This window comes from Lathyrus oleraceus, chromosome 6 (assembly GCF_024323335.1).
Source record: "Lathyrus oleraceus cultivar Zhongwan6 chromosome 6, CAAS_Psat_ZW6_1.0, whole genome shotgun sequence".
NCBI lineage: Eukaryota > Viridiplantae > Streptophyta > Magnoliopsida > Fabales > Fabaceae > Lathyrus > Lathyrus oleraceus.
The window spans coordinates 308,853,242-308,925,330 of record NC_066584.1 but is presented as its reverse complement, the minus strand read 5'-3'; the positions used below and the strand labels follow the sequence as shown (position 1 = coordinate 308,925,330).

The window sequence follows — 72,089 nt, the reverse complement described above, 5'->3', positions numbered from 1 at the left end:
CATCAGGAAAATCACACACCACAGCTAGATCGCAATTCACCAGTTTATCTTTAGCCTCCAAAGTCGCTAACAGCATAAACAACTCTGCCCCATCTGCTACTGCCTCATTCACCTGCCTCGCTGATAGAAACAAACTCTTTCCTTCCTCACTCTCAGAAAAGATCACAGTCTTATCAAAACAGTTGATAGAAACTCGGTTAAACACCAACCAGTTCATACCCAAGATAACATCGATCTGCACTAGTGGAAGACACACTAGGTCCATCCCAAAGTCTCTACCAAAAATACTCAAAGGACAATTTAAACAAACTGAAGTAGTAGTCACTGAACCCTTCGCAGGAGTATCAATCACCATACTTCCATGCATCTCAGATATCTCTAACTTAAGTTTCACAGCACAGTCCAAAGATATAAAGGAATGAGTCGCACCTGTGTCAATAATAGCTACAAGAGGAAAGCCATTAATATAACACGTACCTCGGATCAAACGATCATCTGCAGAAGTCTCAGAACCCGATAAAGCAAAGACCTTTCCTCCCGACTGATTCTCTTTCTTCGGCTTAGGACACTGTGGGCTGATATGACCCACCTCTCCGCAGTTGAAACAAGTCATAGTCTTCAACCGACACTCTGCAACCAAGTGACCACCCTTGCCACACTTGAAACACTTCTTCTCAGCACTGGTACACTCATGGAAACGATGTCCAGCCTGACCACATCTGTAACACTTAGCAGGGGCACTGGAGTCTCCCCCACTAGGCCTCTTCATCCCACTCTGTCTCTGAAAACCTTTGCCAACTGCATACGGTTTCTCACGATCATTCTGATTCTTGCCTTTCCTATCAACCCTTTGCTGATAGCTCTCTGCTCTAGCCTTGGAATCCTGTTCAAAAATCCTGCAACAGTCAACCAAATCAGAAAACACTCTGATCCGCTGATATCCAATAGCCTGCTTGATCTCGGGACGTAACCCGTTCTCAAACTTCACACACTTTGAAAATTCCCCAGTAGCCTCGTTATAGGGAGTGTAATACTTCGACAGCTCTGTGAACTTAGCAGCATACTCAGTAACAGACCGATTGCCCTGCTTCAATTCCAAGAACTCTATCTCTTTCTTTCCTCTGACATCCTCTGGAAAGTACTTCCTCAGGAATCTCTCTCTGAACACAGCCCAAGTGATCTCAGCATTCCCAGCAGTTTCCAACTCAGTGCGGGTAGCAACCCACCAATCATCTGCTTCCTCTGACAGCATATGCGTACCGAACTTGACCTTCTGGTTGTCGGCACACTCAGTCACTCGGAAGATCCTCTCGATTTCCTTCAACCACTTCTGAGCGCCATCTGGATCGTATGCTCCCTTGAACATTGGAGGATTGTTCTTCTGGAACTCACTCAGTTGACGAGCAGCTCCCATCCCCACAACATTCGGATTTCCTCCAAATACTCCAGCTAGCATACCCAGAGCCTCAGCAATTGCAGCATCATCTCTACCTCTTCCAGCCATCTCTATTCTGAAAACCCAACAAGCTAAAACAATAAGTACTGATAGGGTTACACAACACCTATCCCGTACAGGGGAAATAGAATAATTACGACTCGACTCGACCGACTATGCTCTGATACCACTAATGTAACACCCTTCTAAAATACCCCCAAATATTTAATTAAAATAACAATATCTTAATCAGAGTAAATATGCGATTAAGGGTGTCACACAAACAACTTCACGCAGTTATCAAAATAGCTTGTCATGCTCATTTATTTATCAATTAAAACATTTGCATAATACGCAGCGGATAGAGATCAAATCGATCATTCAAAAACATGCAACTCATACATGTAAGATCATTCAGCAACCAACAATAAAAATAAGACAAAACATCCCGTCCCGATGTTACATCTATCAGAGCATGACCCACTAAGGAAATTACACTCGACTCCGAACATTAGCTTCTACTCAACTCACTGCTCGTTACCTGAAAAATAGTTGTAAGGGTGAGTTCCTCAATCGATATAATAAGCATTATAAAATATCATGTAATGCTAAGTAATATAACACATATCATCACCCTAATCAGATTACACATATTCAGCAACGGCAATATCCACTCATAATCATCACCATCGTCATACTCAAACTCAAACAACCATAAAACACACGTATAATATTGGAATACATCCATTCATATTATACGCCATACATACATATATTATGCAATGAGACTCCATGCATGCGGTACCGACTACTCGTGAACATATAGTTCAACCTCACCGACCAAATCCAGGTACGGCTACCAAGCTCACTAGTCCCACTCATTTGAGACCTAGTGACTCACATCACTAATTCCTCACCATGGGAATTAGCTACCACCCCAAGGGCTATGCTATGCACGCTAAATCACCTAGCATGCAAACATCAACAACAATCCACAATAACTCATCACTAATTCCTCACCATGGGAATTAGCTACCACCATAAAGGCCACAACATGCATGCTAATCACCTACCAATGCTACATCATCAACAACAATTCAAGAATAGATATATGTTCACACTCTAAGCCATAAAACAGTCTATTCACAAATGCACACATAACTGATACATTCACAGCATCATGCATACCTCACACATCATCAGTATTTTATCACATAAGCATATCATATCATGCCAAATAACAACTACAGTATTAGCACACTCTACTAATACCTATACTACTCAAACAACGGGAAATGATCCCTAATATACATCATACATCATCTGAATTACGTTACTCAGCTGAACAGTTAAAAACTGCACAACAACAGCTCAGGAAAATCACAATCCTGCCCATACACGTACTGCCTAGTCCCATACGCGTATGGCCCATTTCTCAGCCAAACCCCATACGCGTAACACCATCTCATACGCGTATGCTACGCGTACCACTTCCCCATACGCGTACCAACAGAGACCAATCTACGTTCAAAACATCATCTTCCTCATCCATACGCGTATTGTCTAGTGCCATACGCGTACCATGCCATCTCATACGCGTATTGCCTAGTGCCATACGCGTATGACCAGAAACCAGACTTCCAGATCTGCTATGGCTTTCTCTGCTACGAGATCTATCCAATTCAACCTTCCACAGTCCAATTTTTCACAAAAATCGTTCATATTATCTAACACGAATCATAACCTATTCGATCTCACAATTTCTAACACTATTGCATCTAATTCCTACGAATTTCCTTCAATTTTAATCCAGATTCGTTCATCCCAAAAGTTCACAATTTTCAGCATAATTATTCCAATCAGAGGTAAATCAATGGTTTATCACTACCCATGACATATTATCCCATAATACCCATTAAACAACGATAAACCCCCCTTACCTGAGTTAATCCGGCAAATCTCTGAGCTTCAAGCTTTTCCTTCCTTCAACCCTTGTTCTCTGGCTTTCTTTGCCCTTTTCCACTTTTCTGTCTCTTTTCCCTTTTCACGTGAAAATGAACCTTTTTACTAAATGGGACCTTTTCTAAATTCCAACTTTTATTCCAATAAAATAATAACCCAATAATAGTAATTCCAATAATAATAATAATTCCAATTATTTAATTAAATTAATAAATATGTTATTAACTCAATTTAAATAATTATCTTATTTTATCGGGGTGTTACAGTAATCATCTTTCGGACTGGATTTATTCAAATCTCTATAATCAACACACATACGTACTTTTCCATCCTTCTTAGGAACAAGCACAATATTGGCCACCCATTGCAGATACTCGGAGGTAACAAGAAAGCCAACATCATTATGCTTCTGCACTTCCTCTTTAATCTTCACTACCATATCAGGATAAGTTCTTCTCAACTTCTGCTTGACCAGCGGGCATTCTGACTTCAAAGGCAATCTATGCTCCACAATCTCAGAATCCAAACTAAGGATATCTTGATAGGACCAAGCAAACAAATCAGAATACTCTCGTAGAAGATCAACTAATCCCTTCTTAGCTTCTGGACACAGTTGAGACCCAATCTTGACTTCCTTCACATCATCATCGGAACCTAAGTTGACCAATTCAATCTGCTATTCAAACGGATGAATGGCTTTCAGGTAAATGGGATAACTCATCAGATACTTCTTCATCATCATTCTCTTCCTTAGCTTCAAACACAGGAAATTCAAAGTTTGGAGAGAGAGTAAGATCATTGCATTCAATAGGTTTGAGAACTAATCTGCATATTGATTTGATATTTTAATTTTAGAAAAATGGATTGCCAACAAATATTATGCAGATGGAAAGATTATTATTATATTTTTTTTATGATTATAATTTTCAGAAAAAAGCAAAAAGTAAAAACAAACATCAGAATAAAATTGTATTTTATTGATGATAATATTGAAAATGTCCAACAATGTTTCACTTATCCCTTAGGCATAGGAGAAGGATTTTTCTAAAAATAATAGGAACATCAACAACAACCCAATTGTTGCAAGTCTGGTCGTGTGTTACAAAGTTGGCGCAAGCTTCGTCTTCATCACTGTCCTCAATAATGGTAGCTAAGTGTTGATCATCCTTGTGAATGAACCCCCCACTGCGGAAAACTTCTTGTATAGCCTTGACATTAGCGTTGAACGCCCCTTGTTGAAACCCCTACCCTTCTATACTCTTGTTCTCAATTACTTCCACAATGCAACTCCATTTGTCGGTGCTACCATCCTGAACAACCTCTTTGGCATCCTTCAGAGAAGACATGGGTGCCCTAGTCTTTTTCAATTCCTCAACAATAGACAAAGCTTGTAATGGTGTTCCAACTTCTTCTTTAGCATCTACATAAGTAAAGGATGACAAATGGATTACTCATAGCGCTTTCTCTTCACCAACAACGACAAGCTTATTGTTCTGGACAAATTTCAACTTCTGGTGTATAGTAGATATCACGATGCCAACTTCATGGATCCATGGCCTTCCCAATAAAAATTTGTAGGCCGGGTGAATATCCATCACTTGAAAAGTAATTTGAAAATCACTCGGACTTATCTTAACCGGAAGGTCCACTTCTCCAATGACAGTTTTTCGGGAACCGTCAAACGCTTTAACCACCACGCCATTGTACCTCATCGGGGCACCTTGATAAGAAAGTCTTGCTAGAGTTGATTTGGGCAACAAATTCAATGATGAGTCGGTATCAACCAACACATTGGACAAAGTATCCTCCTTGTAATTCATTGAAATGTGAAGCGCCAAGTTGTGATTTATGCCTTCCTCCGGAAGTTCTTCATCACAAAAGCTCAGGTTGTTACAAGAAGTAATATTGGAAACAATGTGGTCAAACTGATCCATAATAACATCATGCTCTACGTAGGCTTGCTCTAATACTCTCTGCAAAGCCTCCCTGTGTGCCTCAAAATTCATCAATAATGATAACACGGAAATTTTTTACGGCGTTTGAAGCAATTGCTCCACAACATTGAATTCACTTCTTTTAATCAGGCGCAATACCTCATCATCACTGTTAGTTTTCAACCTGCTGGATTCACCAGACTGACATGTTGGAGCACTAATCAGATCCACTGCAGGAACCTCTGCCTTCTTACCCATAGAAATATCTTCCACAACTCTAGGAAATATCGGGATGAACACACAACTACTACAGGCCATACATTTGCAATACTCACCACTGGATTTGCAACTGGAAGAGGAACCTCTTGACCATTCTCAATCATGGTGGCATTATACTTATACGATACAGCTTTATCGGATGAATAGGGGACGGGGCCTGCTAACCGTATAACCAACGGTGATACCGATCTGTTTCCTTTCTTGTTGCTGCTATCAAATTGAATAACTACCCGCTCAGGGGTTTTGAACACTAGTACGATGACGTTCACATCATTTCTCATATACCTTGACTGTTGAACCTGAATAACATTCTCATCCATCAACTTTTGAATATCCCTTTTAACAATCACACACCCTCGAGGGTTAACACTGCAAATAACACAACCATCATGGTCATGTTCATAATGGCTTACCAGACACAAGTCTCTATGAATCTCCACCAAGGACCTACGGATATGAAGGACATCAAAGACCCTGAAATTCTCAGGACATCTGTCTACCATGTTCACAGAAGCATTGCCATGATCAGGAAACAAGTTGGCTTTAACATTTGGCGCTCTGTCCTCAAAGGACACCATACCGTTCTTGACCAGCTTTTGAACCTCGTACTTCGAGGGATAAAAATTTTCAATATCATGACCAAGAGCTCCTTAGTGAAAAGCACAATGTAAGTCATGTTTGAACCACTACGACAATGGTTCAGGAATTTGTGGAGGATTCCTTGGTTGGCTAAGATTTTTGACTACCAAGGAAGGGTACAATTCTCCATATGTCATAGGAATAGGGTCAAAAGAGACCTTCTTCCTCTCAAATTTCTGATGATGATTGTTGTTGTTTTGGTTGGTACGTTGTTGCAGTTGTTGTTGAAGTTGTTGCTGAATAGGAACTACTTGATTTGTTGAATTATGAGTAAAGACTGGAATTACTGATGATACTTGATGTTGATATTGACGAGACTCGGAATTCTTCCTCACATGAGGCCTCCTCTGCCTCCCTACTGATACTGCATTAGTTTTTCCTTCCTTCTTTTTGGAGAAGCTACCACCGTACTTCTGCTCGCTGGTGCTTAATCTTTGGATAATCTCCCCTCTCGGACTCCTTCTTCCAATCTCATCCCCATATTCACCATCTCGGTGAAATCATTAGGGGTACTTGCGATCATACGTTCATATGGGAAGCTGAGTATCCCCATATTAAAATGAACTCAGCGTCTTCAAGAATATCTTAGTCATTTCCTTTTCCTCCAGAGGTGGACAAATCTGAGCAGCTAACTCCCTCAATCTTTGAGCATATTATTTGAATGTCTCTTTGTCCTTCTAAGACATCGATCTCAACTGATCCCAATCCGAAGCCATATCAATGGTGTACTTGTATTGTTTGACAAAGGCCTCTCCTAAGTCATTAAAAGTACGAACACTGGCATTGTCCAAGCCTATGTACCATCTAAGTGCATCACCTGTTAGACTATCTTGGAAGTAGTGAATAAACAATTGATCCTTGTCGGTATGAGTAGACATCTTTCTAGCATATAGGACCTTGAACTTCACCGGGATCTTTACATTAGGAACTAAACACAGCTCGACAACACTCTTACCAAATAAATCCTTTCCTATTAGAGTCTTCAATTTCTTGCGCAGCTTAAGAAACTGATTCTTCATCTCATCCATCTTTTCATAAACATCTGGATCTTCGGACGACTTAGAGTGGTAAATGGTATCCTCGACACGAGTCAGAGTATACACCATAGGAGAAGGCACAGACAGGACCGGGCTAGACGCTGTCACATAAGAAAATGTTGGCGCGTACCCTTCAGGCACAAAGTTTGGTGGCATTCCCCACGGGAACCCAATAGGCATGGCAGGAACAGACTGGCTAGCAACCACAGGCACAAATGATGAAGAAATCTCTGAAATAACAGTCCTCTAAGAAGGAGGAGTTGCAGGAGGCGGAGACGGTTGATTATGAGCAACAATAACAGACTCCATCAAGGTTGTGAGTCTGACAATCTCATCCTTCAATTCTATGTTCTCTTGTTCAAGATGCTTCATTCTTCTCAGATGATTAGCTTGGGTGTTATAGTGATAAGTCAGCTTGGCTAATACATAAAAGAAGAACTAATAAGACATCAGGAGGAAGAAACCTGCTATGCAAATGATGCATGAAATGCAATGTTTTTGTTTAATTTTGATTTCAAGGAACATATGAAGTCTCATTTCAAACATAACAATAATCAACAATAATAACAAATTTGACCATAAAATCTCTTTTTATTCATAAAATTAAAGGATCACATTGAGTACAATTTCAGAAAACAAAATATAAATACAAGATAAAAGGAAACTATCATCCTAAGGATCCCCAACAACTACATCAGATGATTTGGCCAACGGAGTGTACTTCCTTCGGATGCGTCGAATCTATGACTCAAAGGACGTCTTCATCTGAGCTTTCTCGAGGACAAGCTGATCAATAATCTTCTTCCAAGCACGGGAAGGCTGAGGCATACTAGAGGAAAATAAATCTTCTGGCTCTCTCTGCCTCTTCACTGCATGCTCCTCAAGACTCTCAATAAGTGCATCTTTGTCTTTCGACTCAATTTGCAACTCTTCATGCTTTCAGTTCAAAGCATGGAACCGTTCTCCCCACAATTCTTTCTCTTGCTTCTTCTTGGCAAGTGCGTCTTGCAACTCCTCTACATCTTGGTTAAGGAGAGTTGATGTCTCAGCCATAACCACAAACATAGGTCTCTCATAAGCGTACGTTATCTTGAGCTCTAAAGCTTTATTCTTCACCCAAATAGTGTAAGTTTCCAAAGCTACACAGCTGCATGGACCAAGCTCGGATCTTCCTTTCCTATGCACATTGTGCCAAGCATGCACCATTCTACTCTTCAGGCGTTGGGGATCGTTACCCTCCTGATAGAATAGACCCGCTAACTGAATGTTATTAGGTTTATCTCCCAAGGGGAACCCAATTTGACGACGGGCCAAAGCAGGGTTGTAGTTGATTTCTCCTTGTATACCAATGAGAGGCACATTAGAGAACTCACCACAATTGTCAATAATATACATGCTACCCAATGCAGAATCATACCAAACAATATCATCATTAGCAAGAGACATAAGTCTCTGAGACCACCGTAGACATTGTCGGTTCTCCAAGAAAGCTGGTGTGTGAGGCAAGTGCGAAATAAACCACTTGTACAGAAGAGGAACACATCACACAATAGTTCCACCATATTTAGAATTCCTCAAATGCAAAGAGAAATACATGTCACCCAACAGAGTCAGAACAAGATTCCCAATTAAGAAAATTCTAATGGCGTTAACATCAACAAAATCGTCAATGTTAGGGAACAAAGTTAATCCATAGATGAGCAATACAATGATAGCTTCAAAAGCATCCATGCTATCGGCTAGAGCAAAAAAATTAGCTCTACCAATGAGAAACTCAGAAGTCAACCCTAGAATCCTTCTTTTCTTCACCATGTTGGTATCAATCTCAGATTTCTTCAAGTGAAAAGCTTCGGGTATGATGTGAGATCTCGTAATCTCCTCTAATCCACTAAAAGGTACCTTGTTAGATATGGGCATACCCAAGAGATGGGCATACTCCTATAACATGGGCACAAGATGATAATCTAAAAAAGTGAAGCAACGATATATAGGGTCATAGAACTGCACCAAAACACTCATAAGTCCTTCAACCACATCAGTAGACAATATGGATAAGAGCTTCCCATGAGGTTGCTTGAATTCCAAGGAATTTAATACAAAGGATGACAACTTCCTTGGCTCTTTCAAATCAGAACATCTGAAACTGTACTTTTTAGTGTTCCTTCGTCCATAATCCATGGTCTAAAAATATTTGCAAACAAGACCTTAGTTTCCTTGAAATTTCATGGCGGTGATGAATGTTATGATGCTCATGAATGCATGAATGCAACAATCACACACAAGGGATCACACACAAGGCAAACACAAGTAAAGGTCAAGGGATGGATCAAGTCATCATCAAGATCAATCATCCATTTTGGTGGATTATGGTTTTCACCTTATCAACACCCAAGTTCCATTGATATTGACAAGACTTGATCGGATCAATCGAGAATCAAAGGGTTTGTTATGAGTCATGAGCATGGAGTCGGGTTAAGAACCATCCCGAAAGGAGTGTACTAAGGATAAAAACCTATAGATCATGTTCTAAAAAGTTCCCAGAGTCTTGATCCCATCTATCAGATACAATAGGTTAGGATGACTGACTCATCAACCCATAGTATTCTTAAGAGAAACTCGTCTGAGTGTAGTATCACATAATAACTGTTATCAAGTCTACACTTGAACAGTCTCCGCACTACGTCCTAAATAGGCCAAGTCGGGTTAAATGTTCTACGGTCCTCAGCTTCTTGGACCCCCAAATTAGAGAAAGTAATGCATATCCACGACTTACTCATGTGAAATAAATAACTCCAAAGAGGTCCCCACTGAGTGGGGGATCTCATGTCAACTCTTTCAGGACTACTCCTTCAAATTCAACATGACTATACCACCCTCTTATCTTAGATTGCATTCAAGTTCGGGTTAGAACTTATCTCACCACACAAAGATCACCAAGCACAACAGACAGAGTATCATACAATAATATATACAAACAAACATCAAATACACAAATATGGACACATATAAAAGTAGGCTAAACCCACTGAGGACTACTCCCCAACAAAGTCGCCACTTAATTTATGTAGCGGTAAATTCATGACCATTAAGCCATGGATAAACTTGATGTCAATAAAACTAAAGTCGCCACCACGCTTTTATTGTTTCTAAAGGAAAAGGGAAAAGTACGAACAAAACCAACAGATAAGAAGTTTTCAAATCAAAACTAGTAAAATGTCAGAGATTACAGCTAAGGGGGTTGGTTACACAGAGGGAAGGTGTTAGCACCCAAAGTGTCTTAGGTACTCCTAGGGAGATCTTTTTTGTGTGCAAGTGTTTTGGTCAAAATGATGTTTGGGTAAATAATATAGAATGGAGGGATGAGAAAAGAATTCATGAATTATATTTTTGTGTTTGACAAGACCTTCGATCTTATGCCTACATACCAATATAAAAATGAGGGATCAAAACCCCGTAGTTCGTGGTAAATTTTTTAAAGAAGTTGGTGTATTGATTTTAATCAAACAGTTTATCAGAGAAGGCATAATATACGAAAGACTTGAATGGGGTTATTAGTTCTTTTTGTCTTTTTGAAATTAAAGTCAATATGGTTAAGTTCATTTACAAGTTTGATTTAAGAAAAAGTTTAAAAATTCAATGGCATAAGGACAAAGTTTCAAATCATTAAAACATGTCTAAGTTGAAAACATAAACAAAGAAGGTTTTGAAAAGAGGGAGAGGTTTTAAATTTAAGAAGTGGGAGTAGATTAAGGGACTATCCTAGACAAAAATTAAAAGTTAAGAGTTGAAAAGATCTGACCAATGGAATGCAATCCACAAGACAAGAATGTCATATAGAAACCCATTTTCCTTTGGACTTTAGTAAGCAACAAGCATAAGCAATATCCAAGCAAACCATATGAAGACCAAGGCATCAAATAAAGATAGCCATAATATCCGAGCAAGCACTCCAATAGCTAGGAGTCTTCAATATCTTTCAATATATCAAATGAAAATATTCCTTATGATGAACTCATAAGCAATCATCAGACATCAATAATAATAACAGTATAACAACTAAGCACAAGGACAAAGTGACAGATGAATCAAAGGCACTCAAGATCTGCAACAGATGAAAGGCACGGTCAAGGATAACTCAGTCTCAAATGATGGCATTGACCAAGTCCTCAAAGCATAGGGAATGTTGCCTACTTCTAAGTCCAAAAGCTCAGATCAAGTCCAACAGTCCACCAACATATTTTTTAGAGTTTTTGTTATTATTAAGTATTTTAAGGTCCTAAGACCATAAACAAAATCAAAAGCACACAATATATACAATCACAAGATATGGCTCAAGTGAGAAAAGTGAAAAGGACTGAAACATAAATAAGTTGCATGAAACGTAAATGGCAATGAATGATAAAGGTGCTTCAATTTAAATTGCATTAAGTAAATGACTTGAAAGTAAAGTTGTGTTAATAAGAAGTTAGTCAATTGTTAGTGAAGAGCTTTAATTATTTAAGTCATTCTTTGGAGAACACTCAACCATTCATTCACAAGTATGAATCCATGAACCAAGACATCATCCATGAGAAGGGCTCCAACCTGGATAAATCAACAAGTATGCCACTAGCTCTTATGAAAGGAAAAAAGGACAAGTTTTCACACAATGCCATGAAGAATGGGAGACTTACAATCTCACTTACTAGAATGTTATGCCTTGTGGGACAAATTTAGCTCTATGTTAAGCAATCGTAATTGGACTTATGTAGAAGTCACAACCATCTGAGGTTGGGCAATAAAAATATAGGTGTTAATGCATGTTAGAGATTTGGCACAAAGAACCAAACTCCTAAACCATACAACACACAAAAATAAAGATGGGATGGACCTATCTCAGTCAGACTGATGTTGATTCATCTGACACTAGGTCTTTGATGAATCAACTAGCATTTTGACTTGAAGAGAATTCATTGGTCAATGATGGATTGGGGAAGAATAGGGATGAAGATGAAGAGGGAAGGGGAAATAGAAGCCCAAATTGATCATAGGAGGAATTTCATCTGATCAATACTATCCATTCATTTTGGGGGATGAAATATACATTTCATCAACCACCAAAATCCAATAGTATTGGTCAAACAAAAGTCAAATCAGCCATGACTAAGGCCAAACAGAAATTCAAACATCACAAGATCAATTAAATAGTTCAACGCAATTTTTAGACACTTAAACAATAAAAAATCAAATTTAAAATGAATTAAAATACACTTTTAAATGGACAAAACCTCAAATCCTTCAAAACACCAAATAAATGGCCAAGGGATTTATCCTAGGTAAAACAAGGTCAAAGGACCTTAGAAAAAAAATTCACAATTTTTGGAAAGTCAGAAGTATTTTAAAATATTTAAAAATAAGTCGAAAATCATTTTATTCACAAAAAATATCAAAATTAATCCAAAAAATGATTTTAATTCAGAATATGGAAGAGGAAAATATTTAAAGATTTTTGGTGAAAGTCCCATATTTTTTGGATTAAAAATGAAATTTTTATGAATTAAATAAAATAAGAGGATTAAACATAAAATCAGAAAATAAAATAAAATTCAAAAAAAACAAGGGCCATCAGATCTCATTCATTAATTGAGGTGGCATATCTCATGGCCACAATGCGCGCTCCATCATGTACCACAGTCAACGCGTGTACACACGTGGTAATCAGAAGCGAAGGCCAGGATTAAAACATTCAAATGAGATCAAAAGGTTGGGAAGGTGCCAACGCACCACCGGAGCCCTAGCTCCGGTCTTCTTCTCCGGTGGACTTCACCGGACTGGTCCACCACCAACCTCCATGAAAATGAAAAGTGAGTACACAATTTTAAAGGAAAAATACTCAAGAGCTCGAATCTGGACTCAATTTCTCTCAATTCCAAGTATATTGAAAGATACCTGGACTTGAAATTTGAGGTGCATTATCTGAGTTGCTTCGATTTGGCCTCAAAGCAACTCAATCTTGTTGCCTACATTGGTAGGTCTTCAAACAACCAAAGAACAAGCAAAATAATGGAGAATTCAGGGAGAATCGAAGAAGAGAAAAATATGAAAATTCACCTTCGGTTTGCTTCAATTGAGCTTGACCTTGCTTCCAATTTTCCTTGGCTCGACTCTAACAACTTGAAGGAAGTGGAATGGATTATTGAAAGGCTTAGATTCTTGGAGTTTCAATTCCAAAACAGAATTAGAATTGAAACTCGGTTTCAAGTGAAATCTTCAAGTTTATCCTTTAATAGAGGTTAGGGAAGTAGTGATGCAAAGTTTGGGCAAGAGGGATCCCTTTTCTGATCAACAAGGGCATGTATTTATAGCATGAGGATTGCTTTCCTCACCTTTTGAAAACTTGGCCAAATTTGGTAACTTGTGTGAATGGGTGCATGGGCATTCATTTAAGCCTAAATTATGATTGCATTGAGTCCAAATTCGTGCACAAAATATGCTGAGATCATACCATGAATCCATGCAAAGGTATTTGAAAATTGAGTTCAAAAGTTGCCAAAACAAGCCATGCAATGTAACCATGCGCAAGTCACTCAAAAATGATTCAAATGCCATGATCTTAAACTCTTTGGAAAGGTCACGTGAAGGGGAACAACTTTTATGTTTAATACTTTTTCATTTGGAACTTGGATCATCATGAATTTTGAGGTGGAAGTTGGAGGAATCAAACATGGTTGAAAATTTTCTAAGTACAAAGTCAAATGACCACTTCTTCCACCTTGAATAACTTTTGCTATGAGCTTCAAATGAAAATGTTTACTTAATTAAAGTTGTATCAATTTCAATCCTATTCACTTTTGTCACACATTTAACACCATTTGGATTTTTCATGAGGGAGTTATGGATTTTAGAAGTTGAGGAAAATTGCTTGTTCAATGATGATGGCCCAAAATGACCTATAATATTTCTTCTTGGCACATGCCCTTGCAATTAGAATTTGACATTTATTAAAGAAGAAAAGTTGGATAATACATATTTAATTTGATCATGAAACTTTGATGTTCTTAATATAATAAAAAATGAGCAAGTTATAGTTCTTGGAAGTTGACCTTCTATCTAGGGCACAGACAAAATGATCTATAATCGTTCAACATAAAAAATGATTTTACAAGAAAAACTAGATCTTGATGTCAACATGAAAGTTGTTTGGAATATCATAAATAGTAATGTTTATCTTGTAATAATTTTCATATGACAAAAATTGTAGGAGATAGGATCTAGGGAACCCTAAATTTGACTAGTTGACTTTCTCTGGTCAACCTCTTTGAACCAACTTGCAAACTTGAAGTTCTTTTGATCTTTGGGGATTATGGAGGATAATCTATGCATAATATGATTTATAATTAAGTATCCCTTGACATATTTGACCAAATGATGAATAAACTTGTTGAGGAAGGCACACAAGATACCCAGATGAATAAGGGCTTCCAAGGCAAACAAGCTTCAAATTCTTGATAAATTCTTAATCAAAATGATAAATAAAGAACATGGGGATCCATATATGACGCTTAGAACCATTTTGAACCTTTCCTTGTTTGATCTCTTTAATTGAGGGTCTCAAACCCTAGGTATGAGCTTGGTGGGACACAAGTGGACACACACACTACCTACAAAAGAAACAAAGCTACATATAAACATATTTTTGGTATTTTGGTTAGTAAACAAAGAAAAACAAAGTATGATACAATAAAAAGTGCTTGGTGATCTCTCATAATACAAACCCATGAATGAGGGGTGAGGAGGATACCAAGGTGTGATCCCAAAGCCAATGCAAATGATGAGATATCATGAGTGATTTTAGGGTCAAAATTGGGGTCTTACACATACCACGATTAACAATAGAATAATTGATCTTGCATAAGTCTCACAACCTAAATAAATGCATCACATCCTGAAACCATTGCTTATCAGGTTGTCGTAGACCCGCATTCTTCCGACCATGGTTGATTCACTTAAAAGCATAACGGTCCCACAGAAAAATAAATCATCGTCAGAAACATCAAATATTATAACACATGTGTTTCAAAAAATAAATACAAATAAATTCTACCTCTCCAACCCACATGTTTCTAGCATCATGATCTGAATATAGAAGTAATATTGATAAGTCGTACATGCCTCCTCCAAACCCCTCAGGAACAAAATCAATCTAGGGTGCCCCAACCTGGACCAGTGGGGCTTGTAGGGCATTAAGAGGTGACACATTCCTCCTCCAGTAAGATAAAGTCGTAGATTCATGAACCCCTAAAGTTGATGTTTTCGCATCAAACTAGAACTGGCGGATGCATGCGAGAGTCTGGCATTTTCCTTATGAACCAATGCATTTTGCAACACTCTGTCGAGCCTCAACCTATCCTAGTTATTAGTCATAATTCCTATAATTAAACCACAAAAAATTTATCCAGATGAAACACAATAAAAATAAAGCCAAACAATGCAGACATACTAAATACTAAAATTCATTTCCAGATTCCTGGAAAATCAAATTTTGATAAAACCTGGAAGTGTATTTTCGTATTAACATGCAACTCAAAAGCACAAGAAAATGGCAGAAATGGATAGAAACCAAACATGCTCAAAACACATTTCTTATCTAAACTACCTATCAAACATATTACTCAGTTAAATAACCTATCTAAAATACCTATTACTCAACCTAATGCTCAATTTCTACAAATATATAGAGAAATAAAAAAAATGTGTAGAGAAATAAAAAACTTACCAAATGTGAGTTTGATGTTTAGCTCTTTGATTGATTGAATGTTGAGATTCTAAACTTGAAAGTGAGTTGAGAGAGTTTGAGAGTTTGAGAGAGTTTAAGAGGGTTTGAGAGAGTAAAAGAAAAATGAGGAAGGAGAAAAGTCTAGTGCGTATTTTATTAAAAATGCGCTAGAAAGTGCATTTTTATAAGTTATACGAAGATGAACTTTCGTACTTATTCTTGGGATAAAATTAGGGTATGACTCACTTATGAACTAATTGTGTGAATTAGGGTGCATCCGGAAGTACATTTATGAATTCCAGGGGTAGTTTTGGTTTTTCACTAGGGTATGGGAGTAAGCCTTAGCGTGGGAAGCGAAGGTACCAGAGTAAATTATCATTCTTCAGCATGCATTTGATAAGTTAGTCTTGTATTGACTTAGGTAAGCTTTCCCCAACCTTAACAAAGTTTGTGAGATCACTACTCATGGCCCATGGATGAACTCCCATGTTGGAAAAGTCACTCTAACTTCATTCCTGCCTATAAAGGTGTGACTTGTCGTCCTCTTCCTTCTCCTAAAGGGTATACTTATTTAATTGGGCATCCAATTCCACATGCCCTTTGGATACTAGTTTGGTGGCCTTAATCTCTTTAGAGGATTGTGATTTATTAAATAAAGCTAGATAACACGACTCTAAGTCTGTTTCGAGGATGTAAACCTTATCGATGTTAGCGTGAAACTTGACTTTCAAATGGATTATTGTGGAATACATTGTGCATAAGTTTTCCAGTGTCTTTGTCCCCACAACGGAGTTGAAGATGGATTTGCACCCAATGATCAAGAATATGATTATGATATTCTTCTCAGCTCACTTTGATTAAAAATTATTAGTAATTATGGTTTGTGGTGTTCATGAAAATGTCGAGAGTGAGGAAGAACTTTGTTTCATAATAGTTTGGATGAATTACAGTTTTGACCTCTCATTTATAGTCAGTTCACGAAATTAGTTCCCCTGATTTATTTTTAAACAATTTTGGTCCCTCTTTTTTATTTTTTATTTAAAAAAAGTGTCGATGTATCATTTTTCTATAATTGGCACATAAAAGATGATTTGTACAATTAGAAAAATAAAACAATTAGAAAAATAAAAGTTATTTATAAAACAATTTTAACAAATACTCATAAACCTATTTAATTTCTCTTTCTTCATTCACTTATGAATGACAAAAATTAAAAAAATGCTTCTATCTTAGAACTAATTTTACTATGGTGTTTCTTAATGTTTTTATTCAGTTTTTATTCTTCTACTATTTTCAATTATTATCATTACTTATTCTTCACCTTCTCCTTAAACCCCAAATCAAAAATCAGAATACGATATGATCTTTTCCTTATTCTTCAATCAAGTAAAAATAATAAATCAGGGTGGATAAGATTTGTTCCTCTTCCACCTTAATTTTTTTCGATATCAATATCTACTATTTATGTTAGTAAGTTTTTATGGAGAAGTATATAAGAAACAAATCTTTACATCTGAATTAGGTCACAAAAGAAATTATATGTTCATGCTCATTTTTCGACTTCTTCTATTTCAAATTCCAACAACAATAGATTTTATTGTGATGTAAATGGTATTTTTCAAACCTCTTAATATGAATTTTTGCAGACTCATAGATAAATGATACACAAAAGAAATCCAAATCAACAAAAATAAATTCCAGAAGAAACGCAAATCATGATAAATTTATATGACATAAAAATCTAAACTCAGATGTGAAAAATCATCTGAGAAGTGAAACCCAGGAATGAAACCCAAAACAAAATTCGTAATAGCATTTTATATCGTGCCATTTGAGATGAGATGATGAAGATAAAAAGTTAATGGTTTTTGTTAGATTTGTAGTTATTCCTCTTAGATATGGGTTGGTTTTCGTTGTTGTTAATGAGTAGTGATGAAAATAGAGGGTCTGAGTTTTTGTTAGATTTGCAAATGTTCCTCTTAGATATGGAAATAAAATAGTATTGATAAATGTATCCTATTCAAGATATATACATCAGCTAGATATATCATATATTATGTGAAGTTCTTTTGATTGTATATTTAAGCGTGGGAACATATCCTTCAAAAATATTGTTAAACATGTTTGATTGGTTTAACATGTTAATATCGTTGTTTGAACATGCAATACCAAAAAATGTATGTCAAATCATAAATATTGTGATATCACTACTTCAAGCATAATCATGGGTTTATTTTATCATGATCTCATCAACAAAATTGTCCTTTCCATCCAACCAAACAATTTTCTCATTTAAAGTGCATGTAATCAATGGAACCTAACATACCTAGAAAGCAACGTCACTCACCCATTTGTAAAATATGTTCAACATCGTTGTTGTTAGGCCTTCTCATATACTCAACCCAAATACCTCATGCAAACCCCTTACAAATTTCTCTAAGCACTTATTGCATTGCTTTCATAAATTCAAACATATTCGTCTATGATGTTAGCGGAAGATCTACATGTCAGCATACAAATAACACATGTGCATTTGTCCAATAATGACAAACTTATTTTACCAATTGCATTGACCCTCATTGGAAATACTCATCATGATTTCCAAGGGTGGTTATAATTCAAAGAGACATATGCTTATGCATTCAAAACCTTCTTCAGAATTAAACTTTGTATAATGGATTTTTAGAGAAATAGTCATTGAGTAATCGTCAATGACCTTCTTCGTGATCTTGATCTATCATTGTTCTTTTATTTGGCCTAGAGAAACTTCTAGATTTGTGATCCATATTAAGCATTGACATTAGTAGTTTGTCATATGTGTCGCTCAAAAATTCATGTTCTATCAACTCACATGGATATTTATGTGAGGTCTATAAAACATATTAAGGTTAGTTGGTGGAAGAAAAATACGATGGAGTTTGTTGGTGGTGATGCGAATCAAGAATTTTGAGGAATCGGATGTTGATAACTTTGTGTAAGATGGAACATAGACCGTTGAATATTATATTGATCAGATCCATTTGACCTAAACATTAGTAATTTTGAAGGAAGAAGATAAAAAAAATGAGTAAAATATATTGTGAAATAAAAGTTTATGATGTTAAATTGTGAGAGAAATTTTTCTAAAACTAAGAATAAAGTGATAAAATTGTGAGAGAGAAATTGAAAATTGAAAATCAAATAAAATTGTGAAAAAAATATTAAGTATGAAAATTTCAAATGAACTAGTTAATAGACAAATGAATTGTTAAATTAAAAAAAAAAGATAAATAAAGTAAAAAAACGACAACATTATTCTTCAATCTAACAAAAGACGAGAAACTCTGGATGGAGTTGGTGTTATGGTGTTTTGACGGTAAATTATGATGTTGATAATGATCAGTTAAGGCGATGATGATGAACTAGAGAAATGAAAAAAATATTAATTAATTAAATTATATTTTTAAAGTTATTTTTCTTTTATTTAAAGTTGTTTTAAGTTATGAAAATAAATTATTTATATATTTACCTAAATATTGACCTGAATTCACTTTTAAACAATCCACATTGATAAGCTATTTTACTACCACATTATCAAAAATGGAGATAAACATACAAATTCCGGAGCCATGTTAAATTGAGAGATTAAAAAATTGAATTTAAAAACCAAAAATTGATAAGCTATTTTGATTAAAATAAGTGGCTAAAAAATATATTTAAATATAATTCAATTTTAGATATTTTTGAGGTGTGACTAGAAATTATTTAAGTAAAATATAGAAGTTAAAGGACAATTTTAAAACACCAATTTGCAAAATAGATAAACTTAATATTTGAAAGACGTAAGCTATTTTAATATTTAATTTTTGATAATGTATTTGTATTTGTTGTTTTACGGTTTTGAAAATTTGTCATTGAAGAAATGGCTATGTTGAGTTGTGGATTATGTCGCTCTTTATAAGATGTATTGTGGTACTGTCTAAAGTTATGCAAAGCAATTACTCAGTCACAATGCCTTCACGATAAAACAACTTAGTTATATATTATATGATTACTACTTACACGATAGATAATCGGTCTAGAAATACACTTTTCTAATAGTACAAAGACTAGTCGAATATGATATAACTACCACTCGTAGTATCTAGTATATATATGTTAGTTGAAAACATGTGATGACACATGCAAGTATACATGTATGTTTTATGCAACAAGTGATAGAATAGTAAGGATGTCGAGCCCACATGGAGTGGAAAATAACGTAGGTTGATTTTGTAGATACTATCTTTTGTAAATGAGTACGAGCAAGGTAAAAATAGTTTATAGTTGTCACAGGTTCAGATTAGTAACATACAATATCAAGAACAATTTAAGAAAGTGAATGAGTTCAGAAATGAGAGCATGTTTGACAACAATCCATTAATATAACTTTGCCATTTATGTATACATGAAGTGTTGTGTCATGCCATGAAAGATCAGAAAGTGATCTTATGGTGTATCTCTACAACATCATAAACATATACATCAAAGCATGAGGACAAATCTCTAAGTCTCACTTGTAACCTTAATGCATGTTTGGTTTCCATCTAAATATCCTCTATGATTATATCTTTTTATCTCTAAGTGAACATCTTTATACTACTATTTTTAATCATGTTTATCATGAAACTCACCTGTTGTTAGATCTCTCGACAACAAGCTTGTATCTTTTTCTCAATTGATCAGTCAAAGAATCAAACTTATAACAGTTTAACACATGAAAAAAATCATTAACAACACATCATTTAACATAAAAAATATATTTATATTAACTTCACATTGCTCAACATAAAAGATTTTAGCTCATAGTGAGCTTAGTACATACAACAATATTGGTTCGTAAGCTAAGCATTCTTAAACATATGGTGAAAAAGAAATAACAACCTAAGAGTAACTTCTTTATCTTCTTGCAATGGTTAGTCACCAAGAGACGACTTTTTGTCACACCAGATACTGGTAGCATACACTTGAGGGGATGAGAAGAAGAATCTCCACTTTGTTCAACTCACTTCCTTCACTGATTTTCTCTAAGTGTTTATTTCTCTAAAAAATGTTGAACTTCTTTTATTTCGATCAAGATCTCATTTTATAGTTACTTCAATTAAGGTTTTGTTCATTATCTTGGAGCATGGGCTTGTGGATAATTGTGAAAGCAGGCCCAAGGAAAACAACAATATCCCCTTCATTTCTTCCAATTTGTACAAATGCAGAATCAAGTACATACAACAATGGGGGACAATGTGTAATGTGGTAGGCTGGTTACGCATGGAATCAGGCGGCACTGTCCTTTGCAGCACCGTGGCGTTGTAGTATATGTACTATGATACATAATTTTTATCTTCTAGCGCCTCACTCTTACCCATTTGCAGAAATAAATTCAACCATTCTTCATTCTGTAAATTGTTTCCACGTGTTCCCTAGGGGTGGGATTGATGGTTTTCTTTTGTCTTAGTTGCCTCCATCTTTCCACTTCCATTTGGTTAGAAATTACTGATCCAGACTGTCGTGCTAAGCCTTGTCAGAAGTTAACTCTACACAAGAAATAAACACATAAAAACTATCAAAAAAGATAGCCTATTATGCTCTTTATAAACTACTCCAAAATAGAAAAATGCAATCAATTGAACTATTGAATGATGAGAATGAAGAAATAGATTCATGTTTTAAGTTTTGTAGTAACTCATTAAATATGAGTTAACACACTCCCAAACTTGAATCATTACTTGTTCTCAGGTGATGTGTAACACCCTTCTACCTAAACGACATATTTATATATATATTATCAGAGTACAACATGTAGAAGAGTTTACATTCTTACAACATAACACTCATTACATTACAACATAAAACATATCATTTATTTGATTTAAAACTTCGCAGCGGACAACAACATAAATATTATAATAATGTTTCAACATTATCTCAACAAAACATCGCAACAAATTATTCATCATAAACAACGTAAATAATAATAATTTAGCTATCGAATCCCATAATCCCCGGTGTCACATGACCAGAGCATTTGACTCGACTCTGTAGAATAACTCTACACTTATTCCTCGAACCTCAACCATAGCTACTCCTCTTTATCTGCACATTGCTCATCATAGATGAACATAAACACATGCAGAAGGGGTGAGAATTACATTATTAAATAATAATATAACGACAGAAATATAAACACAAATATATTTCACCTATGCCAACACAATTCATCATAATCATCATAATCAATAAACTCATGAACATCACAAACACAACACATCAAATACAATGCACACACCCATGCATGACTCAACACGACTCGGTATACCCATTTGGTGACCACTACAGGATCACCACTCCCAGATTCATCACCATAGAATCCGAGTTCCCCGTAAGGAACCAAGCCTCTCAACAAGCCCGGAGTCAACAACATCATTGGAACTCAGTCCGTTCATCACTAGGCATCGGCCTTTCATGAATGCATGCACATCAAACATGCATCATAATCATCATAGCAACAACAACATCATATAGTCATGTTACCATCATCATTAATATCATGACATACAACTCAACAAAAAACAACAACATCATAACGATATCACATCGTCACATAACACATTCATAATTAAACACGTAAATTCAACGTATCATCATCATAACACCTCATACGCAATCATATAATCGCTATTAATTGTTTATAGTACAACTACAGTGACTTACTAAGAGTCTCGCAACTCAACGTACTCAAAACCCACAACATTAGCTTCTGCATTTCTCCAGTTCGCGCCGCCAACATAGGGACGCGCCGCGAACTCTCCAATACAACACAGTTCGCGCCGCGAACGAAGGGTCGCGTCGCGAACAACTTATTTCGCTTCAGTACGCGCCGCGAAGCAGGGTTCGCGTCGCGAACAACGAATTACAGAACTCCTCTTTTTCCTGCCCAGTTCGCGCCGCGAACTGAGCTTCGCGCCGCGAATCGCGCGCGATCAGAACCCTCTGCTGCAGAAATCAGCGCAGCTTTGCTTCTCTACTCGCCATAACCCGTACCCCACAGCTAACAACCCAAAATCGACATTTAACAGTCATATATACACAACATACTTCGATTATAGTGCATATGACACAACAAAACTCACAGATCGGAGAATTTTCCATCCAAAACCCCAACCTTCCCAATCTCCCTAAAATCCCCAAAATTCATCAACAATCCAACATATCTCATAAAATTGCTCGCATATTATCGTTTAATAAGGTTCAGACCCCTTACCTCTTTGGATTGAAGGAAGCTCCGAGCAATCTTTGGCCTTTTCCTCTTCCTTCTCTTTCTCTTAGCGTTTCTCCCCCTTTCTCTGACTCTGAAGCAAAACACGTGAAAAACCCAACTCTGAGTTCTCTTGGCTTCTTATATCAATTTCCACTTTTACCCTTCCACTCTTCATATTCCATTTATTCATTTATTTAGTTATTATTAAAATAAATAACATCAATAATAATAATAGAAATAATCCAATAATCCAACTTTATTTAATTAAATTAATAAAATAATATTAACTCAATTAAATAATTCTCTTATTTTAATCGGGGTGTTACAACTCTCCCCCACTAAAAGAGTTTTCGTCCTCGAAAACATACCTCAAGCAAATAGCGCCGGATACGACTCCTTCATTTGATCTTCACGCTCCCAAGTCAAGCTCTCACCAGCTGGACCTCCCCAAACAACTCTCACTAGAGCAATCTTCTTACCTCTCAGGGTCTTCTCTTCTCGGTCATCTATCCGAATTGGCAACACCTCAACGGTCAAATTATCCCTCACTTGGATATCATCCAACTGAACAACATGCGAAGGATCCGCAATATATTTTCTCAACTGAGATACATGAAACACATCATGTAGATTAGAAAGCGACGGCGGTAAAGCTATCCGATACGCCACTTCCCCAACCCTCTTCAAAATCTGATACGGACCCACAAACCTCGGAGTAAGCTTTTTAGACTTTAAAGCTCTACCCACACCGTCGTCGGAGTAACTCTCAAGAACACATGATCTCCCTCTTGGAACTCAAGTGCCTTTCTCCTGTTATCATGATAACTCTTCTGACGACTCTGAGAAATCTTCATTTTCTCCTGAATCATCTTAACCCTTTCAGTCGTCTGCTGCACAATCTCAGGTCCGAGTACAACACTCTCACCTGATTCATACCAACACAATGGAGTTCTACACCTCCTACCATACAATGCTTCATATGGAGCCATACCGATACTAGTATGAAAACTATTATTATAAGTAAACTCCACCAACGGCAAGTAACTATCCCAAGAACCACTTTGCTCCAACACACAAGCTCTCAACAAATCCTCCAAGGATTGGATAGTTCTTTCGGTCTGACCATCAGTCTGAGGATGATAAGCTGAACTCAACCTCAACTTAGTTCCCAACGCTTTCTGCAAACTTTCCCAAAATCTAGAAGTAAATCTGGGATCTCTATCAGACACAATACTGGATGGAATACCATGCAGCCTCACTATCTCCTCAATATACAACTCTGCCAACTTCTCTAAAGAGTGATTAATCTTCATCGGCAAGAAATGCGCCGACTTAGTCAATCGATCCACAATCCACCAAATAGAATCATTACCTTTCACTGTCCTCGGCAATCCCGTCACAAAATCCATGGAAATGTTATCCCACTTCCATTCAGGAATCTTCAAAGGTTGCATCATACCTGCCGGTTTCTGATGTTCAATCTTTGACTTCTGACAAGTCAAACAGGCATACACAAACTTAGCAACATCTCTTTTCATACCAGCCCACCAAAACAACTTCTTCAAATCTTGATACATTTTAGTTGCACCTGGATGGATACTCAATCCACTCCTATGGCCCTCTTCAAGAATACTCTTTTTCAATTCAGACACCTCAGGAACACAAACTCTACCTTTAAATCGCAGGATACCATTCTCATCAATCTCAAAATTACCACCATTACCCTGGTTAACCATAGTAATATGATCAACTAGAGCGACATCAACTTGCTGACCATTCCGAATATCTTCCAGAATTCCACTAGTCAACTTCAGCATACCCAACTTTACACTATCAGCGGAAACTTCACAACCCAAACTCATATCACGGAACTGTTCAATTAACTCAAGCTCCCGAACCATCATCATAGACATATGTAGAGACTTTCTACTCAGCGCATCTGCAACTACATTAGCCTTACCGGGATGATAACTCAATTCAAAGTCAAAATCCTTCAGTAATTCTAACCACCTCCTCTGCCTCATATTTAACTCTTTCTGATCAAACAGATACCTCAGACTCTTGTGATCACTGAACACCTCGAATCTGGAACCATACAGATAATGCCTCCACAGTTTCAACACAAATACAACAGCTGCAAGTTCTAGATCATGCGTAGGATAATTCCTCTCATGAACTTTCAACTGTCTAGAAGCATAAGCTACAACCTTACCATTCTGCATCAAAACACCACCAAGACCCATCAAAGAAGCATCACAATAAACAACGAAGGACTCACCAGGATTAGGCAAGATCAACACTGGAGCACTGGTCAACCGCCTCTTCAACTCCACAAAGCTCGCTTCACAAGCTGCATCCCACACATACACTTGACCCTTCTTAGTCAACTGCGTCAACGGCAATGCCAACTTAGAGAAGCCCTCAATAAATCTGCGATAATAACCAGCTAACCCCAGAAAACTGCGTATCTCAGTAGCAGACTTCGGAGTCTCCCACTGTAATACAGCAACAACTTTAGCAGGATCAACAGAAATCCCACCACTCGAAATCACATGGCCAAGGAAACTCACTTCCTTCAACCAGAACTCACATTTAGATAACTTTGCATATAATTTCTTTTCTCTTAACACCTGCAAAACAATTCTCAGATGTCCTGCATGCTCTTCTTCCGTCTTAGAATATATCAATATATCATCTATGGACACCACAACAAAATTATCAAGGTACGGGTGAAATATACGATTCATATATTCCATAAACACACCTGGAGCATTAGACACACCGAACGGCATTACAGTGTATTCATAATGACCATACCTCGTACGGAAAGCAGTCTTCGCAATATCATCTGACTTCACTCGGATCTGATGATAACCCGACCGCAAATCAATCTTACTGAAAACATGAGCTCCAACCAACTGGTCCATCAAATCATCAATCCTCGGCAATGGATACCGATTCTTGATAGTCACCTTATTCAACTGCCGATAATCGACACACAACCTCATCGTACCTTCTTTCTTCTTTACTAACAATACTGGTGCACCCCAAGGAGAAACACTTGGACGCACAAACTTCTTCTCAAGCAATCCTTCAAGTTGCTTCTTCAATTCAACTAATTCAGTTGCCGACATTCTATAAGGAGACATCGACACTGGACTCGTACCTGGTACTAAGTCAATGGCAAATTCGACTTCACGTTCTGGAGGTAATTCACTTACATCCTCCGGAAACACATCCTGAAATTCACAGACAACAGGCAAATCTACACTCACTACTTTCTTATCCGTTTGCAGAGACGCAAATAAAGCGAATATCTGAGCTTCTTCTTTCACAAAATCCCCCACCTGCCTAGCAGATAGAAATCTTGCCTCATCATTCTCACCAACTTCAGAAAACCGCACCGTCTTACTATAGCAGTTGATAAACACGCCATAGAATTCTAGCCAATTCATTCCCAGAATAATGTCAATTTGGTGCAAGGGTAAGCACACCAAATCAACCACGAACTCTCTCTCAAAGATCGTCAAATGACAACCTCGACAGACAACAGAAGTCTTCACAGAACCATTAGCGGGAGTATCTATCACCATACTTCCGCCTAGGGACGACATGATCACACCAATCCTGGTTGCACACTCATACGAAATAAACGAATGAGTAGCACCAGTGTCAACAATAGCAAGCAATTCAACATTATTAATCAAGCAAGTACCTTTAATCAGATTATCTTCTTTAGGAGTTCCAGTCCCACTCAGAGCAAACACCCTACCAGTAGTATGAGCTGCAGTAGCCGCCTTCTTCGGTTTCGAGCATTGCGAACTGATATGGCCTTTCTCGCCACAATTAAAACATGTCGGACCAGCATCCTTACATTCCGTTACTCTATGACCAGCCTGACCGCATCGGAAACATCTCAGCACTTTCTTGGTACAGCTATCAGCACGGTGGCCTGGCTCGCCACACTTGAAACATTTACCAGCTATGGAAGATCCTCCCCCACTTGGCTTCTTCTCGTCTACCACTTTCTGCTTACCTTTACCATTTGGAGATGCATAAGGACTACCACGATCCTTATTCTTCTTCTCACTAAGACTCTTGTAGTGAGCAGTCCTAGCCTTACTATCTTCATCAAATATCCTGCACTTGTTAACCAGTGTAGGAAACCTACGAATCTCCTGGTAACCAATGCCTTGTTTGATCTCGGGACGCAACCCGTTCTCAAACTTGACACACTTGGATTCCTCAGCATCAGCATTATTATAATGAGGACAATACTGTACCAGCTCCTCAAACTTTGAAGCGTAATCAGCAACAGACATGTTACCCTGCTTCAGTCCCAGAAATTCCATCTCCTTCTTACATCGCACATCAGCAGGAAAATATTTCTCCAGAAAGGCCGTCTTGAACCTTTCCCAAGTCATCTCAGCACCTGGTACTGCAATCCTCTGTCGAGTGTTATCCCACCAGTTTTCAGCCTCTTCAGATAACATATGCGTACCAAACTGCACCTTCTGTGCTTCAGTACACGTCATCACCCGGAAAATCTTCTCAATTTCCTTCAGCCAAATCTGAGCACCATCTGGATCATAGCGCCCCTTGAATGTAGGAGGGTTATTCTTCAGAAACCTTCCCAAATTCTTAAACTCGTCGACCGGCGGATTCTGCTGCGCCTGCATAGCCTGCGCCATAGCAGCCAAAGCCTCAGCAATCGCACGGTCATTTTCTCCAGCCATACTCTGCACGACACAACTACAACCGTTAAATATCGACAATGTCATTTACACTAATCGACCAACAGGGAAAACATCACATTATGACTCGACTGGACTGACAATGCTCTGATACCACTAATGTAACACCCTTCTACCCAAACGACATATTTATATATATATTATCAGAGTACAACATGTAGAAGAGTTTACATTCTTACAACATAACACTCATTACATTACAACATAAAACATATCATTTATTTGATTTAAAACTTCGCAGCGGACAACAACATAAATATTATAATAATGTTTCAACATTATCTCAACAAAACATCGCAACAAATTATTCATCATAAACAACGTAAATAATAATAATTTAGCTATCGAATCCCATAATCCCCGGTGTCACATGACCAGAGCATTTGACTCGACTCTGTAGAATAACTCTACACTTATTCCTCGAACCTCAACCATAGCTACTCCTCTTTATCTGCACATTGCTCATCATAGATGAACATAAACACATGCAGAAGGGGTGAGAATTACATTATTAAATAATAATATAACGACAGAAATATAAACACAAATATATTTCACCTATGCCAACACAATTCATCATAATCATCATAATCAATAAACTCATGAACATCAACAACACAACACATCAAATACAATGCACACACCCATGCATGACTCAACACGACTCGGTATACCCATTTGGTGACCACTACAGGATCACCACTCCCAGATTCATCACCATAGAATCCGAGTTCCCCGTAAGGAACCAAGCCTCTCAACAAGCCCGGAGTCAACAACATCATTGGAACTCAGTCCGTTCATCACTAGGCATCGGCCTTTCATGAATGCATGCACATCAAACATGCATCATAATCATCATAGCAACAACAACATCATATAGTCATGTTACCATCATCATTAATATCATGACATACAACTCAACAAAACAACAACAACATCATAACGATATCACATCGTCACATAACACATTCATAATTAAACACGTAAATTCAACGTATCATCATCATAACACCTCATACGCAATCATATAATCGCTATTAATTGTTTATAGTACAACTACAGTGACTTACTAAGAGTCTCGCAACTCAACGTACTCAAAACCCACCAACATTAGCTTCTGCATTTCTCCAGTTCGCGCCGCCAACATAGGGACGCGCCGCGAACTCTCCAATACAACACAGTTCGCGCCGCGAACGAAGGGTCGCGTCGCGAACAACTTATTTCGCTTCAGTACGCGCCGCGAAGCAGGGTTCGCGTCGCGAACAACGAATTACAGAACTCCTCTTTTTCCTGCCCAGTTCGCGCCGCGAACTGAGCTTCGCGCCGCGAATCGCGCGCGATCAGAACCCTCTGCTGCAGAAATCAGCGCAGCTTTGCTTCTCTACTCGCCATAACCCGTACCCCACAGCTAACAACCCAAAATCGACATTTAACAGTCATATATACACAACATACTTCGATTATAGTGCATATGACACAACAAAACTCACAGATCGGAGAATTTTCCATCCAAAACCCCAACCTTCCCAATCTCCCTAAAATCCCCAAAATTCATCAACAATCCAACATATCTCATAAAATTGCTCGCATATTATCGTTTAATAAGGTTCAGACCCCTTACCTCTTTGGATTGAAGGAAGCTCCGAGCAATCTTTGGCCTTTTCCTCTTCCTTCTCTTTCTCTTAGCGTTTCTCCCCCTTTCTCTGACTCTGAAGCAAAACACGTGAAAAACCCAACTCTGAGTTCTCTTGGCTTCTTATATCAATTTCCACTTTTACCCTTCCACTCTTCATATTCCATTTATTCATTTATTTAGTTATTATTAAAATAAATAACATCAATAATAATAATAGAAATAATCCAATAATCCAACTTTATTTAATTAAATTAATAAAATAATATTAACTCAATTAAATAATTCTCTTATTTTAATCGGGGTGTTACATGATGCAATGGATAACAACACAAAATGATCACTTCATTTAATCTCTTAATCTAATAGTCCGATTCTTATAGTCAACTCATAAGTCATCTCAAAGGGATGCTTTCAAAAATTGGCACAACTCAGTCTTGTTATTATTCAACTTAGTTAGTGTGTTCGTGTGTGTAAGTTTACTGATGCTGCTTGTCATGCCAGAACTCTTCGTTTAAGATAGTCAGCCTAAATCCTAGTTTGGTTATCTTATCATATGGTCTAAGAATTCATCTTTTCAGTTTTAGAAGAGGGAATTGCCTATTTTTCTCTTGACTTTTGGTTCATTTTGAACTTGAGTCTTACATGTGCATTTATTATTATTATTATTAATGATAGGCTTGGCTAGATGCTCCACACTTTCACTTGACGATATATCATTTGTAATGAGTCCTACCTATTACTAATGGTGAAGACATCCACTATTCATCCTGTTTCAGTCATAGGAACTTGTTCCTCCAGTTTTAGGTACATAAACTTGTTTGAAGTGATCTTTTCTTACTTCATTCTTTTTACACACTTTTGTGTGTTTATTTATGCATGCAATGTATCCTTTGTATTAATCTTAAGCAATAACATTATCCTCCTCTAAACTAAATCCTATAATGAATCTTATTTCATACTTTAAGACAATTCAAACTCCTTAAGAGGCTAACTACTTTCCTAACTACTTCACCCGCGACACGGGTTATTATAAAATCACAAGTAGGTGCATTGATTTGTTATCAAGACCTTGTTTGTAATATTGTCGGCAGTCCATCCTGAGTTTTTCTCTTTATAATTTCTGTTAATTATGGGGATGAAGTTAGTTATTTTCTTAACATGAAACACTAACAATGGACAACATTAACGCAAAACATAAATTATTCATTCATCAATCAAAAATTGAAATTGCAGAAATTAAAGTGATCATAGCATAATCCTAAACTAAACTAGAAGATGATAATGATAATGATAATGGTTTATTGGTTTTGGTAAACAAATGTCATGACAGAAGATGCCAGACCCTTAAGCATAGAGTAAGGGCAGGGTCCTCAATGTCATTTGGTGATTAGTGGTATGCAATGACTCTTCAAACCTAAAGAGTAAGAAGGAAATACCAGTTAGGCTTTAAGCCTTCTTCTCTTCCTTGTGGCCTTGTCTTCATCCTGATTTTTCTTCTTCCTTCCTTCATCTTTCTTTCCTTCCTTTCCCTTCTTCCCCTTCTTTGATTTTTTACTGACAACTTCTGTTATGGTAACTGCAACAGGTTCTTTTTCTTTCTTAAGACTCCTTTCACTGGCTTCTTCACCTTTTCTGGAATTTTCTTCTTTTATGATGTTGTCTTTAGGGTTGGACTGTGGGTTCCTTGGGTGTCATCTTCTTTGCTAGGTTGGTGACCTGTGGCACGACATGACTCTCCTCTTGGTACACAACAACTTTCATTTGGTCAACTTTATTTTTAGACTCAATTGAGTTCTCAAAAGCAGTTTCCTCTTCACTTTCAGTGTCCCTTTTATATTCAGCATTGTCCTTATCTTCTTCTTATTTATTTTCCTCATCAAGTTGGTCTTCCTCCATCACTTCAACATTGTCTTCATCATCTTCTTGCTCATCCATATTGGTTTGTTTTTATTCCTCAACATTTTCATTTCCAGCAGGTACATTCTTCTTCAGCTCCTCATTGGCTTTGGTAACCTGTTTTATCAAATCATTATGTGTTGTATCACCATCTTCTTCAGAGTTTTCTTTTCCAGCTGGTTGGTTTATGTCAAACTCCTTGATTGGGCTTTCCTCTTCTAGCATTGGATTTAAAGGGGTCTTTACCTTCTTTGGCTTCTTGGTATTTATGGACTTTTTCTTTGGTATTTATGGATTTAAAGGGCTTTAAAAGGGTTATTATTCCTAGAACACTTTTTGAATATTTTTCCAGTGATTTTTGGTTCCATGATTGGTTTGGTGTGATTGGGATAGAGAAAAGATGACGGAGATGATTGTTATTAAGAATATAGTGACAATTTTAAGTTTTTTAGAAACTGAAAGGTGGAGATGAGTGATGGTGAAGGATATTAGGGAATCATGTTTTTATAAGAGAGATGGGTTAGTTTAAAATTTGAACTTGAGTATGGAAGTGGTGGGAATTTAATCATTACAAAGTTATTATGCAGTAACTTGCATCAGTTATTAAAAGAATTAATAGATGGCATGAGTGTAATAATACATTATTCATAGGACAACTTTTATGACATCATGTGTATGGCTCCACGCGCTACAACTTTATGACTTTCTCTCTCCATATATTTTCCATTTTTGAATGTCATTGATAAATGTAGTTTATTTAAAGTATATGTAACTGGTACAAAATTCACTTGTAATAGGCCTTGTAGTGGTAATTCAATGGTTTATCGCAAGTTGGATAGGGCCTGATCGATGTTGCTTGGTGCATGGATTTACCTGATGCATATGTTAAGGTGTTGTGCAAATCTCATTCTGATCACAACCATATTATCCTTAGGTGTGCCCTTCCCATCCAAGACCATGGGCTATATCCTTTTAGGTTTGAGGCCGCTTGGATCACCCACCCAGAATACTCCAATATAGTCCATACTACTTGGGGTAAATCCCTAGATGACATTGTATCTTGTCTCCAAAATGTGCAACATGATTCTATCCTTTTTAACAAGGAAACTTTTGGCAATATCATCTAACGGAAACACAACTTTGAGAAGAGACTCAGGGGTATCCAATGCTCTTTGGAGAGAATAAATTCGACAAGACTAGTTTATCTCCAACATGAGATTCAACAAGAGTATGATAATATCCTTGCGTGGGACGAGATTCATTGGTATATGTTAAGAGTCCCACATCGGATAATATATGGTCTAGACATGTATTTATAAGCGGGGGAAATCCTCACTCTACCAACCGGTTTTGTAGGGTTGAGTTAGGCCCAACCACATTTCTTAACATGGGATCAAGAGTCCCGTTTAAGATTTGATGGGCCACCTACTATGGTTTCTGCTATCAGATTACTTACCATTTATTCCCACACTACAATTGTCTAGTCCTGAACGTGAGAGGGGTGTTAAGAGTCCCATATCGGATAATATATGGCTTGAACATGTGTTTATAAGTGGGGGCAATCCTCACTCTACCAACCAGTTTTATAGGGTTGAGTTAGGCCCAATCACATTTTCTTAACATGGTTTCAAGAGCCTCATTTAAGATCCAGTGGACCACCTACTACGGTTTTCGCTATTGGGCCACCCACCATTTATTTCCATGCTCCAGTTGTCTAGTCCTGAGCATGAGGGGGGTGTTAAGAGTGCCACATCGGATAATATATAACTTGACCATGTGTTTATAAGTGGGGGAGGTCCTCACTCTACCAACTAGTTTTTTAGGGTTAATTTAGGCCCAATCATATTTCTTAACATGGTATCAAGATCCTAGTTTAAGATTCGGTAGGCCACCTATTATGATTTCCTCTATCGGGCCACCCACAATTTATTTCCATGCTCAAATTGTTTAGTCCTGAGCATGAGGGGGGTATGTTAAGAGTATCACATCGAATAATATATGGCATGAACATGTGTTTATAAGTGGAGGCATTCTTCGCTCTACCAACTGGTTTTGTAAGGTTGAGTTAGGCCCAACCATATTTTCTTAACAGTATCAAAAGGCTAGAGATGATTGGATTAAATTGGGAGATCGAAACACTAATTTTTTTCATACCAAGATGGTAATCAGGAAGAAGAGTAATAAAGTCAATGGCCTTCATCTTCCCAATGGTATTTGGTGCAATGATGATACTATTCTTAGGGAATAAGCACTAATTTTTTTAAGGGTCTTTTCTGCCTTACATCTTTTATACTCGCTGCTAGAATGGGTGACTCAACTATGGCTCTGAGTTTTACTGAAGAATCTCAACACTCTTTGACTCAACAGGTGATAAAGGAAGAAGTTATTTATGTGGTGAATCAAATGCACCATTTCAAGGCGCCTAACTCTGATGGATTCCTGGGTATTTTCTTTAAACAATTTTGGCATATAGTTAGAGATGATGTTGTCCAACTAATATCAGATGCTTTTGTGATAAGTAGCTTTCATTCCTCTCTTTCTGAGACTCTTATCGCATTAATTCATAAGGTAGACTGCCACCAAAACTTTAAGTAATTCAGGCCCATTATCTTGTGCAACATTATTTACGAGCTTATAACGAATATTATTGTTAACAAATTGCTTCCTTATCTAAATCGGATAATTAGACCCTTCTATAGTAGTTTTTTTCCTAATAAATGGACAACTGATAATGTCATTATCCTCCAAGAAGAAATTAATTCTATATGTAAATCTAAAAAGAAACAAGTTGACATGATATTCAAACTAGATCTTGAAAAGGCCTGTGATCATGTTAATTGGGATTTCTTGGAAGTTTGTTTGAAGCGAAACGGGTTTCCTCCCATTACTATAAAGTTGATCATGCATTGGTTAACTAGCTCTGCTATGTCTATTCTTTGGAATGGGAGACGACTACCAAATTTTATTCTGACTAGAGGATTACAAAAAGGTGACCCCCTTCAGGAAAGGCCATTGGAAACCTGTCAGGTTATCTCGTAATAGACTCTCTATATCACTTTTTTTTTGTTGATGATGTTCTTATTTTTGTGAAGGTTTCTAACTCGCAAGCAAGGATCATTTCTGATATCTTGAATCGTTTTTGCATGTTTTATGGCCTTAAAGTGAATGTTGCTAAATCAAATGTGTTCTTATCCGCTATCTCTAAGAGAAGTAAAATGGATTTAATTGTCTCCAGTACAGGTATCAAACAAACTCTTACTCTATAGAAGTACTTATGTTTTCGTATGTTTCATGGTCGTCTTCAACGCATGCACTTTGAGTTCATAGAGGAGATAATTGGTCAAAGGTTATCATCTTGGCAACATAAGTTGTTAAACAAGGTGGGTCGTTTGATTGTAGTTAGGTATGTCCTGAACTCCATTCCAAATTATTATATGCAAGTGGCTTGGCTACCTCAGCCAACTTGTGATTTTTTGACAAGATAACTATAAATTTTTATGGAAAGGTGATTCAATCTCCAGTGTGCTTCTTGTTGGCTGGAATAAAATCACTAAGCCCAAAAAGTTGGGTGGTCTTGGGATCCAGAAAGCGAGAGAGGTCAATACCTTATGTTGGGAAAGATGGTTTGGGATCTCCATCGGGATTGTGATTCCCAGTAGGTCCAAGTTTTGAAGCATAAGTACATCAGTGAGGAAATGTTCCTTAATATGAAAAAGAAAACGGGATAAGTTACTTGGAATGCAATTATGAAAGCTCTACCAATTCTTAAAGATGGATTTGAATTTAGGTTAGGGGATATGAACTCCTCTTTTCGGTTTTCCAATTGTAATTGGGATAAGAAAATTAGCGAAGCAGGTTCTCTATGTGGATATCCACGATCCAGAAATGCGAGTGAATAATATTTACTTGGATTAAAATTGGAACTTCAATTCATTATATACTAATATTCTCGTGGTTGTTTGTGACCACCTAAAAGTGCTTCCATTTGTTTGAATTCTATGGTTCCTGATCGGTTAACCTGGAAAGGAAATTTAGACGTTATCTATACTGCTCATAATGGTTATAACTTTCTCAACAGACTTGAATTTGTTCCGAATTCAACAAATAATAACTCTTGGAAGTGGATGTGACATATTTTTGCTTATGAAAAGGTGAAATTCTTCCTTTGGACGACTTTATACAAGTCCTTTTCCTACGAGATCAATATTGTTTCATCGTGGTATGCTCTAGACAAATCTATGTCCTAGATGCAATCACGACGCTGAAACGACTTTACACTTCTCGAGAGACTGTGAATTTTCTACTCGCTTTTGGAAATCTATCGGCTTCTTGGACCCACTGTTCTTCCAAGGGAATAGTTTATATGATTGGGTTAGACATGGAATCAACGATGGTTGTATGTTTTTGGCTGCTTGTCGGTGGTTGTGGCGTGCTATGTAACGCCCTTAACTTATTTAATTGTTTTTATTATAGCATTTTATAAATTATTCGATAATTTATGTATGTGATATTTGTGTGTTTTTTTGGGTGTTTTATGAGATTTTAAAGTATTCGATGATATTTTAATAATTTAATAATTATTAAAATATTTGAGTGAGAACGGTAGATTTTATTTAATTATTTAAAATAACGATAATATTTATTTGAGGTTTATAATAATAATAATTTAATTATTTAAATATAGTGTGACACCTTATGTTAAAATATATTTTCTTTTTAAAATCAAATAAATATTTTGTTTAAATATTAAAGGTATGACGCTTAATTGAATAATTATTTAATTTTAAGATTTATTTTATTTTATTTATCAATTAAATAAATATTTTATTTGGAACTAAATATTTGAGAATTAATCTTAAGGTTGGATTAAACATAATATATATCGTAAGGGAGAGTGTCAGAGTTAGGGCAATAAAACTAAGGTTTGAGGCATATCTCTAAAAGACACATTTGGGTCTGGGGAGACCATTTTGGGAGGATAGTTAGACAACAATTTGGTGAGAGAAGAACATCAAGACCTTGAAAGCTCAATCGATAAGGTAAGGGGGAGATTGCTTATTATATTGTGGATTTTAGATAGTAGAGTGATGAGGGTTCCCTTACCCTATCATCAGCGTCATCGTCATGTTATTGTTAATTTTATTTCTGTGAAATGTATCGAATTAAAATACAAGTATTTTATTGTGTTAATTTGCTCTGACCATATGGGATTTGACTCAACCCATTTGGTCACATATTGTATGATTTTGTATGAATAATATGTTTTATATTGAAATTTTGATTTTGGGGATAATCTCATTTGGTCATTTTGGGTGATCAATGTGATTTTTGAATAGAGAAAATTGTTTTTGGTGATTTGCTAATAAACTGAATTTTGATGTTAAATCACAGTATAATATGAAATTGTAGGTCAGTGATTGTTTTATTAAAAAGTATTGATCCCTAAATGTTTGACCAAATTTGATTTTCCCAAAACCCTTTTGATCAATTATATAGGATAATATCCCACAAGTGTTTATAGGGATAACCACATTTGGTCGATCTTTGTCCTTTTTGATCCTCTGTTAACAGTAATCCCTTTTTCATAAAAAAAAAACAACTTAATCGATAATTTTTTTATGTAAAAACTCTAAAATTAATCTTTTGGGAAAATCATGACTTTTGCGAATTTGTCATTGAGAATTGTATGTTGTAAGAGTTTAACCTTGAGACGCGGAAACTTGGAAAATTTGAGGTAGGAGGGTTGGTTGAATGTATAGAAGGAGAAGTCGCGCTTCAGAGCGGTTCAGCAGAATTTTGCGCAAGTTTGTCGTCCGATGTCAGAACAACTCTTATTATATCTTTTCGGAAAATGAATCGTCCCAAAAGTTAAACTTAGAAGTTAAACTCACAGTTATGCAATGATTATTCGTTTTTTAAGTAGTTTAAACTTGCTAAGTTTCCAAAACTGCGTTTTACTATTTCTTGAAGTTTTAGCAATTTATGTTTTATTTGTTTTTATTTATTTATTTTCTTTAGGATTAAAACCCCATAAGACTCATTAGAGTTTTTTTGTTTGTTTTATGTATTTAAAGATATTTGACAATGTCATAAGGATTAACCTTTTGATTATAATAAATTTCAAAATTTTGTCTAATCTTTCTGGTGAATAATAACAATTTTTATAAATAAAGCAAAAACTAACAAAATCTTTATTCTTAGTTGAAATAAGTATTTTTGTTAAAAATTAATGATGTTAGTTTGGATAACTTTAACTTTTCGTAATAAAATTAAATTAAGTAAAAATATTATATTTAACTAAATTAAATCTTTTTGAGGAATTAGCGATGTTACGATGTTATGATGTTATTCTGGAGGTTTATGATTGACATTTGGGTTCATACTTGGATCCTATTATGATGATAATGATGAAATATCATTTTTTGTGTGAATATACAACCTTTGATGATGTTTGGGTGATTTTCTGTGGATGTCATTTTGAATCCTTATAACATGTCATGCATTCTTACTATTTCAGAGTTAGGTGAGACTTCAGTCTATTTTTGGGTGGCCTCATATCCTATGGTGGAGATCGTTAGTCTATTTGAGGGACTAGAGGTATATCTCAGATCCTATGGTGGGGATCATCGGTTCAGTTGAGGGACCAAAGACTTTTTACGATGGTGGACGATATTAGTAACATACCTCTGATGTTCACAAAACTTTGGTAACACATGCATTTAGGTGATGGAGCTGGTGAACATTAGTCTTGCACACATTGATGTGTCTTGTGATGAATGGTTGTTTTGATGTTGTGTTTTATGTTTGTGATTGCGTGATTATCATTCCTCGATTATCATACTGTTTGTCGAAACTTTCACCATTACTATATGTAAGTATATTCTCACCCCTTTCTTGTTTGCTTGATTTTGTGGTGTGCTTTGCACATGTGATTAGCAGGACTGAGGTTCGTTATTGCAGTGAGATGGTTGTTGTCTCTCAATAAACTTTTATCTTCAATATATTCTAGTTTTCGAATAAGAATACTCTGATCTGTAACACTGGGGATAATGGCGTTCGTTTGCATTACTTTGATTTGTTTGCAATAAACTATTATGAGATTTTGATTATGATGTGCTGAGTCAATTCTACTAATACATGTTTTATGGTGTTTCTAAATAAATTTCAGTTGTGCAACATCGGTTGTTTTATGATTTATGAAGTAATTTTGATGGAGTAACATCTTTTTCCTGTTATTTTTATTTAAAATCTATTATTCGGGATTTAGGGTGTTACGCGGTAGGAACACATTGTGTCTTGCGAATGAAGTGGTAACTTCCTATACTTTGAAACTCATCATAATGAATTATGCTAATTTGTTAGCTAAATATTTTTTCAAGCATATTATGTTTTATCCAACGAGAAAGATCATGTGGAATACATATAAATGTAGTAATATGATTTCGAATGTGGATGATAGTAGCCTCGATAATCCCGGAGTCTCGTGTTTTGGTGAATTGACTAGAAATGTTTATGGTATTTGAGTTCATAATTTTGCGGCTAATATTGGTTAATCAAACATCCTTCATACTGAGCTGATAGCGCGCTATATTATGATTTGTGTATGACTTAAAAATTTAACATCAAATATCTCATGTGTTATTCTGACTTCAACTCCACTATCAAATTTATTTCAGAGTATGTTAATTTTAAAATATTAAATAACTTTTCACAAGTTCAAATATTTCATAATTTATTATTATTATTTTTCTTTTTTTTCTGTCTTTTCTCCGTTGTTCTTGAATTTTGGCAACTTAAATTTATTATGAAAAAAATGTACTGTACCATATCCATTCGCGCTTGTGCTATTTAATATCTCTCCGAAATAAATTTCCCTTAAAACAAATCTAATAACCAGTCATCAAATAAAACGCAAATTCAACCGTGCTTTCACTTCCCCGCGATCTAACCTGGTATTAATTTCCTCTTCCTCACTTTTTCCTATCTTTTTTCTTCTTCTTTCTTCCATTTTTATCAGAATTTCAATCTTTACTTGCTCTCTATTTTACGCAGTTTCCTATAACTACGTAGTAACATGTTAACCACAGATTTAGAACTTGTATTGTACGTGTAGAGTTTCAGAGTAGTTGGTTACATTTTTGGGCATGGCTGGTCAAAGTGAAACCCTAGATAATTCTATAGACATGGAGGAATCTTTGATTGGGGTATTGGGTTGTGATTTGGGGGCACGTGAAGGTGAATTGAATGATGATTTGGGTTTTGATGGATCAATTAAGGAGGGTAAAGATTTGAATCCTGTTACTGAAGGAGTTTTAGGGTTTGAGGATTCTCAAAATATTGAGTTGGGTGGAAATGAAGCAGCTTTGAAAACATTGGATGAGAAGAAGGAGGTGGTTAGTGAAATATTGGAGAAAGAAGTGGTGATGAGTGATGTTGTTGAGGTTGAGTTAGATGAAGGGAAAGTTGGAATTTATGAGAAGATTGATGATTCGCATGAAGAGCAAGAATTTTGTGATGCTGATGAGGTAAAAGTCGTAAAGCATGTCTCTGTGAAGAGTTCGGGAAAAAGTTATCAGGCAAGGTATCAGCTGCCGGCAGAAAAAGAAGGGAAGTTTTCTATGAATGATTTGGTTTGGGGAAAGGTTAGAAGTCACCCGTGGTGGCCGGGACAAATATTTGATCCATTGGATTCATCTGCGGAGGCAATGAAGCATTTTAAAAAGAATCGCTATTTGGTAGCGTATTATGGGGATGGAACATATGCCTGGAATGAAGCGTCTAAGTTGAAGTCGTTTATGTCACATTTCTCTTATATTGAAAAGAATAAAAGTTCGGAAGTATTCCGGAGTGCTGTAGATTATGCTTTGGATGAAGTCAAAAGACGAGTAGAATTTGGGCTGGCATGTTCTTGCATACCGAAAGATACTTATGAGAAGATTAAACACCAGATTATTGAAAACTGTGGGATTCAACAAGAGCCAAATTTCATAAACAGAGTTGATGAATCTTTAAGTGTTAGCTCCTTTTTACCTGAGAAGCTTATGCAATACTTGAAAGATTTATCCAAGTTTCCAACGGGAGGCTTTGATCGGTTGGAGCTTTTAATAGCTAAGGCTCAGTTACTTGCATTCTATCGTTTAAAGGGTTACTCTTACTTGCCTGAATTCCAATATTTCAGAGGTTTGGACAACGACATCAACCTTTCAATTAACGATACTGATAAAAGATTGAGTGAAGTTAATGAGCACACAATTCATGTGGGTAGAATTGGCGATCAAACTGGTACTAGAGATTCAAAAGCCGCAAACCGATCCCGTCGCAAGCGTAAACATAATCTAAAGGATGATGTCTATCCAGCAAAAAGGAAAAGCTTGTTAGAACGAGCAAGTGTAACTCCAGATTCTACCCATCGTGATTATCAGAATGACGAGGCCATTGCTAATCTGACTTACCCTGTCCTTTCCAAGAAGCGGAAGACTATTAATCATTACGCTGGTGTCTCGGCAATGAAAGGCAGAAAAAAAACTATTTCCCTTGAAAAAAGTTCAAACACCACAGTACAATCATTTAAAATCGGTGAATGTATCCGTAGGGTTGCTAGCCAACTTACCGGGCCTCCATCTTTATTGAAATGTTCTGGGAACAGGTCTCAGATGAAAGCTGTAAATGCAGATAGTTTTTCAGGAAATGAATCTGATTCCTTCTCTCCGAATCTTGAGGAGACTCAAAAGTCAAGCTTGACTATTCCTACAGAGGTTTCATCTCTAGATGATTTGCTATCTTTACTTCAGCGTGTAGCACAAAAACCACAGGGGGATTATAGTTTATTGAATGTTATAGTGAGTTTCTTCTCTGATTTTAGGAATTCAGTCGTAATGGCCGACAATTCCGAGAAAGAAATCTTACCTACAAATGAAGTTGGCACTATAAGGAAGAAACAACCCGTAGGTGGATCTCCGAAAACATTTGATGCTGATGATCTGAATGACACACATTGCATCCTGAATGGTTCTGAAGAACAACAATCACAGAGAAGCAGCAGACTTGACCATCAGCAGCATGCCCTCTCTGAACCAGAAAAACCTGTTCATGTGTATAACCGTAGGTCATATTCCAGGAAACAATGTTTTGATAGCAACCATGCTGAGGTTCCTGAAAAACCTTCTGGTTATATAAATGAGAAATCCCCAGCTGAACTTGTTTTGAACTTTGCTGAGTTGGATTCTGTTCTCTCAGAAACAAGCCTAAATAATGTTTTTAAGCATTTTGGACCTCTAAAGGAATCTGAAACAGAAATCGATAGAGGAAGTAGCCGGGCAAGAGTGGTTTTCAAGAAGTGTGCTGATGCGGAGGCTGCTTTCAGTAGTGTTAAAAAGTTCAACATATTTGGACGAAGTCATGTAGATTACCAGCTTAACTACTCACCAAGTGCATTTTTGAAAACTGCATCTTTTTCCACAATGCCAGATGAGGAAATGTATCTTAATCTTTCCAATGTTGAGCTTAATATGGCCTGAATCATTTGGTAAATAACTTATAACTTTCATATACATTATTTTGATATTGAATGCTTTGATATGTGCACTTATTATGGCTGATGTGGTAGTAGTACATACTGTGCTATGCTTTTGATTCGAGGGCTGATTGAATAATTTCCTTTCTAGGTCATGAATATTTTAGTGCCAATATTGCTCTTACGAAGGCATATTGGTTGAAGAGCTGGAGGATGTTCAAAAACCCCTACGTTTTTTAATCCAGCCATGACAAAAGGAAATAAGTGTCTGCCAACAGTATGAGACTACTAAAGAAAGAACTTCGGAAGAAAGCTAGGTACTGGTTTTTGGTATCATTAAAGCCAAAAATCACGTTAATTAAATTTGTCCAAATAATAATACCTTGTTTTCTTTCAAAATCATTTCTTTAGTAGTCTCGATGCTGGTCACTTTAAATGCAATCTTCTATCAAAAACAAATTACATTTGCAATTCTCATTGTAGGGAGTGCTGAAAACGTCGTGGCATCATATATATATAACTGAATATTTGGCAAAACCAGTTTATTACTCAATGGGTACCAAATGAGGTAACCAGAATGTTGATTCATCTGGCCATCCATTATTCTTTATAGATTTCCTTTTGGTAGTAGGATGCATCATGTTACGCATTGCGATAGTTTTACTAATTTCCTACTCCTTATTGTAGTTGCCATCTACAGATTCTTTGTGAACTCTTTAGTCTGTATCTATTCTCTTTAGTGGTTTAGAGGTTAGCACTATTCATATATTTAGGGTTACTAACTATGCTTCAGAAATTTGTATGTGCAAAAATATGTTAATTAGACCGTTTGATGTCTTCATACTCATTGCAATTAGTTTTTAAATTTTTCATTTTATATATTTTCAAACAGTGATGGCCATGGAGTAATTATAATATTGTAAAAAAAAGTGTTAATCTTTTTACTCCTTCAAAAAAAAAGGCATTACTAACCCTAGCCAAGTTATTAAATAGACGAAGAATTATTACAAAATCAGCTGGTGTTTAGTATCTTTTACAGAAAAGGCATTACTATGGTGTTTAGTATCTTTACAGAAAAGGCATTACTATGGTGTTTATGGCTTCTCTGTTTAAATTTTTGCATGCGTTATATAATAGGAAAATATGTGAATTTAAAAGAGATTTTATGGGAGTGAATGAATTTCGTTTCAGTGCACATTGGCTTTCCCAGCTCAAAGTTAAGTGCATTTGAAACCGTAAAGTTGTATAATCCAGGTAGCTAGTCGAAGTGTGGTTGTGAATAACTGAAGTTTTTTTTTTTTTATGTTAGCATTTCAACACTAAAAAAATTCTTAGTTGAAGTTTTTGAAGAAACCATGACAAAGTTGGTAAGTAAAAAAATGGAGAATCCGGTGGGTAGCTTTTATTGAAAGTGCATTTGAAACCGTAAAGTTGGTAAGGACATTTTTCTTTAACAAATCTCCAATGCATTTAACATAGCAGATAAGCAAATTTATGACCACTATAATGAAGAACACCAGACGTTGGTAGGGACCAACGAGACCTATAGACCGATTAAGAACTTCATCGTAAGAATATTTTAATTGTCTTTCATCTTTTGGGTGATTGTTGGAACTATTATTGCATACGGTAAAACATTGATTTTTGTCTGACAAAGACTGGCTCATTTTCCTGTCAATGGACTGACTTTATAAAATTATGATGTGCCAAAATTTTCAATTTCAACAGATTGTAAAAATTTAATTGAAAAAAATAGATAAATTCTTTAGTACTTGTAAGTTTTAATTGGATACCGGTATTTTTAACATAAATAAATTTTAAATTTTAATTTATTTAACATAAAATAATATTAAAACATCTTGTTTCATTTTCTTTAAGAATATCAAAAATATCATAACTGTCATTCCCATATTACTTCAATTCAAAACCCCAATTTCACCATTTTTCTTTTTGTTTTAAAAACAAATTGACTTAACAGAAGCTACCAAACCTTCCAATAACATTTGTGCTTCGGCAACTATAAAAAAAAGAAAATCACCAAAAGGAGGAGAAACAAACTATTTGCCCTAAATTACATGAAAAAATAATTGCAGTTTGTATTAAACAAAGTTCTCAAATAGACTACTCACCAAAACAAGTTACACGGCAAATCACATGCAGAACCAAATTTGAAAATTTAGTTGGCATGGCATCTAAATTTGAAAATTTAATGATTCTACTCAAAATCTACATGAATACCGCAACAAAATTTCAACATCCTTTTTGGGAGAAGCATCGCTTCTTTTGGTAGAAAAATGGTGGAAATACTAGATGGAGATGAGCATCTAATCTATTCATGGTTTTGCATGGAAGGCAAAACCAGATGTTGTGGATGCACCTGCAAATCACCAACAAATTCAAAAATGTTACCAAGTCATCATAAGAAATATGCCACCACATTGGCTAGAGTGTTTCTCAATCAAATACAACAAACAGTTCATGATACATGTAGAGCAGGACAAAGGCAAATGCACAGCCTATATGATACTACTGAACAGCAAAATGAAGATAATGGTAGTATTAGATTATAGGTACAAAGTGCGACAAACAAGTCAGCAACTAATAGAAAACACTCACAAAGATCAAATGCAAATGAAAATCAGAAGAACACCAGGCAGAAATAATGACAAGATAGTTGAGAGACACCACTCTATCACTTTAAGCCCACTCGGTATTTTCTCTCAAGCAACATGGGGTAAGCTAGACATTTTTTGGGGCATAGAGGTGAAACATCTCCTAATGTCTCCTTATTATCGACCCAAGGGAAGCACATGCAGAAGTTATAAACCAAAGGTCAAACATCAGACCATTTTGCAAAATTCAGTATGGATTACATCTCATGCCCCTCTCTGTACTACCAGTCTTGGGTGCATTCCAATACGGTCTATTGATTGGGTTTAGGGATATGTGAGTATTGTTATGCACTCTTCTGGGTGCTCTGGGCAGTGTTAACACAAACAAGAGAAGAAGCTACAAAAACAATTGTCAGATGATTGTTCTGATATGCATCTGTTAGATTGCAAGAGAAAATAGCTAGCTAAAAATGCTACTAGTAGTCAAACTTGTCAGTCTAAGATTTTGAAAATAAATCAAGTTCTGATAATGGTAGAGATTCAAGAAAATTAGGGGGAAAAAGGAGATGGTCGAAGAAGATCAGAATAATTATTATGATGCATAAAAGATGTTTCTGAACTAAAAGCGATGGCAATATGTGTGAGGGCGTGCGTGTTGGAGATCAACTAACTCCAAGAGTAACTATTGGCATACTTACTCTGCTTAATAACTCAGTATAGACATTGAATCTCAGCATAGACAAGAACATAGAGAGCTTGAGACTCAAAACAGAATGGATGTATTGTATACGGGTCACACTTACTTACTAGACCTGAAGACAAAGCAAATTAGTGTAGTGAAAAGGTGCTTAAACCAATCCCTCGGTTTGTACTCTAAACCATAGATAGTCTTGTTACGATTGATGATTTCATGTCAATCAAAATAAGATTTTAAAATAGCTTATGTTGGGTGAATGTTATGGGGCAGGAATGGATTAGTAGAAAGAGATTAGGTCTCTGGGTGACTAAGAAATTAGAGTGTAAGAATAACATGTAAAGACATTAGAATAGGGACTAAAAATGAGTTTGGAGCATGAGGTTAGTGGCCGAAAAAGAGATCAAGAGGTCACGAAAGAAAATATCCTTAGATAATTGGACTTGGAAATAAAAATTCTACACCCAGGAGAAGATAGTGAAACTTATATGGGAAGATAATTGGACTTGGAGATAAACATTAAGAGAGGCTAAAGTAACCTGTAAATCAGGTATACAATAGTCAAAAATACGTGATTTCAAAACCGAATGATAATCCCCAATAGTTATGTGGATAATCCCAGATCAGATAAAACTTCAATGAATGGGTTTAATTCCCGTCCCCAATATATTTGGACTGATTCAGTGGATTGGTTGAACTAATCATGGCTTTCAATTGGCAAAATATACTGCTTCATATATTTATATTTTGCAAAGAACAATCCATTGCTTCACTTATTGAATAATATGAGCATGTACATGTTCATTAAAAAAGAAAACAAGCATCTATTCAAGAGAGACAAAGATTGTTACCTGGGAACCCATATAGTTCATAGAACCCTGATGAACAAGCTGCCATATGCATAAACCAACATCAATAGAAAGTACATAATAGCTAATAAACTGAACCTTGTTTTAACCAACAAGTTACCATAATAAAAACACAAATCCAACAAAAGATCCACAATCACACCTGCGAATTTTGCCCTCCAGGGCTAACTTGATCTCGTCTACCAGATCCATCACAACCTCTAACAGTTGTTCCTTTACTGTCACCCTATCAGAAATCAATGTTCACAAATATTAGCATTTCCATTGTCAGGATAGTCCATAATAAACCGCAAAATAACAGAAACAACCAGAGAGGAGGATTAACTAACCTCTAACTGTGATATTGTAGACATTTCAAAATCATCAAGAGAATAAAAAAGAAACAAACAAACAGTCAGATAATTATTATTAAGCCGTAAAACACATTGTCAAAATTTCAGCCAGACCTAGATGAATCCATTCACTTCAAAACATAACATTGTATAGGAATCATCCAAAAACATACATTAACCAAATGAGAAAAAAAAAGATAGTGAAATTACCTCTCTGTATCTTGCTAGGTACACCTTAAGCGGTTCTATATAGTCTTCAAAACCTAAAGTAGCCATTGCCCATAACAAATCATCTCCATTAATGGTCTTTCTCTTCTCTTTCTGGCATTTCTCACTCGCCCTACAACCCACCCAAAATAACCGTATCCAATTCAGAAAACAAACAAAACAAACAAAACCCTAAAAAATAAATTAACAGAGCACCAATCTTTCATTACATTCCAAAATACCCCAATTCTCAAAAACTGAAATTTACATTATCCATCAAAAAAGCGTAAAAGAAATCATTTTTGCAAATGGTTCTTACTCGCTGGTAATAAAACTGATGAATTCCGAGACACATTCCTGCATTGTATCTTTAGCATCCTTAGCAATCTTTCCATTGGAAGGCAAAGCCTTTTTCATGATCCTGCTAATGTTAGCTATAGGCAAGAAACGATCTTGTTCACGCGCAGCAGAGGAAGAGCCACGTGGACTTTGTTCGCCGCCACTCTCGTGGTCGTGGCCACCGCCAGCTGGACTCTCGGAATCTGCCATGGCATAAACCCTAGAAAGAACGAATGAGATCAAAGAAATAATTACAAACCAACCAATGCGATATGTAAAAAATAATTAAAAAAAAAAGTAATAATAATAATAATGTGAGGAATGGTGGAAATTAAATGGTGATTGAGACAGAACGGTAAGATCCGAAATGCACATGGATGGATGAAATTGAATAGTTGTGTATAGTACCTCTGAAAAATGTGTATTTGGCGCTCGAGCAGTGGTATCAGGGAAGTAATTGATTGATTGATGGGGGGTTTTGCTTACAAGACAATATTTAAATGACGAAAGTGCCCCCCAACATTCACACAATAAAATAATACATATAATTATGAAAAATATCAACTTAACATTTAAAATATATATATATATTATCATAAATTTAAAATATATAAATTTAATAAACAAAATACTTAACAAGTGCATAAGTTTTTCACACCATACTTAATAAATCAAATCAAATCTTATTAATAAATCCTAATTTTATAGTACTAAGAATCCAATTTTTATTGCAGTTATGTTATTGTATGCTCCAAAAATGTTATAGCACTGCAAATTTAATTTTTATAGCACTGCAGATCTAATTTTGGTTGCAAATCCAATTTTTATAGCCGGTACTATATAGCTTTGCAAGTCCAATTTATATAGTACTAACTAGCATTATAAATCATGAAGAAAAGCAACGCGTGAAGAATAATGGTAGAAAAAGACACGCAACAATGGGAAAAAGCAACAAGAAGCACACAAGAGCATCATACCTAATTTCTAAAAATTGAAATACTCGTGAACATGAAAATAAATCAATAGAACATTCATATAAATAGGTGAAAAAATAAGAAGAAATATGGCCTACCTTGTTAGGGTAAAAGAAGAAGCATGTCTGGAAAGAGAAGAGTTATAGTGAATGAATAGAAAAATGTCACGTGAATTGAAGAATGAAGAATATGAACGGTTAATAAAATTGAAATTTTTTAGGACAAAATTGTAATTGGGTTATTAATTGATTCCATTCCATTAGATACACTCCAATTTGGGGAATGAAAAATAGGTTAAAAAAGTGGTATTCGGTGGAATTGGTTCCATCATACTCCATTCCATTCCATTCATTTTTTGCAAAACCAAACAATGGAATATAACTCTAATCCATTCCATTTCATTTCATCTCTTTCCATCAATCCAAACAGACCCTAATTTCATAAATAAATAAATAAATCTATATAGTTTATTGTGTCATTCAATTTTTAAGAACATCAATTTATTTAATGCAATCATTCATACTATGGGTGTTTGAGATGCGGTTGGACGATTTTGATGAATACCATTCGAACAACAAAAGAAAAAAGCATCTGGTTCGATTTAGTTCGATTGGATTTTTAAAATAAAACCAATGTGGTTTGGATTGGTTCGGTTGGTTCGATTTTTTACAAGATTTTCATTGAATCATACATATATATAGAGAGAGAGAGAGAGAAAGAGAGAGATAGAGAGAGAGAGAACAACATACTTTTGTGTTTAGTCATTCATACATTACTAAATGACATAAAAAATCATCATATTTAGACCCAAAAAATTATTCAATATACAAAAAATCATATTAGACAAAAGTGGAATAAAAAACACATAAAATAGTAGCATAAAATAATATCAAAGACATTATAATAAAATATTTTTAAAAAATAGATGAGAAGAGATATTAGAGAAGATGAAAAAAAGGAACAGAAGAGATGCAAGATTAGAAAATAAAGGTGCGATAAAAACGTAATTGAAAGAGAAAACAATAACATAAAAATGATAAAATGAAAATGAAATAACATAAGAGAGGATATATTAGAGTAGAAAAGCGAGACATACATGCCAAAAAACACGAGAAGAATGTGCGATACTGCTAAGAGAGATTTAAGAAAGTCGAAATTGTAATCATAAGTGTGAGTAAGAAAAAATTGTTCGTTATTATAAGGTTAAGGCATAATAGGTTTAAGTTTTGGGTTGGATGTGGAATAAGTGAAGTTTGGGTTGTAACATAATATTGTTTTGTTTGGTTTAGTTCGGTTTGCAAAATACAAACCGCAAACAAAACCAAATTGTGCCGTTTTGTTAAGAAATTGTCCAAACACATCTGAACCAAATATGATTTATTACGGTTTCGATTTTGTTTGATTTAGTTTATAATTTTCTATTAGGTTGGTTCGATTTTGAACACTCTTAATTCATACTATAAATATAAGTTTCTTGCACATATTTTTTTTCTTGCAAAAAGATATACTTATCTTTCCAAGTTAAACAATTTTTGTAACATATTTTTATCTATTTATTTCTTCTTCAAAATCTTGTAGTATGACATTATCTATAATAAAATTTAGAGGTGTCTTATTGACTTCTATAGATCGGTTGACAATTCATTTTTTTTTTATGATGTGAATATTTTATAATGAATAGTTTAATAATGCTGATAGAAATAGTATCACTAGATTTAAAATGTTGCTTATGTTATGTGTATTAGAACTAAAAATTGATGTTTTTTCTTGTATCATAATTAGAGATGATCGATGAGATGACGGATCAATGTTTCGCTACAGTATACTTGAGCTTCTAGTATGATTGAGAGGGAGTTGATCTGCAAAATTAATAAAATTTAATAAATATTGTGTGTTATCACAAATCAGTGATTCCTTACTAACGTTGTTGTTCCTTTCGTTAGACTTGATGGTATTTGTCACATGTTTATGGATGTGGGTCATGTTGTTGTTCATTTTTACCTACTTGGCCATTTAAGTTATTTTTCTTCAATCTGATAAACAAAACTCATGAATTTATACAGGAAACAATATCTCGCAAATTCGACAGTGTTATTGATATCAACGATTCAAAGGAGACGTGGCGTCTTACTGTTCATATTCTTGATTTATGGATTGTCATTAATAGCAAATGTATATAACACGTTGAAATGATTGTAATGGGTGCAAAGGTCTGATACATTGTAGTTGATTTTACGTTTTTTAGATTTTTTTATATTCCTTGGAGTAATAATTAATTAATCTGTATTATTTTGTTCGTATTGCAGGGTGATCGAATTCAAGTTTTGATTCGACACGACCACACACCGAAGTGGAGAAAAATGTTAAAGGAGAATATTACCTGCGTCATAAATAATGACAATGTGTATGACAATGACTTTTATTGGAAGATTTGCGATCACCTAAAGAATTTTTTTTTAAGTGGCACCGGTGTGAAGTCCATTGAGCTTGCTAATATACCCCCTGACAAGTTTTTCTTCAAGGAATTTGATGAAATCCTACAAGAAAACTATAAAGTTGAAAGAGTTGAACGTAATTGTTTTATATGCTTTTTTTAAAGGAGTTTTATCTTACCTAGTATTTTTTTACAATTTTCATGTAATATCTTTTTGTGTATCAGATATAATTGGTGTCATTCACGGGATTAACAATTATCAATCAAAGTCGGACGGGAAAAAGGTGTTATTTCTTTGAAATAGAGGGATATGAGGTAATTGTGTTATGTTTTTTTAGCATTTATTACTTTTATCCTAAAGTTACTTAATATTATACTTACTATTAAGTTGTGTGTAAGGGAAATATTATAAACTGCAATTTATGGGATAGTTATGGGTCTAACTTTTTAAATTATTATAATGATGATATTAAAATTGGAGCAATTGTCATTGTTTTAACTTATGCAATGATAAAGGATTAGCAAGGTCGTTCCATTGAACCCCAAACTATATATATATATATATATATATATATATAATATATATATATATATAGATATATATATATATATATATATATATATATATATATATATATAATATATATATATATATAATATATATATATATATATATATATATATATATATATATATATATATATATATATATATATATATCAAATGACAATAAGGTATCAAATTTAGTAACATAACACATTTGATAATTTTTCACTTTGTGTCCGTATAACAAAATTTTTGGTTTGATTGAAAGATATTATCATATAGATCACGTCTATAAAATTTCACATCAATCAAAAATCAATTAATATTTTAAAGAGAATGATAAAAATTAACGGTTTTGTTAAGATTTTATAAGACGTTAGTTTTTATCCATCTCGTTGACATATCAAATTATTTTTTATTTATGTTAAGTTTTATAGATATAATCTATATGATAATAACTTTCAATCCTACGGTGGACATTGTTATACAGACATAAGGTGAAGAGTTATCGAAGATGTTATGTTACTAAGTTTGATATTTGATGTCATTTGATCCTAACCCTATATATATATATATATATATATATATATATATATATATATATATTAATATATATATATATATATATATATATATATATATATATATATATAATATATATATATATATAGGGAGATAGATATATAGAGAGAGAGAGAGAGGAGAGAGAGAGAGAGAGAGAGAGAGAGAGAGAGAGAGAGAGAGAGAGAGAGAGCGAGAGAGAGAGAGAGAGAGAGAGAGAGAGAGAGAGAGAGAGAGAGAGAGAAGAGAGAGAGAGAAGTTACTTAAAGAGTAAGCTTTTTTAGCTTACTCCAAATCATAATCTTTTAATTGAATATAATATATAGAGAGAGAAAGAGTATCAACTTACTCAAAGAGTAAGCTTTTTTAGCTTACTCCAAATCATAATATTTTAATTGAATATAATCTAATGGTTAATTAAGTAAAAAAAATAATTTAACCATTAGATTGAATTCAATTCAAAGACTATGATTTGAAGTAAGTTAAAAAAAATTGTTCTTTGAGTAAGTAAAAAAAACTTGCTCTTAGAGTAAGTTGCTCATCACTCATATATATAATTAGTTATTTTCTTGATGCAAATGTTATTCTTTAATGTATCACGGTCTCCAATGGATTGAACGTTTCGAAATTGTTGATCAATGAAGACATGCCTGTTATCCAGGAGTTTTTGACAAAGTAAAGTGACTTATGAATTATTTTTAATCTTTTCAGTCTGTTTTATAAGTTCATTATGTAATTTCTTATATTTTTGTTACATAAAATTTCCCTTTGAAGTTGGTTTTTGATCTTTAGGTTACCTATATCGGAGAAGAATGAGAAGCCTACTCAATTAACACAATCTTTGTTCAACTAGTCGGGTGGATCACAATTTACAACAATTGAAAGGTTTGTTTATAATGTCAAATGCATGTTCTTAAGCGACTTCTGCAAGCTAAAACATGTATATTGTATTACAATACAACCAAATTTGATGTTCAAAATCTAATATTATTTTATGTTTTCTAATTCATTACTCAATAATGAATTCTTAAGAGACTATATGTGTTACCGTAGCAACTATGTTAAAATTTATTGTTTCGAAATACGAATGATTCTACTATGGTTGCACTATATGCTCTTTAAAATCTCATGATCCTACACATTCTTATAGATTTTGGTTGTGGTGAAGTTGTTAAACAGCTGATACCAAAGTTAACTTATAACGTTTGTATTTCTATTTAAAAAGCTTTATTATATCATATTTTATAAATCATCTAAAATTTCCACGGGTATAAGGTTGAGATTCATGTCATAGATGGAGATACAAAGTATCATTTTATGTTATAGGATAATGATTGTGCAACTATCATAGGCATAACAATTGATCATACGCGCAAAGCAATGTTTGAGGTATTTATACTTTTATGTTTCAACATAAATTAAAAAGTTATTTACTTTACACGACTAAATTGTTTTATTATTTTACATTTATTGTGTTAGGATGGAGAAGACCATCCTATGATCTATAATGATGAACTTCATTTGATTTTAAACAAGAAAATGACATTTAGAGTTAAGATTCAACCAAACTTTAGTCAAATTTCTATTCACAAGCTTTAAACTGATGAATCATTCGTTAATCAGATTGTAAATGACTACATCGTTTGTGAGGTACAATATGAAATCATATATTTCAATATATATATAATATATATATATATATATATTATATATATATATATATATATATATATATATATATATATATATATATATATATATATATATATATATATATATATATATATATAGTTTGAACTTCCATATATGTAATTTCTTCATATGTGTTTAGAATTAGTCTAAACCACAAGATCGAGTGAAGCAAATCTTCAATTATCATTGGCGGTAAGTGATTGTGTCTCCCAACTAGACTAATATTGTTGTTGCAACTATATCTTATATGTGTGTATTTGTTTATATCCAGTCTAAATCACTAACTGGAAAGGTTGTTAACAATGAAGAAAATGTTGATTTATCCTCTATGAGTAAAATACTTATTATAACGCTATTCTTTTTTTCAAATTTTATTCCATATTTAACACCATTTATGTATTTGTTAATATTAAGTCTAAATCGCAGACTGTGAGAGTTACTATTAGTGAAGAAAACATTGATTTATTTGTTGTAAGTAAAAAACTTATCATTCTGCTATACTTTACATCAAAGTTTATTTCACGTATATCACCATTTATGTCGATAAATTATTTGTATTTTATGTAGCATTCGATGTCTGCATGTAGAGAGAATGAGCTTGATGTTAAGAGTGATGTAACTCCAATTAAAGTTAATTCAGCAATTGTAAGGGATGTTGATGTTAATTGTGATGTGTTTGGAGCTACCCAATACTCAGGGACCAAATCACCAAAGAAAGTAAAGATAAAACCAACCAATTGAAATACTTTGAATCCGTTCTAATTTCATTTTGAATCTTTGTTGGTTCCACTTATATTTTTCAGAAAGCTTAGTATTAGATGTTTGCATTTATAAGACACGGGGTGATCATGTGAAGTATTGTTTCATTACAAAATGTTAGCTGGATTTACTTGCTTTTTGGTTATGACTGATCACATTGTAATTTTACGATGACTATCCATTTTAGTCAGATGAATTCTCATCAAATTTAAAATTTCCAGTTTCCTTACGATCTAGAACAGTTGCATTTATCTTATATTAGAACTCTATGAATGCTTCATTATAACCTATGTAAGCTTTAAATATATACTTTTACATGCCTTGGATGTGAATGTAAGTTTATTTTATAATCTGTTTATATGGTGTTATTTGTTATAGCATTGTTTTGTTCGTGTTACTAATGTATTTGGTTGTTATAGGTTGGTTACAGTTCAGAGTCAGATAATGGATCGCATGATGATATTGATAATAATGCAACATAATTCACAAACTGATGTTCTTATGAATCAAGTATTATATTATATCTAATTGTAGTATATAATTATATTATTGGTCACAACGTTTGGACTGATTAATAAATATACATGTATTGTTGTCATTTTTATCAAGAGGTTACTATGACATAGGAGGTCCAATTGTACAATGGCAGGTGTGTGGTGCATGTATGTGATATCAAGAAAGAAAAAATAAGTGATGAAATGCAGCAAATGCAAAATTTATGAGGTGTTCTGGGAATAGCAAGGTTCAGCTTCCTTTGTTAAAAATTCCACCAAAAGTATTGCAGGAACTTTTTTTTGACATTGAAACATGTGAATTAGAGAGATTCCAACAATATATTCGAATGTATAATGATATTTGTATTTACATCTCCCGGAGAAAAAATGGATTATCATTTTAATAATGATATTTGTATTCAAGGTCAATCATGCCACATAATAGGTAGCATGTTATCATTGTCGGGTCAAAATCCAAAATTTGAACAGTTGTATATTTATCAATGTTTTAAAAACCGGACCGAATCGGCCGGTTCAATCAGTTGAACCGGGAACCGAAAATGATTTCGGTTGGATTAACCTTTCAAAACTGTTAGTGGGTTAAAACCAGAGTAAAACCGAAAAAATCGGATTGAACCGTCCAAAATCATTTGAACCAAAGAACCGAAGCCGGTTTTGTAAAACCGCCCGGTTCGGAAAATTTCATCAAATTGACCATTTTTTAAATTTTTTTATAAATTTTAATATGTCAATATCAAAACTTAAAATATATTCTCAATCACAAAAAAAATTCCGTAATTTTTTACAAACAAACAAACTTCTAAGTTTTATCACTCCATTATACTTTTTCTTTCAACCACACTTTATCATCAGCACGCCGTCTCTTTCAAACATAGTCACGATATCTAACTCAATATTGATTGTCGTTCAAGTCAATATTGTTTGTTGTTGTCAATTTAGATTTTTTGACGTAATTCAATTCAAATTCATTTTTTTGTTTAATAAAGTAGATTATATTATTTATTTTTGGTATTTTATCTTATTTAATTTAGATATTCTTAATTATTTGAATATTATTTTAGTTATTATATTATTTTAATTTTGATTTGAATTAGTTTAACTTATTTTATTGTAATTATTTAATTTGGTCAAATTGTTCTTAAATGAATGTTGAAAAATGAAGTGTAGAACTATGTTATGTTATTATATGTATTATTGATATTGTTGTATTAAATTTGTAATGAATTTTTGAAATGTTTATTTTATTAAGTTGTGAACATATGATTATGTGTGACATATTTATGAAGTTTAGTTTTATATTATTAGTTTATTTAATAAACGGTTCGACCGTTGGTTGAACCGGTTGAACCAATTCAACCTTAAATCATAAGTTTCACCGGTTCGATCTTCGATCAGAGTTTTAAAATATTGATATTTACGATATAGATGATGAAATTCAAAATATTGTCTACGTTATTACATAACATCAGTTTTAGGTTGATCTAAATATTAGTAAAAAATTGATCTTATTATATTGGATTGTAGGATAAAGAGTGGTGTTGACGAGGAAATTGTCAGTAAGTTGTCTGAAATGTTGTATGAAAACAACATTCATGCTCAATCATTTCGAATTGCCAAAGAAATATCGAACTGAGGGAATGTTTTTGATTTGAAACTTCGGTTGATTTCAGACCATAAGAGTGATGGAAGGATATACAATCAACCAGTTGTTTTCGAAGTGGCTGCTTTGATTGTTAAAGATGTTGATACCGCAGAAAAAAGAGAAATTATAATGCAAAAACAGTCCAGTGATCTTCAAAGAATAGATGAGTACCATATCGGCTATTTAGGATACCAATATCCATTGATAGTTCGATGGTTATATGCCTAATGTAAAGCATCGAGAAAAGGCTTCAAATACTTATATTGATCAACATTCCATCGGTTCTAAAGGGAAGGTTGAAGATATTCCATGGGAACAAGCGACAAAAAGAAACCGACTTATCATAAGAGAGTGGATGGCATTTCGAATCCAATCCAGACCAAATGAGGCACCGACGATATCGAAATCATGAAGGCTTTACCAATAATTTTTGGTCGATGGGTTTACAATGATGGAATCGGAAAGACTTCAGTGGCTTTGGAAAAATCAATCAAAACTCAAACTTGGAAAGTATCATAATTTGAGTGAATTAAATTCGAACGGTCAAACCCAAGGTTCAAACACGGGAAAGAGGATTGTGTTGTCTTCATCTTATGTTGGTAGTCATAGATATATGGATCAACTCTATTTCGACATAATGGTAATATGTAGATATGTTGGATTTCTTGATTTTTTATTGCATTTACATGTAACCTCAACTGACCGAGATACAACATTTACTTGGAACAATTAATTTAAAACCAAGTTATTATCCAAACATTAACTCAAGATTTTTTAAACTTAATTTTGATGAGTTATTATCTAACTTGACCAAGAAATGTGAGATGGGCAAGGTTCTTATTTGTAACTCTATATTTATATATATATATATATATATATATATATATATATATATATATATATATATATATATATATATGTCAAAACATTTGAATCCCAACATACAAGATTTGGCTGCTGATTTGTTTTGGGAGAAAGAAATCACAAGAGCGTCAAAGGGCAGAAAAATATCTTGGTGATAATTCATAAAACATATTGAATAACATTTTACATTTTTATCTTTTTCAATTTTTTTTATTTTCTTTATTTTGATTATGATTAAACTGACAGAATATTCAAATATTTTAGCATTTTCCAGCTGAGATTATTAAGAATGGTCTACGTGTAGACCAAATTGTCATAACCTTGATGGACCTTAACGAAATGATGCACCATGATTGTGATATTCTTAAAGATAACATACCACATGCAAAGATGTGTCTTGGAAATGGTTTGTCCGAGTATGTAAAATCCAAAAACCATAAAGTTGGCGATGTCTTGATTTTTCATTATCACTCTGCTTCAGCGATGTTATACGTCAAGTTGGTAGAAAACCAAGCATGAGGAATGGTGGAAGGAATGTATGAGGATTTAAGATAATTTGTATATGTCATTTGAATGTTTAAATATTTATTTTAAGATAAGTTTTTCTTTGGTTTTGTCACTTGGTTTTCATATTTGATGTTCTAAGTTAATTTATATGTTTCTCCAATCATGCAATTTAAGTAATATGAATGATAAAGTTCATCAAAGTTTCTTTCATTTTATGTATTTCAAATATTTATCTAATATAATATATTTGGGTTTTGCCAATGTAAAATCTATTATTTGGGTTTTTTAAATAATCCATGTCAAATGTAGATTTCAACGTGGATACCATTTGGTGTTAAAACTTAATTGTACATATTCATTATGTGTTAACTTTTATGTGTTTTTTATCTAGTGACAAGTACTACAACCTAATTAATACTCTATCCATCTCATAAAAATGTCTTATTTACACTTTTTCTTTGTCTCAAAATAATTGTCCTTTTACAATATCAACGCAACATTTATTATTATTTTTCCACTATCAACTTCTGTTTATTAACTTTCACTTTATTTAACCACTCTTTTAACTAAAATTAATAAGGGTATTCTAGTAAATAGTAATAGTTTTATCATCAAAATCAATACATTGAATCATTTCCTTAAGAACCGTGAATTGTTCAAATATGATATTTTTTATGAGACGAGGGAGTAATATTAATATTTAAAGGACAATCATTATTTAAAACATTTTTCCTCTAAATTCATACATTTTTTATATACATTTATATAACATACATATCTATTTTCTTATTCTAAATTTATATAATATTTATATCAACTTAGCACGACTCGTGCGCACGCAAAAGTCTCTTACTATGAATATAAGTTTCTTGCACATATTTGTTTTTCTTGCAAAAAAAAAAGATTTACTTATCTTTCAAAGTTAAGAAAATTTTGTAACATTTTTCTATTTATTTATTTATTCTTCAAAATCTTGTATGACACTGTCTATGATAAAATAAATGCATTGCTCAGTTCAGAGTTGTGTTATCGACTTCAATAGATCGATTGGCAATTCATATTTTGTGATGTGAATATTTTTTAATGAATAGTTTAATAATGTTGATAGAAATAGTTCCACTTGATTAAAAATGTTACTTATGTTATGCGTATTAGAACTAAAGATTAATGTTTTTAATTGTATCATAACTAGATATGATTGATGGGGTGACATATCAGTGTTTCACTATAGTATACTTGAGCTTCTAGTATGATTGAGAAGGATCTGATTGGTAAAACTAACGCTCCAATGTTCAAGTCAATAAACAAATAATGAGAAATGTGTGAGAAAGTGTTTTAATGTGTATCTTTTCTTTCACATGGGATCTTTTATGTACAAGACTAAGTTGGAGTGTTCTAGGTTTGGATTAAATGTGGGTTTTTTATTGGGTATTTGACCGACTCATAACAGTTCACCCAAGATTTATTGTGGTGTGGTGGCGAAAAGCCTTTCAGAGAACTAAGTTGAGTTCCCCACACTATGGTTGTTGCTTGGAAAATTGTAAAAGGTTTGGCAGTCGATGTGAATATCCTTAGGATCGGGTGCATTAAATGTGAGTCTCGTCATTGAGACGTTTCACATGATTTGTTTGACACAAAGCTCTAGTTTTATAGACCAGGGAGTGACACTTCTTCCTATGATACTTAAGTGCACTCAAGTTTCATTATATTCTCGTGGCAAAATCTAAATGTTGCTTTCCCGCCTCTTAATCTACTTTTATTTTGCGCCCTTAATTGATTTGCCTTGCTTATCTGTATAAGGTTTGATGACAGTTTGTCATTACATGATTCTTATGAGTATTTGCGATGAATTCGATTAAATCTCAAGTTAAATATGAGCTAAATATGAAGAAGTTTAAAGAAAATGAAGAAGTCGAAGAAACAGAGCAAAATAAAGAAATCGGTAAGAAATTGTGAAGAAACAATTAATTTTCATCACAATCTATATCTTGACGTCTGTCCAGTAAATTGATCATATATGGAGTTTCGTAACTCGTTTCAACGCTTTTTTTTTTCAAAATGAAGCTAAGAGAAATATCTACATTCCAGAATAATCATGCACACGATGGAAAGTATTTTGTGCACGATGCAGCATGTTCAAATCATGTGTGCAATGGAAAAGTATCATGTGCACGGTGGATTGTTTTCTGGGATTTTCTGACGCGTTTTGATTGCTTTAAAATGATAATTTTGATATTTTTTCAATGGTTCTAAACTTTACCCGAAAAGGGTTCTACACCAAAAGTGACGATTTACAACACTAGAAGACATACTTGGAAAGCATTTGAAGTCATTGGAGGCCAATTCTTCAAGGGAATTCTTATGCAAACCTCTTATTAATATTTGGTATTGTAATTTCAATTATGAGTAGCTAATTCTCTCTAAGTTAGGTTGTGTTTTTATGAACCTATTTCAATATTATTGGGTAATATGTTGATTTGACTTTGCATGAATTCTTTGATCTATAATTCTATTCAATTATTTCTTGTTTGTAATGTTTTTCATGTGAGATACTCTTTTAATATGATTTTGAGCACATAGGGAATACTGACCATTAGTTTATGTGTTGGACCTATGGCAATTGTCATGCTTACGTTGGTTAACTAGGGATATGAAACTTTGAGTAGTGGCTTGTGAATTAATGCTCTGTTGTATTGCTTGATTCTGCTTACGCTAGTGGACTAGGGATAGGAAGTTCTGAGTAGTGATTCATGAGCTATAGCGCAATGGATTGGTTATAGCGGTTTTGTTAATTCACTGTAGGATTATAGTGATGAGATTATTCACGTAAGGTATCAAACATAAACAATATATAAATAGAGGATTCTATACACAATCTGCCCGCTTTAGTGAATTTGTTAGAACACTTTATTTTATTTTTGCATTCAAAACTTGAAAATCCCCCTAATTTAATATTTTTTACGTATTATACAATATTGTCTTGTTAAATAGCAGTCCATGTGGATTTAAAAATATTTATTACTGTGACATTATCAGTACATTTGTCGAGAAGTTATCAAGTTTTTACCACCGTTGTCGGGGACTGTTGATAATTTTAACAGGGCGACGCTTGTACAACGTTTAATTTCTTCATTCTCCAATTGTCAACCACTATATAACTTACTATCATACCTTAAGGTTCAATACATATATAACATATCATATCATGTAGAAAGTTACACCAGAAGAAAGTGGATCCACTAATTCCAAACCAGTAACGTCTAGTGAGTGAGCATAGGCGAGAATTCCTCCATTGTTCTTGCAACACAATTGAGTTTTTCACCCTTTTAACATCTTGTCCCAAAACTAGTGCCTAGAACATGAGCTTAGAACAAAAAAGAACCGCCTAGCTAAAATAAATAAACAGCACAAAACCAAAATGTAATGCTAAAGAACATGAACAGTAGCTGAAGCCCCTAAAAAAAGTGTAGCCCAAGAAAACATAAACACCGCAAACCAACAAATCCTAAGAAAATTTAAGACTAACAAATCCAGAACAATACCTTCCCATAAACTTGAATATTTATTCCACACAAAAAAAGATAATCCACACCCATGTCTTTTCTATACAGTTATCCCATGCATTAGCCTAAAACAACTTGGAACATAATAAGGAGAAAGGTCCTAAGCTTGACCCAACAAAAGAAAGATTAATGATGATCTATTTTTCTTGTCATATATGTCGCTCTAACACAAAAAATTGAAAGGTCAAACTTAAGATCTTAAAGAAACGTTTAATGGGAGACAACTCATCAGATAAGTTTTTATTTCATTTGCAAAATTTAAATTTAAATTTATTTTTAATTAATTGTTTTGTTTTGTAGCATGTCACGTTTAGGAGCAGTAGGACAAAGACTTTGAGAAAGATATTGAAAGAAGAAAGAGAGACTAAAAACTCTGTTTAATCCTTTTTTTCCTAATCTCTTTGCACTTTCTAGTGTTGTTGTTGTTGTTTCAGGAAATGAGTCCAAAACTAAGTCGCTCCTCTCGAGCGTCATCATCAATCAGACAAGGGTATAGTGGACCAAACATAATCAAGACTTCAACAACATCATGCTAGTCGTGTATGACTTTTTCCGCTCCAATGACATGTTAATTTAGAGTTTTCTGAATTTGTATTAATTTTTGTGATTCCCTTTTACGTCCAACAAGTCATTCTCTCAAGTCAATCTAGAGTATTAGATATAATACTTGATTCCCCATTATACCAATAAATTTTTGTTCATCTTTAATAAACAAGTTTGTTACTGTTGTTTCTTTCAGATTTACAAAGTTGTAATTTTAGCAGTGAACAAATGAACCATAAGCATTATCAAAAATAAAGGTGATCATCAGGAAAGTCCCTTGCGGATTGAGAGTTGAGGAAGAAAGGAACAACCAAGTACCTTGTACTCAATCTCCAGATACCTCTACTAGTAAGGTTTGAGCCAAATATTCCATTGTGTATTTTTCCTTCTTATGAGAGTATTTGTATAATTGTTATTTTCTAGAATTTGCATTATTTCTGATTTAATCTATTGGTTTGATAAATACACACTAAGACACTTATTTGTGGTAAACTCTGAGCCTTTTCAAACAAACTCATATATCATGTTTATATCATTTGCTAACCACTTTGAGACTAAGTCCTTTCTTTCTGTGACATAGCCATATCAATTAGCCAATTGACTTGAAATATTAAATCTTTCCACTCTCTCTTTAGAGTTAGGTAGAAAACTTAGTTCATTGGTCATATGCAAAAGAATAAGTTTAGGGTTGCTCTTGGAAGTGAGCAAAGTTCAAGTTTGGGATTGGTATACTAGAGATTTTGATTAAAAATTCAAAAAAATAAATATGAGAAAAATCAAGAAGTCAAAGCAACTTCTTCAAAAAAAATGAGAAAAACAATGTTTAGGACCATAAAATGTTAATCTCTAGTACCAAAGTAATTAAGCAAAAGTTGATATGAAAAGGAATATGATAAAATAAGAAAAACTAGGTACCTAACTCCAAAGGTTTAAGTCTACTATCCAAAATTATCATACCTTGACACAAGCCCCATTACAACCTTGAAAGACCTCCAAAAGTGTGTGTTTATGTGACTTTGATTGATTTTATTATAAATTTTACAAACTTATGGTAAAATACTTTTGTACGCTAATTGTGTGATTACCCCTTCAATTTGAGTAAAAAAATTAGTGAGCTAAGAGACGGGTTCAATACTTGTTATGTTGGAAGAACTTTTCCAAATTTACTCGATTGAAGTCGGGAACTGGACTGATGATCAGTTAACACAATGGGTTGTGTTCATTCATTATTATTGCAATTTGTTTTTCTGTTTGAGATGTGCAACTTCAGGCGAGTTACCAGAGGACAAGCAACAAATTAAGTTTGAGGTTGTGATGACAGTTTGTCATTACATGATTTTTATGAGTATTTGTGATCAATTCGATGAAATATAAAGTTAAAGATGATCTAAATATGGAGAAGTGTGAAGAAAATGAAGAAGTCGTAGAAACAGAGCAAAGCCAAGAAATCGAGAAGAAATTGTGAAGAAACGAGCAATTTTCAGCATAATTTACATCTTGACGTATGTCCAGTAAATTGATCATATACGGAGTTTCGTAATTCATTTTGACGCGAAGTATTTTGAAAAATGAAGTTAAAAAAATATCTACATTATGGAATAATCACAAATGCAATGGAAAGTATCACGCGCATGATGCAACATGTTCAAATCGTGTGCGGGATGGAAAAGTATCATGCGCATGATGGACTGTTTTCTCAGAGTGTTTTGACTGCTTTAAAATGAGAATTTTGGTACTTTTTCAAGGGTTCTTAATTTCATTTGAAAGTGGACATATTTCTACACCAAATCTGATGATTTACAACACCAGAAGGCATATTTGGAGAGCATATGAATTTGTAAGAGAAATAGGGGATTCTATACACAATCTGACCGCTTTAGTGAATTTGTTAGAACACTTTATTTTATTTTCGCGTTTAAAACTTGAAAATCCCCCTAATTTATTATTTTCTACGTATTTCACAATATTGTCTTGTTAAATAGCAGTCCATGTGGATTCGATCTTTTGTATTACTGCAACATTATTGATACACTTGCCAAGAAGTCATCAAGGTTCGCTTGAGATTTCAAAACTCCCCTTCCCTCTTACACAAACTTCACGTTCTTTTTCTTATACGCCTTTTGATTACTTTTCTTTGATCTTTGGCAACACATATTTCGCCAATCATTTTCTTTCTTCAAGTTATACATTTCCTGGACCATCACATTTTTTGGGTCATCTCATTTAATTACTACCTATGTTTTTTGGTTTCTCGAGTACCCTATTTTTCTTTATTCTTTACAATTCATTGCTCCCCTTCATTGCTCAAGTTCTGATATTGATATAGTGAACCCATGAATGACAAATGTTAAGCCTTTAAGAGTAACTAACTTGTTGCAACCCTTATCATGCTTAATGATATCTCTAAGTCTATAGGGGGTTCCGTTAAATATGGTAGTGAAACCTCTAGTTTTCATTTTGTTTGAGGTGATGATGATTCTTCCAAAAGAGATACCATGATAGTCCCGTTGTTTGAGGCGTGGGTTCTAGTTCCTTTCTCCCCCAACCGTCTCTTTTAGATCTGGGACCTATTAAGGTTGCTCGTGATGAAACGATTCAGTAGTTATTTCATTATATCTGTCAGGGAGGTGAATGGTCAAAATCCTAGTGATAGGGAGGTTAGAGATCATATTATCTTTTGAATCCATTCTCGGACTCATGATTGGCATTATCTTTTTCATAACAGGTCGTTATAATTTCTTGTTGCTTGTGGAATTTGTAAAAAAATTGCATTAAACTGGTCATGACATTGTGATAATTTATCCTTCTCTTTAATTAGGTATTTTTACTTGGTTTTATTTTGTCTTATGTGATTTTTTTCATCACTTAGTTGTCTGTGATTTTGTTTCTTTACTTTGCTTTTCAAGATTTCACGTCATCGTTTATTCACTTACAATTTTGTTTCAACGTTTCATATTTCATGATTACATTTCATCATTTATTCGCCTGTAATTTTGTTTCATTATTTTGTCTTTCATGATTTTTGTCACAATTTATTCACCTCACGATGACAATTGGAGTATGCTTTGATGCCTCTAGGGTTCGTGCCCGACCAAAGGTCGGTCCCCCTTCCCTGCCTCCATATGATGATATATTTTAAGGTCGACGTATCATGGGTTTCACCGTTTATGCTATAGAGCGATTAACTACCAAGAGAGAGATGTACCAATTATGGAATTGTGTGTCAAATTTATCTTTAATCTTGATTTCTTATTAGATATAATCATATAAAGCTCAACAAAAGGTCATGGTATCATCTATCTCAAAGCATTACATAAGGGAATAAATAATCGCTTCATATTTGGGCAATATGGGTGATATTAAAGTAAAGTACCATTTGAGCTCGGTTGTGTTCAATGTCTTGGAGATTGGTTACTCGACCAGGGTTTCCAAGGTGTATGCTTTGTTCCCGGTAATAGCTTTTGTCATGCATGGTCTTTCCTAGTTGGCTTAAAGCTTCCCATCCTCGAAAATTTTCCCTTCGACATCCGCACACCTTAGTGTCAGGTTATCGCACTACTACAAAAAACACATTTAACCTCGGATGCGAAATACATTTAACCTTAGCTAAATAAGCAAGGTAACAAAGGGAGTCATGAAAAATGGCCATTTTACCCCTCGATTTTTAAATAATCGAGGGGTAAAGTTATCTCCACATGGGTTCGACCCATAACATCTGTCTTTTTATTATTTTCAGAATTGGATGGCGCACCCAATATTAAATCTTAGTTTTGTGTAAAACTGAGGTAATAACGCAATATTTTTACCTCACTTATAAGTAAAAACCGAGGGGATAACATTATATATTTTTTATACTTTCGTTTGTACATGTATTACATAACCATGTCACCGAATATAATGTTAGATTAATATATATATATATATATATATATATATATATATATAATATATATATTATATATATATAATATATATATATAATATATATATATATATATATATATATATATATATATATATATTGATCCTATGTTCCTGATAACAAAAAAACAACAAGATCAATAAAACAATATGCGGAAATAGAATTAGAGGTTTTACCTCCAGCCATTGTTGCAGTGTTGTGGGTGCATTGCCTTTGATTCTTCCAAGCTCTTGCTCTCTCAATATCGATGGTGTATTTCTTTTGTGATGAGAGAAAGATTTGGGGACCAAAGACTATTTATAGACTTGATTCTACCATCAATAATTTAAAGTCATTAAAACTCATTACCACCCAATTAAATGGTCATATCAATTTACATTAAAACCAAAATAAATCATACCTTTTTCAGAACCAAAATCCCAAAACTATGGATCACATTAAAATTGGTTTTTTATTATTAATAATTATTATAATAAAAATAAGAAATTGTTACATTCCCTCACTTGGTCCATAGAACTGATTATTGGCATAAATGAGTCATGGAAAGCTTTCTCAAGAAATAAATATGTGAATCCTAGAGATAGTCCCTCTTAAAGCGAGTAGTGTAACACCCCTTTTTCTACCCCAAATTATTCAGCATATAATCAGAGTAAATAAGCACGCATATAAAGAAAAGGGCGTCACATCGACGTTTTCGAAACTTAAAACTTTCAAAAACCAACAATACACCTGGTCATTCAAAATAACACATTTCACTCATCATGAATATTCAAGCAATATGCGTTCGCAGCGGAAAATAAAGAATACTCATGTATTTCATAATATGATCCATGTCCCATACCATGATCATCTCTCAATAATCACTTCAAATAAAATAAAACAATTAATGACATAAAACATATCAAAATAAGATACGAGTTCAATACCACTAATCTACCCAGTGTTACATGACCAGAGCATTGACTCATTACCTAATTTCAAACTAAATACGAAAACTCTCCAGCTATTCTTGAGCGAGCTACCGTCCACCTACTCCAGCAATACTACTCTATAGTATCTGCACGATACCCATGTAAAGGTAACATTCAAACAGAAAGGGTGAGAATTCCAAATCATTATGAAATAGCATAATAAGGCATAATGAATTAAAACACAATTTAAGAATTCATCACACTTGGTATAATTATATCAATGATATTAACAGACAATCATTCCACATAATTCAAATGTACATCACACTCACATCAATACACACATTCAATGATCACATAACTATAGACGACTCAATGCAAGACAATGTGACTCTATGCATGTGGTACCGCAATGTGAACTCAAAGTTTCACCGCTTTCCGATTCAATATCTAGAATCCAAGTCACGCTTCAGATCCAGACAAGACCAAAGCCTACGTCTATTTCCAATGAAGGATCACCGCTTAATACTACGCCTAATCCCAATCAAGGATTAACGTCTGCTACGTCTGTTTCCAATTAAGGATCACTGCTTAATACTACGCCTGATTCCAATCAAGAATCAACGTCTGCTACTTCTGTTTCCAATAAAGGATCACCGCTTGACCATGCTATGAATGAATGCACACATACCAACACATATGCAATTAAGACCTTCTATACCGTCTTAACATCCCACATATCACCATAACACATAATTGGTACATATACATATTCATCATCACACATCATCTACTATTTCATATACACATCCATAACCATAAATCATTCACAATTCAATAATGGTATACATACACATTCATACAATATTTTATTTTCATCATGATAAAATTCATGGCATTTATAAATCACATAATATCTTATAACATGGAACAATAATAATAATCCTTTACGTTATCTTTAGTCATGTTATTTCACAATCAAACATATCAACCATGTTTAACACCCATCAAAATAAAATTCATAGAATTTTTAAGACGCATAATACACTATAATATGATATTATGATAATAGTCTTTTTCATTATCTTACCAATGCATCCGTCCGCATTCAAAACGGCGTTATAATGCCCAATTAATTCATTAATCTATCTTAATCAAGATTTAGATTAATATTTATTCATTGCATAAGTATTCAACAACAACCTCTCTAGCCTAGTGGTAAGGCATGTACAGTTTCAGGGAGGTACTGGTGACAAATTCTTGTAATTTGAATGCATAGTCAGATTAAATGAACACCACCCTGCCCCAGGTTAAATGTAAGGGTTTGTAGATCCGAAAGAAACTCCTACTTCTAGGCTCGAAGTGGTTGACTAAGTATTTTTTTTATATAAGAGAATAAAAATGAGCGAATGCGAGATAATTTGCTCAAAACATGCGTTATTACTTCATTAATATTACCATTAAAAACAACAAAATTTAAAAGCAAGTAGCATTTAATCAACAAAGAATTTACAAATGCAAATGAAAACAAATCAGTCCAATGATTGTCAATGTTAAGGATGTCTTCCTGTTTGAACCACTGGCCTTATGAGATACTCCCTCGAAGTCTTCGAACTTATTCAGGCGAGAGGTTGGTGTGCACCAACAGGTTTCCATCTGGAAAGGATATGTACTTTTGTCGATCAACTATTGTGTTTTGGCCTTGAAAGCATTGCAATGCTCAGTTGAGTGCCCTATTGATCCAGCATGATATCCACATTGCACATCGGGATCATACCCAGGTGGATATGGTTCTGGAAATGGCCTGAGAGACTTGGGTTCCACCAGCGAGCTTTGAATCAGACATGGCAAAAGTTGACTGTATGACAGGAGCATTCCTTCTTTCCAGATTGTTTCGAGGCCTATGCTGGTTCAGATGCTGATTATGATATCCTTGACCATGAGATCTTTGATTTGTATGAGGAACAATCCATGGTTGCTTGAATGGTGCTCTAGGCCTTGCCGGTTGCCTATAAGGATAACGTGGTGTTGGAAATGGTGATTGCTGAGAAGGTGAAGAACCATAGGGTCTGGCTGGTGCATCGTGAGAATACCCAACATCTACCATGACTGCATTCATTTCATCATCCTCTTCTTTTTGGTAATCGCTGAGGGATTCTCTCTCGCTAGCTTGGTTGCTCGAGGCACCTTGGATTCTTCCACTTTTTAGGGCACTCTCGATGCGTTCTCCAATTGTCACTAAGTGAGCGAAGTCTGATGCTGCACTGCTAATCATCCTTTCGAAGTATGGACTTTGTAAGGTGTCCCTGAATAATTCCATCAATTCTTTGTCTAAGAGTGGTGGCTCAACGCAATCCGCTAACTCTCTCCATCTTTAGGCATACCCTCTGAAGGATTCGTTTTCTTCCTGAGATAAGGCTCTTAGCTGCATGCGGTCGGGAGCTATGTCCATATTATATTTGTATTGCCTTAAGAATGCGTTAGCTAGGTCCAACCATGATTGAACATGATTCCTTTCTAACTTCATGTACCAACTTAATGATGCCCCAATCAGACTGTCCTGGAAACAGTGAATCATCAACTTATCATCGTGGGCATGGGAGGTCATTTTTCTACAAAACATCACCAAATGGTGCTTTGGACAGCCATCCCCTTTGTACTTATCAAATTCTGGTGCTTGGAATTTTGCGGGTATAACCGGGTCAGATACCAAACACGTGTCTAAGGCATTTAGTCCAACATTATCTTGCCCTTCTATGGCCTTGAGTCTTTTCTCTAGCATGTGGCATCTTTTAGCAATCTCATCATCTTGTGGTTGTTCAGTATTAACCACTAGGCTTGTTCCATGAGAATTTGGCTCAGAGAATGCAAAGATGTGATACTCAACAACATCATGGTAAGAGGGATCTTGAACAATATGACGTTCTTGTACAACAGAGTTATTAACTAGGGTTTACACAAGCTGAGCTTGGGTAAGATCATTTCTTGGAGGCGAAATGACATTCTCAATAATCGCAGTCTGCTGCATACTATTCTCCCTATTTGCTAAAGCTATCATATTGTTCAAGAGTGGTGGCTCAACGCAATCCGCTAACTCTCTCCATCTTTGGGCATACCCTCTGAAGGATTCGTTTTCTTCCTGAGATAAGGCTCTTAGCTGCATGCGGTCGGGAGCTATGTCCATATTATATTTGTATTGCCTTAAGAATGCGTTAGCTAGGTCCAACCATGATTGAACATGATTCCTTTCTAACTTCATGTACCAACTTAATGATGCCCCAATCAGACTGTCCTGGAAACAGTGAATCATCAACTTATCATCGTGGGCATGGGAGGTCATTTTTCTACAAAACATCACCAAATGGTGCTTTGGACAGCCATCCCCTTTGTACTTATCAAATTCTGGTGCTTGGAATTTTGCGGGTATAACCGGGTCAGATACCAAACACGTGTCTAAGGCATTTAGTCCAACATTATCTTGCCCTTCTATGGCCTTGAGTCTTTTCTCTAGCATGTGGCATCTTTTAGCAATCTCATCATCTTGTGGTTGTTCAGTATTAACCACTAGGCTTGTTCCATGAGAATTTGGCTCAGAGAATGCAAAGATGTGATACTCAACAACATCATGGTAAGAGGGATCTTGAACAATATGACGTTCTTGTACAACAGAGTTATTAACTAGGGTTTACACAAGCTGAGCTTGGGTAAGATCATTTCCTGGAGGCGAAATGACATTCTCAATAATCGCAGTCTGCTGCATACTATTCTCCCTATTTGCTAAAGCTATCATAGCCTCAACAAGTTGGTCTATCTGGTTTTTCATTGAGTCAACATCTCCTCTTAATGCAATATGACTTTGCTCCAATGGATCCATGATCTTTCAAGAGCTACTTCAAGTCTGATATAAGTGTCGGGTAATCAACTGTAGGTTATGGACGAAATATGGATGAGTTTTTTTTGTATATATTTTTTGTGAAAAATGATATGTGATGCATGATGAATGCAGATGCAATGATATGTGTATGAATGTAGTGACATGTTCAGGATAGCAGGTTCAAGGTGTTCTCAGATGGATCAGAATAATGGGTAAATAGCGAGTATCTCTGATTAAAGGAACCCCAGGGGTAGGCTCTACAATTGGTAGGTTCCTAAAGTCACATATATTTCTTGAGAATGTCATTGTCGTGACGAAGACTCGTCGGACAATAATATCCTTAAGAAGATCTCGTCTAGGTGATGTCTTCGTATTATCCCAACAAGGAAGGCTCCATGGGGATTCTACCACACAACTCTTGAGTCCAAGGTTCTAACAAGGTTCTCAGAGTCATAGATCGAGGTTGGAAATATTGCTATAAGATAGTAATACGTCCAAGGGATCTCATCTGATTGGGGCTTTCGTATTAACCCAAAAAGTATGAAACTCTGTAGGTTAATACTACATAATTGCCGGATATAGTGGGTTAAAAGGTCCATAGAGTCATTGATCCAACTTGAAAATACTATCGTCGTGACGAAGACTCGTCGGACAATAATATCTCAAGAGAATTCCTCTAGGCGGGGTCTTCGTATCGTCCCAACAAGGAAGACTCCTTGTGGGCGTCCACTACGTAACTACCATCTTAAACTTATGGTTTTTCTCAGACTCGGGTAGAGAGCTTATCTCACAAAACGCCACTAACAGAGAGCCTTAAACAAGACATAGCCAATAAATCACAAAACAATAATTATCACAGAATAATAATAACAAAATAAAGATAACAATCAAACAAACAAGATTAACACTCAATACAGAAACTAAACTAAGTTAGACTTCACTCTCTTTTGCTTGGATCTTGTCCCTAGTAGAGTCGCCATCTTCCGCATCTCGAAAAATACGATTCCTCGCGATGGTCACGGAAAAATTTATGTTCGAACAGAGTCGCCACCGAACTTTATTTATCCCAATGAAGGAATAGGAAAAATATCGATAAAACCTTTCAAAAATAGAATAATGGTCATCGCAACCATATTCGGGTTCGGGAGTCGATTACGCAAGGGGAAGGTATTAGCACCCCTCACGTCCGTTGTACTCAATGGGAACCTTTTAGTTTAATCTGCGATTTGAATGTTTATTGAATGTTGTTTGTTTTCTTCGAGTGAATAAAGGATTGAAAACAGAGATGGATGGAAACCTCAGAAGGGGGAAAAGGGAGGTTTTTTTATTAGTGTGCTCGCCAAGATCTCGCAATCTCGTGCCTACGTATCCTTATAGTGCAATAAGGAAATCAGATCATTCGTAGTTCAGAGAACTACGGATGGTTGGTGTCTTTTAATGAACATATATTTAGGTCGTGTTCTAAAGGCTAAACGTCGGCTTGTCTACTCTCGGCAGAGGCTTAAACACTAGTTTGTTATGCGCGTTAGAAGGGATTTAAACAATGCTCTTTCTGAAGAGGGTCTTAATCACATGAGGTGACAAATTGGATTAATATGTTGGATGTTTTGTTTGAT

At 34.7% G+C, this 72,089-nt stretch overlaps 2 protein-coding genes across 7 annotated transcripts; one reads left to right on the top strand and one right to left on the bottom strand.

The window, feature by feature from the left end:
- The first annotated feature begins 39,407 nt into the window (after positions 1-39,407).
- Positions 39,408-42,954, top strand: LOC127098603 (PWWP domain-containing protein 5). 5 transcript variants are annotated; one of them, XM_051037234.1, is made up of 3 exons: positions 39,408-39,552; positions 39,653-42,125; positions 42,265-42,954. In XM_051037234.1, the coding sequence occupies exon 2, from the start codon at positions 39,745-39,747 to the stop codon at positions 42,115-42,117; it is 2,373 nt and encodes a 790-aa protein (XP_050893191.1). In that variant the 5' UTR covers positions 39,408-39,552; positions 39,653-39,744; the 3' UTR covers positions 42,118-42,125; positions 42,265-42,954. The 5 variants fall into 5 exon arrangements, 4 of the variants coding, with proteins under 4 accessions (XP_050893191.1, XP_050893192.1, XP_050893193.1 ...); XM_051037235.1 differs by having other exon boundaries at positions 39,418-39,552; positions 39,714-42,125; XR_007793391.1 differs by having other exon boundaries at positions 39,433-42,125; positions 42,265-42,430; positions 42,597-42,954.
- A 1,230-nt stretch (positions 42,955-44,184) lies between these two features.
- LOC127098604 (nuclear transcription factor Y subunit B-10) lies at positions 44,185-47,700 on the bottom strand. 2 transcript variants are annotated; one of them, XM_051037238.1, is made up of 6 exons: positions 47,147-47,466; positions 46,831-46,960; positions 46,618-46,623; positions 46,431-46,514; positions 46,271-46,309; positions 44,185-44,490 (listed from the first exon to the last, which is right to left on the bottom strand). In XM_051037238.1, exons 1-6 carry the CDS (start codon positions 47,374-47,376, stop codon positions 44,443-44,445), a joined length of 537 nt encoding a protein of 178 aa, XP_050893195.1. In that variant the 5' UTR covers positions 47,377-47,466; the 3' UTR covers positions 44,185-44,442. The 2 variants fall into 2 exon arrangements, with proteins under 2 accessions (XP_050893195.1, XP_050893194.1); XM_051037237.1 differs by lacking the exons at positions 44,185-44,490; positions 46,271-46,309; positions 46,431-46,514; positions 46,618-46,623 and adding an exon at positions 47,575-47,700 and having other exon boundaries at positions 46,780-46,960; positions 47,147-47,386.
- Between the last annotated feature and the right edge of the window lie 24,389 nt (positions 47,701-72,089).

Excerpts from the sequence above, each read along its gene's own strand:
- LOC127098603 (XM_051037234.1), top strand. The coding sequence starts at position 39,745 with ATGGCTGGTCAAAGTGAAACCCTAGATAATTCTATAGACATGGAGGAA.
- LOC127098604 (XM_051037238.1), bottom strand. The coding sequence starts at position 47,376 with ATGGCAGATTCCGAGAGTCCAGCTGGCGGTGGCCACGACCACGAGAGT. Across the intron at positions 46,961-47,146 it reads ATCAGTTTTATTACCAGCGA|GGCGAGTGAGAAATGCCAGA; the intron begins GTAAGAACCATT and ends GGTGGGTTGTAG. Across the intron at positions 44,491-46,270 it reads TGAACTATATGGGTTCCCAG|GTGCATCCACAACATCTGGT; the intron begins GTAACAATCTTT and ends GGTGATTTGCAG.